Raw genomic sequence first — 71,698 nt, 5'->3', positions numbered from 1 at the left:
TGTCTCCGCCTCCCAAGTGCGGGGATTACAAGCCTGCGCCACCACGCCCGGCTTTCGACTTCACATTTTTGTTTGCTGGATTTAAAATGTATCAGTGCTGGGCATATAGTGGCACATGCCTGTAATCCCAGTATTTGAGAGGTAGGAACAGGAGGATCACAGATTCAGCAACTCAAGGAGGCTCTCAGCAAGTTACTGTTTCCAAATAAAAAATATGTCAGGGTGGTGGTGCATGCTTATAATTCCAGCATTTAGGAAGCTGAGACAGGAGGATCACAGTTCGTAGACAGCCTCAGCTACTTAGGCCCTTTGCAACTCAGTGAGATCCTGTTTAAAAAATAAAGGATAAGATGGGCGTAGTGGTGCATACTTGTAATCCCAGCACTTGGGAAGCTGATTTAGGAGGATCGCACAGGTTCAAAGTCAGCCTCAGCTACTTAGTGAGGCTCTCAGCAACTTAGTGAGACCCTGTTTCCAAATAAATTATGAAATAGGGCTGGGGGTATAGCCCAGAGGTAGAAAGCCCCTAGGTTCCTCCCCCCCAGTACCAAAAAAAAAAGTTTTAAAATAGGGCTGGGGGTATAGCTTGGAGGTAGAATGCCCCTGGGTTCCATCCCCAGTACCTCAAAAAATAAAATAATGAATAATTATAATAATTCTGGGAATATGGCTCAGAGGTAGAACGCCCCTGGCTTCCATCCCCAGTACCAAAAAAATAAAAAAAGATAAAACGTATCTGTTTGCATTTCTAGGTAATTCCCCCACCACCTCCCATATGTCCAGATTCTCTGGATGATGCTGATGCTTTGGGGAGCATGTTGATCTCCTGGTACATGAGTGGCTATCATACTGGCTATTACATGGTACGTAACAGCTGAGCAGTTTTCTTGTTAATTTCCATGTACTTAAATGATATTTCCTTCTGTGAGTAAAATATGGCTTGTTGCATAGATCCTAAGAGCTGAAAACTACCTTAAAGTTTAAAAAATGCAGCTGTTAGTTTAAGGCTAAAGTTACTCTAGCATTGCAACCCCTGTTGAGTGTAACTGTAGATCATTTAAAAAAAATCTTTCATGATTCAGATGTGGTGAAATGATGGCACATGCTTGTAATCCCAGTACTTGGAAGGATGAGACAGGAGAATTGCAGGTTCGCTGCCAGCCTCAGCTATTTAGTGAGGTCTTCCACAACTTAGTTAGACCTTGTTTCAAAATGAAGAATAAAAAAGTAAGGCTGTGGGGTGTGGCCTGGTGACAAAATGCACATAGGTTCAAAAAAAAAAAAAAAAAAGAACAATAATTCAAACTCTGAACTACACCCCTAGCCTCCTTCCCCCCTTTTTTGTTTAATTTTTTGTTTTGAAATAGGGTCTTGCTTGGGTGCTGAGAGTCTTGCTAAATTGTTGAGGCTGGTCTCTAACCTGTGATTCCCTTGTCTCAACTTTTTTTTTTTTTTTTTTTTTTGGTGGTACTGGAAGTGGAACCCAGAAGTTTTCTACCTCCAGGCTATACTCCCACACCTATTTTTCTATATTTTATTTGGAAACAGGGTCTCACTAAGTTGCTGAGAGCCTCACTAAGTAGCTGAGGCTGGCTTTGAACCTGTGCGATCCTCCTGTCTCCGCCTCCCAAACGTGGAGATCACAATTGTGGGCCACCACACCTGGCTTGTCTCAACTTTAAGTACTGGGATTATAGATTTGTAATCCTGTAAGCCACTGAGAAGCCTGCTGGCTATCCCCAGCCGTGTGTGTGTGTGTGTGTGTGTGTGTGTGTGTGTGTGTGTGTGTGTGTGCGCGCGCGCGCGCGGCACTTACTGGTGATGGAACCTAGGGTCTTTCTACCTCCAGGCTACAGTCCCCAGACCGATTTTATATTTTGTGAACGGGGTCTCACTAAGTTGCTGAGAGCCCCAGTAAGTAGCTGAGGCTGGCTTTGAAACTGTGCAATCCTCCTGTCTCAATCTCCCAAGTATTGAGATTACGCTTACGCCACCATGCCCGGCCCCCCCAACCCTTTTTATTTTTTAAGTAGTCTCATTAAGCTAGACGTTTCCAAATTAGGAAGAAAAAATCAGGCTGGGGGTGTAGTTCGGAGGTATAATGCCCCTGGGTTCAATCCCTGGCGCAAAAAAAAAAAAAAGAAAAAAAAGAAATGGTCTTGTTAAAATCCTGGGAGTCTTGCTTAGGTTGCTGAGGCTAACCTAGAACTTGTGATCCTATCTCTCAACCTTCTTTGACTTTATTTTGCTTTTCCATACAGGGTTTCAGACAAAATCAAAAAGAAGGGAGGTCTTCACATTTCAATTAAGGAGTAAGTCTACCAATATTATAAAGATGATTCCTACTTTTGTATAACTTTTTTATTTGTGGAGAACATATATTTTTGAACATTAAAGAAATCCAAATGTTAAAAAGTTGAAATGTTAATGTAAAACCATATTAAAGACATTTTTGGGGCAAAAGTATTAGATAAAAGTTGATCTATATGCCCACTTGAATTATCTTGGTGTCAGAAGTGTTATCTCATTAAATATTTGCTTGGCTGCTCGTGTGAAACAAACATACCTTTACCCAAAAAAGAGAATCCTTAGCCAATGTGGTGGTGCATGCTTGTAATCCCAGTACTTGGGGGGCTGAGACAGTAGGATCACAGGTTAGAAGACGACCTCACCAAGTAGTGAGACCATTTTGAAAATAAAAATAGGGGAGGCTGAGACAGGAGGATCACAGGTTTGCAGCTAGCCTCGGCAACTTATTGAGACCCTATTTCAAAATAATAAAAATTGGGCTGGGGGTGTAGCTCAGAAGTAGAATGCCCCTGAGTTTAATCTCTAGTACCTCACACACAAAAAAATCCTTAGTATATGATGACACTCTGCATGACTAGCAGTCAGACAACCAGAAAGCTTTTTGATTTGTGCTGCAGTATAAAGTATTACTGCCGGGCGTGGTGGCAACACACTTGTAATCCCAGCATTTGGGAGGCTGAGACCGGAGGATCGCGGTTCTCAGACAGCCTCAGCTACTACTTAGTGAGGCCCTTTGCAACTCAGTGAGACCCTGTTTCCAAATAAGAAGAAAAAATAGGGCTGGAGGTGTAGCTCAGAGGTAGAATGCCCCTGGGTTCTCTCCCCAGTACTAGGGGAAAAAAAAAAAAGTATTACCTATGAAACCTTTTTGCCATAAAGTTAAACAGGTCTGCTGTGATGGCACATGCTTGTAATTTCAATACTTTGTAGGCTGAGATAAGAGGATCACAGGTTCAAAAGAGAACTGGCTTCATTTCTTCAAAATATCAGTGTCAAAAAAGAAAATAGGCCAGGTGTGGTGGCACACACTTGTAATCCTCGCACTTGGGAGGCGGAGACAGGAGGATCACACAGGTTCGAAGCCAGCCTCGCTGGCTTAAGAGACCCTGTTTCCAAATAAAAAAAAATATTAAAAAAAAAATAGGTCTGGTAGTGTAGCCCCGAGGTAAAAGGGCTTCGAGGAACACCCGTACCACCAAAAAGAAAAAAGAAAATAGGCTAGGTGTGGTGGCACACACTTGTAATCCCCGCGCTAGGGAGGCTGAGACAGGAGCATCGCACAGGTTCAAAACTAGCCTCAGCTACTGAGTGAGGCTCTCAGCAACTTAGTGAGACCCTGTTTCCAAATAAAGTATAAAATAGGTCTGGGAGTATAGCCCAGAGGTAGAAAAGCCCCTGCGTTCCACCCCAGTACTACAAAAAAGAAGAAAAAAGAAGAAAACAGGAAGGGGGTGGGTGGGTTAATATTCCAGATTAAAAGTTAGTTAGGAGATATAATAGACTAATGTTGAATTAAACCCAGAGTCTGTGGTACGTGCTCTACCACTGAGCGATACCTCCAGTCCTCAGTGAGGATCCTTTATTGTACTCTGGTTTGAAAAGCCATCTGTAAAGCTTTGAGGTATGGGAACATTGAACAAATTTAAATATAGACTGGATTTCAAATGATAATTAATTGGGTATTTCCAATTTTATATGAGCTGTGGAGAAAATGTTGGTATAATATGAAAGAATGACTTGATTTGTGTACTCAAATATTTAGGAGTAAAGTGTTACAGGTCTCTAATGTGTTTTTAAGTAGTTTAACAAAGTATATGTGTGTGAGGCATATATGGCAAAGTGTTAATGAATCTAACATGTGTATATTGATGTACAATTTTTTTATTTTCTGTATGTTTGAAAGTACATAATAAATATTTAATTTTTCAAAAATCAGTAAAATTAGCTCTGTGTATGTCATTGTATTTCTTTTTGTATATTATTTTGCACCTTTTTTTTTTTCCAGTACTGGGGATTAAAACAAAACTCAAGCCAGGTGTGGCACACGCATATAATCCCAGCATTTGGGAGGCTGAGACAGGAGGATCACGGCTGGCAGAGAGCCTCAGCTACTTAGGCCCTTTTCAATTCAGTGAGACCCTGTTTCAAAATAAAGAATAAAAAATAGGGGTAGGGGCATAGCTTGGAGGTTGAATGTCCCTGGGTTCCATATCGGTAACAGAAAAAAAAAAAAAAAGTAAGTTAGCTCATTCTAGGCAAGCTCTGTAGCCTGAGCTCCGCCCTCAGCCCTGTTTTCTCCTTTTTGCCTGTATTCATCTATCTTTTGAGATGGACACCGTCCTAGCATTATGTGTGCATGTGTGTCCTGGCTTAAGTCATATTTCTCCTGTGTCTCTACATACTCTTTCTGTCATATTTTTTGCCTACATTATGCCATTGTTCTCTTAGTGCAGTAGATTTTGCCAGTACATACACCTTTATATAGTAATTTTAATGCTTTGTTTTATTCTTGGGATAAATTTTGTATTACAGCTATTTGATAGGAGGATCGTGGCTCTCCTCCTATCTCAGCCTGAATGCTGGGATTACAAGCATGCGCCACCACATCTGGCTTTTTTTTTTTTTTTTTTTTTTTTTTCTTTTCGTAGTAGTACTAGGGATTGACCTAGACACATTCTACCTTCAAACTACATCCCTAGTCTGATTTTATATCTTTTTTTTTTTTTTTTTTTTTTTTTGGTGGTGGTGGTACTGGGGTTCCTGGAAGCCCTTCTATCTCCAGACTACACTCCCAGACCTATTTTTACATTTTTATTTGGAAACAGGGTCTCCTAAGCCAGCGCGCACGCAGCTGGCTTCAAACCTGCACGATCCTCCTGTCTCTACCTCCCAAGCGCGGGGATTACAAGCGTGCGCCACCCATGCCCGGCCTGATTTTATATCTTATTTTGAAACAGGGTCTCGCTAGGTTGATTCAAGTCTCACTACTCTTTTTTAAGTCTGCCCTAAAACCTGCAATCCTCCTTTCTTAGCCCCCCAAGTACAGAGGTTACAGGCATGCTCCACCACACCTGGCCCCCAAAATAAATTGTGTGTGGGGGGGTACCTGGGGGTGGAAGCCAGAGGCTTTCTACCTCCAGGCTATACTCACAGCCCTATTTTGTTTGGAAACAGGGTCACGGCTGGCTGGCGGACAGCCTCAGCTACTACGTAGGCCCTCTGCAACTCAGTGAGACCATGTTTCAAAATAAAGAATAAAAAATAGGGCTGTGGTTGTAGCTCAGAGGTAGAATGCCACTTGGTTCCATCCCCAGTACTGCAAAACCGGTACTGCAAAAAATGAAAAGAAAGTATGGCTGGAGTGAGAGTGTAGCTCTGGGGTAGAATACGCCTGGTTTCAACCCCCAGAACCACACAAGAAAAGAATAAACTAGTTAACAACCTCCTCATTCTACATACTTATCTGATTTTTATAATCTTGTAATGTTTTAAATATTTTTTCTCAATTGTTCTTGTTTATAAAAGTTCTAAAATAGTTTGAAGCTATTTTAAATATTCAGTTTATTTTAATCCTTTTTATTTCATTTTTGAAGAAGCAACTTTGTTGCTTGTTTATATGTATAATAGTATGATAGGAAGTGTGTGTGTGTGTGTGTGTGTGTGTGTGTGTGTGTGTGTGTGTGTTTTGCACTGGTGATGGAACCCAGAGGTATTCTACCTCCAAGTTTTACCCCTAGCCTGATGTTTTTTATTATTTGGAAACAGGATCTCACCAAGTTGCAGAGGGCCTTGCTAGGTAGTTAAATTGGCTTGGAACCTGTGATAATCCTGTCTCAGTCACCAAGTACTGGGACTACAAGTGTTCACCACCATGTTCTGCTTGGAAGATACATGATTATTACTGTGGGTGGCACCCAGGGGTATTCTACCTCTGAACCACACCCCCAGCCCTATTTTCAACTCTTTATTTTGAAACAGGTTCTCACTGAGTTGCAAAGGGCCTCACTAAGTAGCTGAGGCTGTCTGAGAACTGTGATCCTCCTGTCTTGGCCTCCCAAATACTGGGATTACAAGCGTGTGCCACCACACCCAGCTAAGATATATATTTAAATGAAAAAGTAAGGTACAGAACAGTGTGTCAGTCTATCTGTCATTTGTGTAAGTATATATTTATACTTGTGTATGTCTCTGCATTATCACAGGGTAAACTTGAGTTACCTCTGAAGAACCAGAAAACACAGGGATGTGAGGGGAACTTCACAGTGTTTTTGTTTGTGTTTTTAAAATTTGCACACTATGTGCACTGTTACAGAAAAAATAGAAAATTTAAATAAACCTAGAATAGCATATTGTCATTACTCCTTTAAACTTTAAATTTTTTATTTATAGGTAATACATACAGTATTCATGAATAGGTAAGTGCTTTTTCCTCAGTATATCTTGGATAACATTCCATGTTAGTATATAAAATGGTCTGTTTCTTTTTTTTTTTTTTTTTTAGTATTGGGGAAGAAACCCAGGGGCATTTACTTCCAAGCTACATCCCCAGCCCTATTTTTTGTTCTTATATATTGAAACAGGGTCTCACTATTACAAGTGTGCTCCACCACACCCAACTTGGTCTATTTCTTTTAAATAGTTGCAGGATTTTTTTTTTTTTTTTTCTTGTGCTGGTTATTGAACCAGGGGGTTCTACCTCTGAGCCACACCCCCAGCCCTATTTTTATTTTTATTTTTGAAACAGGGTCTTGCTAGGTTGATGAGTCTTACTACTTGCTGAGCCTGTCCTCAAACTTGCAGTCCTCCTGTCTCAGCCTCCCTAGTACTGGGATTACATGTGTGCACCAGCATGCCTGGCTAGGATATTTTTATATAATGATGTATATTACACTATATATTATATAATTATATGTATATACAGTATGTGTGTGTGTGTGTGTGTGTGTGTGTGTGTGTATATATATACACACACACACATTATACAATTATATGTATATTAATTAAGCTTTTATAGCTTGGAGAGGGGGGAATAGCCCAGCATGGCAAAAAATGTAGTTATTCCCAATCACTTGCTATTTAATACTGTATTCATTATTTTACATAGTTCATTTGTAGAATATGAGAACAGCTTTAGAACTGTCTAGAAGGGGATGTGCATTTAAAATATTAATAAATTTTTGCCAAATTTCTCTCAGTAGAGGTTGGATTAATTTGTAATTTCCACCAACATAAAAATTTCCTGTTTCCCACAATCTGGTCAAAAGATCCTGCTCCAAAACTAAAATAGTAGCTGGATGTGGTGGCACACACTTGTGATCCCAGTACTTGGGAGGCTAAGACAGGAGGATCACAGATTCAACGCTAGCCTTAGCTACTTAGTGAGGCTTTTTTTTTTTTTTCTGTACTGGGGATTGAACCCAGGGACATTCTACCTTCAAGCTACACCCTAGCCCCATTTTTTTATATTGAAGCAGCGTCTCACTGAATTGTGGAAGGCCTAAGTACCTGAGGCTGGCTGCCAACCTGCAGTCTCCTATCTCAGCCTCTCAAGTGCTAGAATTATAAACATGTGCCACCATGACTGACATGAGATCCTATTTCAAAATAAAGAGTAAGCCAGGTGTGGTGGCGCACGCTTGTAATCCCAGCATATGGGAGGCTAAGACACAAGGATTGTGGTTTGAGGACAGCCTCAGCTACTTAGTGAGGTTCTTTACAACTCAATGAGACCCTGTTTCAAAATAAAGAATAAAAGCCGGGCCGGGCGTTGTGGCGCACGTTTGTAATCTCCACGCTTGGGAGGCGGAGACAGGAGGATCACGCTGGTTCCGAGCCAGCCTTGCTGGCTTAAGAGACCCTCTTTCCAAATAAAAAAATATTAAATAGGTCTGGGAGTGTAGCCCGGAGGTAGAAGGGCTTCCAGGAACCCCAGTACCACCAAAAAAAAAAAAAGAGATTGAGCTTAGTGGTAAAGTACCACTGGGTTCACACTCCACCTCTTTTTTTTTTTTTCTTTTTTGGTACTTGGGGTTGAAGCCAGGAGCATTCTCTCTCTGAGCTACACCTCCAAGCCCTTTTTCAAAAAAAAAAGTTGTTTTTTTTTTTTTTATCGGTACTGGAGATTGAACTCGGGGACATTCTACCTCCAAGCTACATCCTCAGCCCTATTTTGTTTTTATTTTGAAACTGTCTCACTAGGTTAATAAGAGTCTCTTATTTGTTGAGACTGTTCTCAAACCTGCAATCACCCTGTCTCAACCTCCCATGAACTGAGGTTATAGACATGTACCACCCTTTCTTTTTTTTTTTTAATTGATTCTGGGGATTGAACCTGGAGATGCTCTACCTCTGAGATATACCTCTGCCTTTTGTGAGTTTTGGTGTTTTGTTTGAGGTGCTAAGGATTAAACCCAGAGAGGGGCATTCTATCTACAAGCTACATGCCCTTTTTTTTTTTTTTGAGGTTTAAACCCAATGGGCATTCTACCTCTGAGCTACACCCCTAACCTATTTTTCTATTCTTTTTTTTTTTTTTTTTTTTTTTTTTTTTTTGTGGGTCTGGGGGTAGAACCCAGAGGCATTCGACCTCTGAGCTACACACCCTCTGCCCTATTTTTTATTCTTTATTTTGAAACAGGGTCTCACTAAGTTGCAAAGGCTGCCTGCGAACCTTGATCCTCCTGTCTCAGCCTCCCAAGTACAGGGATTACAGGCGTGTGCCACCACACTTGGCTCCCCCAGACCTTTTGAGTTTTATTTTGAAATATGTCTTGCTAAGTTGCTGTGTGCTGGCCTTGAACCTTTAAAAGAAAAAAGGCTTATATTTTGTCATTGTCCATTGACTTTTTTTTCCTGAATTCAGGTTCCGCTCGCTCTCTCCCAAGGAGAATGGTGTCTGATTCCTGGCTGATGTGAAGAGAAGCCTCATCGTTGTCTTTGTGGGTCTTCGTGGACGCATGTTTGCGCGGCCCCATCATCTCTGCCCCCTCGTTGTGTGTGTGCCGTGCCCACAGAGCCAGCAGGGAATAGTTGGTTTGAGTAACTGAACGGTGGAAATGTGAACAACTAAAAGACACTTGAGGCCACACTCATTGCATAAAACTCAGTCCATCAAACTTGTGATTGTAACTCTCTTAGTATATTAAGCCTTTTATTACTATCTTTAAAAATAAATTTAAACATTTTTTTTTGAAAACGAGTAATGTGAATTCTTTTTGAATGTATACAGTGAAGTTGAGTTTTGTCGAAAGATAAAGAAAACTACTCAGGTGTACTTGGGTGAAGGGTAAGATAGCAAAGGTAGAATGAACTGTAACATAGTCTCACTCATAAGCCAAGGTTAGGGAACAAAGGCTTGCTAACACTGAGAACCCCAGGACCGGACAGGACAGTCAGGAACCAGGGCTGTGTTGTTTATTGGAGTCTGGTTCTCTCTGCATCTTCCCGCGCCTGTCTGCCTCTTTCTGCTGCTCCCGTCTCCTCTGGCCCCTCACATCTCCTGCCTGCTGCCTACTTCAGGCTCCCACACCATTCTCGCCTCGTGACATTTAGTTCCATGCACCAACTCCACCCGACCGCTGTCTCAGTGACAGTTTAAGGCCTGTGTGTGCATGCACCAAGATTTCTTCCTGACCCATGTAACTGTGGAGGGGAGGGTCAGCAGGATAAATGCTCTTTGTTTCAGAGCTTTTGGCTAGGCAGACTAAATTGATTAAGCTCCATATGCACCTCATATTTGCTGCCCAGTACATTTTTGTTAAAAAATAAATTTTAGCCGGGCGTGGTGGCGCACGCTTTTAATCCCAGTTCTTGAGAGGCTGAGACAGGAGAATGCACCAAGATTTCTTCCTGACCCATGTAACTGTGGAGGGGAGGGTCAGCAGGATAAATGCTCTTTGTTTCAGAGCTTTTGGCTAGGCAGACTAAATTGATTAAGCTCCATATGCACCTCATATTTGCTGCCCAGTACATTTTTGTTAAAAAATAAATTTTAGCCGGGCATGGTGGCGCACGCTTTTAATCCCAGTTCTTGAGAGGCTGAGACAGGAGAATCGCACAGGTTCGAAACCAGCCTCAGCTACTTAGTGAGGCTCTCAGCAACTCAGTGAGACCCTATTTCCAAATAAAGTATAAAATAGGTCTGGGAATATAGCCTGGAGGTAGGAAGCCCCTGGGTCACACCCCCAGCACCACTAAAAAATAAAAAAATTTAGTGCCTGATAAGTAAGCATTGCAAAATGAGATGTTTTATGACTTAAGCTTTCTTGTACAAGCTAAGTGAACTTCCATCATTTTTTATGACTATTGGCTAATTTTTATACGTTCAGTATATTTTAATTGTCTATGTATATGGCAGGTTAAATTTATTTATGTCTTTATTTTATTTATTTATTTATATTTTTGCAGTACTGGGGATGGAACCCAGGGGGCATTCTACATCTGAGCTCCACCCCCAGCCCTATTTTTTATTCTTTTTTTTTTTTTTTTTTTTTTTTTTGGTGGTACTGGGGGTGGAACCCAGAGGCCTTATGCCTCTGGGCTATACTCCCAGACCTATTTTTATTTGGAAATAGGGTCTTACTAAGTTGCCGAGAGCCTCACTAAATAGCTGAGGCTGGCCTCGAATCTGTGTGATCCTTTATTTGAAACAGGGTCTCACTAAGTTGCAAAGGGCCTCACTAAGTAGCTGAGGCTGTCTGCAAACTGTGATCCTCCAGTCTCAGCCTCCTGAATACTGAGATTACAAGCGTGCTCCACCATGCCTGGCAGCAGGCTAAATTTAATTATAGGTGATTTGTGTTATGAGATATTTTTGTATTTTACCTCATCTAATACACCTGGACTCTAGCTGTAGATTCAGGAAGATCATCCCAGCAAACTATCTATTTGCTAGGTACTGGTCTAGGTGCAACTAGAGGGATTAGTCCATTTTCAGTTGCCAGTAAAAATACAGGCTACGTGCAGTAGCATACACCTGTAATCCTAGTACTCGGAAAGTTGAAACAGGAGGATTATAATTTCGAGGCCAGCCTCAGCAACATAGAAAGACTCCCTGGCTATTTATTTATTTATTTATTTTTATTTTTAATTTTATTTTTTGGTGGTATTGGAGTTCCTGGAAACCATTCTACTTCCGGGCTATACTCCCAGAACCATTTTTCTATTTTTATTTGGAAACAGGGTCTCTTAAACCACCCGCGGCTGACTTCGAACCACCACGATTCTTCTGTCTCCACCTCCCAAGCACAGGGATTACAAGTGTGCACCACCACGCCCGGCTTTATTTTTTAATTATTTATTTATTTATGTTGCGGTACTGGGGATGGAACCCAGGAGCATTTTACCTCCGAGCTACACCTCCAGCCCTATTTTTTTTATTATTTTATTTGAAACAGGTTCTCACTGAGTTGCAAAGTGCCTCGCTAAGTAGCTGAGGCTGTCCACGAACCATGACCCTCCTGTCTCAGCCTCCCAAATGCTGGGATTACAAGCATGAGCCACCACGCCTGGCTCTCCCTGGCAATTTAGTGGGACACTATTTTCAAAATAAAAATGAAATAAAATGGCCAGTGGACTGGTGATGTAACTTGGAGGTAGAATGCCTCTGATTCAATCCCCAGTACCAAAAAAGAAAAAAAGGAAGAAAGTAAAGTGCTATTAAACTTAATGAGTTAAGCCAGGGGTGGTGACACATGCCTGTAATCCTTGGGAGAATCTCAGATTCAAGGCCAGCCTTAGCAATTTAGTGAAACAGTTTCTTTCTTTCTTTTTTTTTTTTTTTCATAGTCTTTATTTTGAAACAGGTTCTCACTAAATTAAGGAGGACCTAAGTAGCTGAGGCTGGCCATGAACCTGTGATTCTCCTGTCTAGCCTCTTAAGTACTGAGATTACTACCATGTGCCACCATAACTGGCTAGAGTGAGACCCTTTGAAAATAAAAACAAAATACGGTTAGTAATGTACCTCAGAGGTAGACTGTTCCTGAGTTCAATCCCTAGTACCACACACACAAAAAATAAATAAATTACTGAGTGATACCAGTTATCAACTTACTGCTTCTGGTGTCCAAAATCAGTTTTCATTGTTCATCCTGCAGTAATAGATGAGAATTTATACTGTGAACAAATATAAAACCTTGACAGTATAGGTTGATGCTGACCAAAGGAGCGAGGGGTTTCTTTTTCTGGTTCCACATCACCTTTAGGCAGGTCCCTGCAGCACCTCCATTGGACCACACACACCCTGTGCGCACTGGCTAGCACCATGCAGCACCTGCGGTCCCTGCTCAGCAAAATGCCCCAACCACAGCACCTCCACTGGCTACAACTCCACAACCCTAGCAAACCTGGATCTCCTCTGCATCCTCTTCCACAAGGTCTGAGTGTTAACACTGGGGTTCCTTTGCCTAATGTGAACAGCCTGGAGTTTGTTCCAAGTTTACTTGATTCCCATTATCCCAATCCTCTGTTACAACTAATAATTCTTTATATTAAACTTTCTCCAAACTTCTGCATCGTTTCTCTCTTCTCATTGGCTTCTGCTATATTTAAAATGTTTCCTACTATAAAAGTATTTTTTTCTATAAAAGTATTACACATTCATGCCAGGCATGGTGGCACATGCTTGTAATCCCAGCATTCGGGAGGCTGAGACTAGAAGATCATGGTTCGCGGACAGCCTCAGCTACTTAGGCCCTTTGCAACTCAGTGAGACCGGGTTTCAAAATAAAGAATAAAAAAAAAAAAAAATAGGGCAGTGGGTGTAGCTTGGAGGTCAAATGCCCCTGGGTTCCATTCTTAGACCCGCAAAAAAAAAAAAAAAAAAAAAAAAAAAAAAAATTATACATTCAGAAGGCAGACTGGAGGATCGCAGTTCACAGATAGCCTCAGCTACTTAGGCCCTTTGCAAATCAGTGAGACCCTGTTTCAAATATAAAAAAAGAAGCTGGGTGTGGTGGCGCACATTTGTAATCCCAGCATTCCGGAGGCTGAGACAGGAGGAACTCGGTTCGCAGACAGCCTCAGCTATTACTTAGGCCCTTTGCAACCCAGCAAGACCCTGTTTCAAAATAATTAAAAATAGGGCTGGGTGTGTAGCTCGGAGGTAGAATGCCTCTGGCTTCCATCCCCAGTACTGCAAAATGAATAAATAAAAAAAAAAAAAGACTAGCTGGGTATGGTGGCACATACTTGTAATCTCAGCATTTGGGAAGCTGAGACAGGAGGATCATGGTTTGCAGACAGCCTCAGCTACTTAGGCCCTTTGCAACTCAGTGAGACCCTGTTTCAAAATAAAGAGTAAAAAATGGGGCTGGGGGAGGAGCTCAGAGGTAGAATGCCCCTGAGTTCCATTCCCAGTACCATAAAAAAAAAATAAATAAAGACTAAAAAATACAATGTCCCTGGGTTCCATCCCCAGTACAGCAAAAAAAAAAAAAAAAAAGGTATTACAGCTGGGTGTGGTGGCACACACTTATAATCCCAGTACTCAGGAGGCTGAGACAGGAGGATCGCACAGGTTTGAAGCCAGCCCCAGCTACTTAGTGAGGCTCCTAGCAATTTAGTGAGACCCTGTTTCCAAATAAAATATAAAATAGGGCTGGTAGCCTGAGGTCAAAGTCCCTGGGTTCCATCCCCAGTTCCACAAAAAAAAAAAATAAAATAAAATAAAGTATTACATATCAACTAGACATACATTATCAACTAGACAAGCAATAAAATAATCCATCTTCAGGTAATCTCATGCTCCAGAAGTAGCATGTTTTAATGTAAGCTTTTACTTATTTATTCTTCCTCCTCCTCCTCCTTCTTATCATTATTATTATTATTATTATTTTTGCAGTACTAGAGGTTGAACCCTGGACCTCATGGCTGATAGGCAAGCACTCTACAGCGGAGACACATCCACAGCCTATTTTTACTCTTTTGCAGTGCAAGGGATCAAACCCAGAGACCCACACTAAGAAAATACTTTACCATTTAGCTACAGTCCTAGCCCTATTTTTTAATTGTAAATACAAGAATACAGGCGATTATAATACCAAAAAACTACAAAAAGTGAAGAGTAAAATGTAAGAATGCCTTCCAGTTGCACTTCCCAGAGTAAAATGACATTAACTTCTTTTGCATATCCTTCCAGAGATCCCCCCAACTTTGATAAAGTATAATTGAAAAAAATTCTGTATGTTAGGAGCCAGGCGTGCTGGCACACACTTGTAATCTCTGCTCTTGGGAGGCTGAGACAGGAGGATCGCACAGATTCGAAGCCAGCCTCAGCTACTCAGGCTCTCAGCAACTTAGTGAGACCCTGTTTCCAAGTAAAATAGAAAATAGGTCTGGGAGTATAGCCTGGAGGTAGGAAGCCTCTGGGTTCCACCCCCAGTACCACAAAAAAAGAAAGAAAGAAAGAAAGAAAGAAAGAAAGAAAGAGAGAGAGAGAGAGAGAGAGAGAGAGAGAGAGAGAGAGAGAGAGAGAGAGAGAAAGAAAGAAAGAAAGAAAGAAAGAAAGAAGAAAAGAAGAAAGAAATCTGTATATTAGGAGCCAAGCGTGGTGGCGCACGCTTGTAATCACAGCATTTGGGAAGCTAAAGCAGTAGGATCATGGCTCGCAGACAGCCTCAGCTACTTAGTGATGCCCTTCACAACTCAGTGGGACCCTGTTTCAAAATAAAAAGAAGCCGGGTGTGGTGGCACACACTTGTAATCCCACCATTCGGGAGGCTGAGCTTGGAGGATCGTGGTTCGCGGACAGCCTCAGCTACTTAGTGAGGTCCTCTGGAACTTAGTGAGACCCTGTTTCAAAATAAAGAATAAAAAATAGGGCAGGGGATATAGCTCGGAGGTCAAATGCCTCTGGGTTTCATCCCCAGACCCACCCACACACACACAAAATAAATAAAATAAAAAGAATAATATATAGGGCTGGGGGGTGTGGATTGGAGGTAGAATGACCCCTGGTTCCATCTCCATTACTGCAAAAAATAAAAATAAAGAATAGAGCCAGACGTGGTGACGCACGCTTGTAATCCCAGCATTTGGGAGGCTGAGACAGGAGGATCGCGGTTTACGGACACTCTTAGCTACTTAGGCCCTTTGCAACTCAGTGAGACCCTGTTTCAAAATAAAAAATAAAAAATAGGGCTAGGGGTAGAGCTCAGAGGTAGAATGTTCCTGGGTTCCATCCCCAATACCACACAAAAAAAATGCTTTTCATAATTAAGTTTTTTAAATTGTGGACAAGATTTCTCAGTTCATCGGGTTTTCGCAGAATCATTTATTGCTGAATGATCGGAGAGAACGGCAGTAACCATTTCCAGAAAATAGTCAAGTGTTTAGACTGAGGGTGTTTTTCTTTCACGACGTTCAGCAGCGCTAGGTCTTCGGCATCCAGCAGCCAGCTTAGCATGTGGAGCCTCCTGAGGCGCGGCAGGCGGGACAGGCACTGGCTCAGGGCCCTGACGGTGCTGGCCTGGGCTCTGATGCACTCTGTGAAATGCCTGGAGATATTCAGCTCTCGCAAGTTTGGCAGGCTGTCCAGTGCTTGAAAGAAATTTCTGTATCCTTCTTCTGTAATTTTATGATTGACTGAAAGATTTAAGTTTTCAAGTTTTTGGAAACCTCCATTGCTTGCTACCTTGGCTGCAAAAACAAAGTATTAATGAACAGAGAATTATAAGGACTTCTGTTTCATTTCATTTCTTTATTATTTTTTTCTTTTTTTGGTGGTACTGGGGGTGGAACCCAGAGGCTTTCTACCTCCGGGCTATACTCCCAGACCTATTTTTTTATATTTTATTTGGAAACAGGGTCTCACTAAGTTGCTGAGAGCCTCACTAAGTAGCTGAGGCTGGCTTCGAACCCGTGTGATCCTCCTGTCTCAGCCTCCCAAGCGCGGGGATTACAAGCATGCGCCACCACGCCCGGCTTCATTTCTTTATTTTTGTGGTGGTACTAGGGATTGAACTCAGAAGCACTCTACCTTCACCTACATTCAAGCTACACCCCTAGCTCCTTTTTTAAAAATTTTTATTTTGAAACAGCCTCACTAAGTTTCTGGGAGACTTGTTGAATTGCTGAGGCTAGTTTGGAACCTGCTTTCTCTTGTCTCAGCCTCCCAAGTACTAGGATTAGAGGCCTGTGCCACCATGCTTGGCAATCATGACAGGCTAGGTTATTTAAACCAACCTCTCCCACCACCACCATCACAATAAAAGTGTATAATGCCCAATGTAATTTGTGTGTGTGTGTACATGGTACTGGGTATGGAACCCAGGGGCCTTTTACCTCCATGCTACACCTCCAGACCTATTTTATATTTTATTTGGAAACAAGGTCTCACTAAATTACTAAGAGCCTTACTAGGGTGCTGAGGCTGTTGTCGAACCGTGATCCTCCTGTCTCAGCCTCCCAAGTACTGGGATTACAAGTGTGTGTCACCATGCCTGGGTCAATGTAATGTTCTTTCTTTTTTTTTTTTTTTTTAAACAGGTCTGGAGATGGAAGTCGGGGGCATTCTACCTCCGAGTTATACCCCCTGCCCTATTTTTTATTCTTTATTTTGAAGCAGGATCTCACTGAGTTTCACAAGGCCTAAGTAGCTGAGGCTGTCCACAAACCAAGATCCTCGTCTCAGCCTCCCAAATGCTGTGATTACACACCTGGCTTCCAATGTACTGTTTTTTGTTTGTTTTGTAGTACTAGAGATTGAATCCAGAGACATTCTACCTCTCAACTACACCTTCAGTTTTATTTATTTATTTATTTATTTATTTATTTATTTAGTGGTACTGGGGCTGAAACCCAGAGGCATTCGACCTCTGAGCTATACCCCTAGCCCTATTTTTTATTCTTTATTTTGAAACAGGGTCTCACTGAGTTGCAGAGGGCCCCCTCACTAAGTAGCTGAGGCTGTCCGCGAACCGTGATCCTCCTGTCTCAGCCTCCTGAATGCTGGGATTACAAGTGTGCACCACCACGCCCGGCTATTTTTTGTTTTGAAACAGGGTCTCATTAGGTTGCTAAGAGTATCCCCAAGTTGCTGATATTGACCCCAAACCTAAAATCCTCCTAACTCAACCTGCCAAATACTGGAACCACAGGCATGTCCCACAATACCCAGATGAAATATAATGTTTTTTAAATATCTCTAAAAGTCCCAAGGAAAGCCAAGCGTTTTGGTGCACGTTTATAATCCCAGCATTTGGGAGGCTGAGACAGGAGGATCGTGGCTATTGGACAGCCTCAGCTACTACTTAGTGAGGCCCTTTGTAACTCAATGAAACCCTGTTTCAAAATAAAGAATAAAAAAATAGGGCTGGGGGTGTACCTTGAGGGTAGAATGCCCCTGGATTCCATCTCCAGTACTGAAAAAAAATTAATAAATAAAAGTCCCAAAGATAGCTATAGCTGCTCATGGTGGCACACACCTATAATCCCAGTACTTAGGAGGCTGAGATAGGAGGATCAAAGGTTTGAGGCTAGACTCAGTACCTTGAGAAGACTCTTTCAAAATAACAAATTAAAGCCAGGTGTGATGGCGCACGCTTGTAATCCCAGCACTTGGGAGACTGAGACAGGAGGACTGCGGTTTGTGGACAGCCTCAGCTACTTAGTGAGGCTCTCTGCAACTCAGTGAGACCCTGTTTCAAAAGAATAAAAATTAGGGCTGAGGGTGTAGCTCAGAGGTAGAATGCCCCTGGGTTCCATCCCCAGACCCACAGGGGGGCGGGGGGAATTCAGTCTAAGGGTGTAAATGAGAGGTAGAATGCCCCTGGGTTCCATAAAAAATAATATTTTTTAAAATCGGCCAAACTAATCTATGGTGAAAGAAAGCAGTGTAGTGGTCTTGGGAAGAAGAGGAAAGTATTCTTAGGGCACAGGAGGGTTCTGGGTGTTGGTGATTGTGTGTGTGTGTGTGTGTGTGTGTGTGTGTGTGTGTGTGTGTGTGTGTGTGTGTGTGATTCCTGCAGATCCCAGGGCTTCACACATGCTAGGCTGGTGTTCTAATATTGAGCTACACCCTACCCTTATGTTCTATACTCTAACCTGTCTGATAGTTAGTCATACCTGGGTAAAAAAGTTTTCAAGTAAGCCAGGTGTGGTGGCCCAGGTTTGTAATCCCAGTACTTGGTAGGCTGAGACAGGAAGATCTCAGGTTCGAAGCCGGCCTCAACAATTTAGCGAGGCCCTCCGCAACTTAGTGAGATCCTGTTTCCAAATAAATAAAATCGGGCTGGGGGATTACCTCAGAGGTAAAATGCCTCTAGGTTCAATCCCCAGTGCCACACACACACAAAAGTTTTCAAGTAAATTGTATATGCCAGTATGCTTGTAGTTGTGTATGGTGGTACACACTTGTAATCCCAGCATTTGGGGGGCTGAGACAGGAAGATCGCGGTTTGGGGACAGCAAGTGAGGCCCTTTGCAACTCAGTGAGACCCTGTTTCAAAAAAAAGAATAATAAATAGGGCTGGGTGTATAGCTCTGAGGTAGAATGCCCCTGGGTTCCATCCCTAGTAATGCAAAAAGAAAAAAGAAAAAAAAAAAGGAAAAAGAAGAAATTTTCTACATATATATTCATCTTCAATTGGAAGGGGGAAAAAAGTACTTTGGCGAATATTTGGCTAGGGTATGGTTAGTGGCAGAGCGCTCTCTCAGCGTGCAAACCTGGGGCCCGGGGCTCCAGCCCAGCACCCTCACACATACCCCCCACACCCACATACACACATTTGAAGCCTCAAAAGGGAGGGCCTCCTGGTCGAAAGTGTGGGGAGGGGCGTGCAGCCCTGGGGAGTGAACCCGGAGGCATTTTACCTCTGGGCTAAACCCAGCCCGATTTTATTTTGCAGCAGAACCCTGCGCCCATCACCGCTTCCGAGCCCTGTCTCTAGGGGGCGCTCACCAATTTCCATCAGGCTCTCGTCATCCAACGTATGGAAAACGGAGAAGACGCGGAGACACGGAAGCTGCCGACACTGCTGGATGATCAGTTTTGCCTCTCGGGGCATCCCTTCCCCTGATGGAAGGTTCAACTCTTCCAGGAGGCGCAGAGAGCCTAAAGTGGAAGCTGCCAGAAGAGACGCGCGCACACAAAGCTGTTCCCTCCATCAGCAACCTGTAACCTACGTATGCACGGCCCACGAGGCCAAGGCGGCACAGAGGCCATTCCTCGTCTCTCTCAAGGTCGCGAGAAAGGGGTCAGCACACTCCCGCCGCCAGCTCCTCCCCCATCCCGGGCAGTCTCTCCCGCCCGGCCTGCGGTCCAGGCTCCTCCCTTATCTCTCCACTTCGCCCCGCACAGCCCTGCTCGCCTCCCTCCACCCCTGCCCCTCAGCCTCCTCGTCAACCTCAGTGACGCCTTGAGGAGATCCAGGACACTAGAAGCCTCATGATCCTTTCCAGTTAGACTCCGCCTTGATCACTTGAGAGTGCTCTACTTTTTTTTTTTTTTTTTTTTTTTTTTTTTTTAAGGGGAGGTTGCTGGGGAGTGAACCCAGGGGGATTCTACCTCTGAGCTACACCCCCGGCCTTATTTTTTATTCTTTATTTTGAAACAGACTCACTGAGTTGTGAAGGGCCTCACTAAATTGCTGAGGCTGGCTGCGAACCTGCGATCCTCCTGTCGCAGCCTCCCAAGTACTAGAATTTCAGGTGTGGGCCACCACGCCCGGCTAAGAGTTCTCTACTTCTGAGAGTGCACACATTAAACCGGGGGAGGAGGTACTGGGGATTGAACCCAGGAGCACTCTACTTCTAAGTTTACCTCCCCAGCCTTTTTTATTTTTTTCGAAACAGGATCTTGCTAAGTTGCTGAGGGCCTCCTAAGATGCTGAGGCTGTTCTCTAACCTGCGATCCTTCTATTTTAGCCTACCTTGCCCTCCATCCTCTGTCTCAGCTTCCCAAGTGCTAGGATGACAGGCATGCGCCATCACGCCAAGCCTGGCCCTTTTTTTTTTTCCCCTTGTTTGGAAGCCAGGCGTGGTGGCGCACGCTTGTAATCCTAGTATTTGGGAGGCTGAGACATGAGGATTGCTGTTCAAAGCCAGCCTCAGCTACTTAGTGAGGTCCTTTGCAACTCAGTGAGACCCTGTTTCAAAATAAAGAATACAAAAATGGGGCTGTGGGGTGCTTCCTGGAGGTAGAATGTCCCCAGTACTGAGAAAGAAAGAAAAAAAAAGGAAGGAAAGAAAGAAAGAAAAGAAAGAAAGAAAGAAAGAAAGAAAGAAAGAAAGAAAGAAAGAAAGAAAGAAAGAAAGGAAGAAAGAAAGAAAGGGAAAAGAAGGATTGAGGGCAGTGAAGACCTGCAGCGAGATAGGAGGATCGTGGTTCACAGACAGCCTCAGCTACTTAGTGAGGCCCTGTTTCAAAATAAAGAATTAAAAACTAGGGCTAGGGGTGTAGCTTAGCTTGGAGGTAGAATGCCTCTGGGTTCAACCCCCATTTAAAAAAAAAAAGAAAAATTATAAAAGGGCTGGAGTATAGCTCAGAGGTAGAATGCCTCTAGATTCAGTCCCCAGTACCACACACACAGTATATAGAAAGATGTGTATATGTTCTATGCAAATACTACATTGTTTTTATATAAGGGACTGGAGCATCGTTTAATTTTTGGTATCAGCAAGGGATTCTGAAGTTAATCTCAATGGATACCGAGGGACAACTGTATGTATTTGCTTTGCTGTAACTAGTTTAAAATAAGAGCAAAAATATAAGCCGTGGTGGCTTGTATTTTGTAAACATACCAAATTCTTCACATGTTTTCTTGTCAGGAAAATGTTGGTGTTCAAGATTTAATATCTTCAGAGAAATAAAATTTGGCAAAATGGCAACTGTGAGAGAAGGAAAATAAAAATGTAGTTATATCAGTTATATTTTTCAAAACAAAGAGCAGCATCTTTAAAGAATATCCTAGAATGATCAAAATTGGTACAATAATTCAGATTGGATGTTGGACTAAGAACATACAAATCTTTGCTCAGAAAATAATTCTGAAAACTAAAAATGTTTGAAATTATAGCAACAAATACATTTTATTATTTGAGAAGTTCATTCAAGGTCAAGTGTCAAATATAATAGTTTAATTTCTTGACACTAACTGCATCTTAAAATGCCAGCTGTTTTTAATGTGCCCTATATGACTTTGTCCACAGAGGCATCTTAAACCAGAAATTTAAGATTATAGTTCTTACCAAATGGGGCAGCTTTAAAAAATGATCCAGAAAATTTAATTTCTTCGAGTTTTTTGCAGGAAGCAAGTATAGTCATGAGAGACTCAAAATCCGAAAGGAATTTACATTTCAGATGGAAAACATGAAGGTTTGGAGAATTCTGAATCAATTGGACTGTAGAATATCAAAGATTTTCAGAAATTAGAAAAGACTACAAGTTTCTATCAAAATAGCCTTGTAAATTATTTTTTGTTCTAACAGTACTGATCTAAAACAAGGCACCATGATGTGATAATCTAAGAATCAGGCTGTTTTGGGCTCATGTTCCTTTTTTTTTTTTTCTATGTTTTGGCACTGAGGATTGAACCCAGGGGCATTCTACCTCTGAGTTACATCCCCATCCTTATTTTATTTTTTAATTTGAGACAGGGTCTCACTAATTTGCTGAGAGTTTCACTACATTGTTGAACTGTGCTGCTCCCCACAGCCTTCCATACCTCAGCCCCTGGCACCTCCATCCTCTGGTAGCTGAGGCCAAAAGCTTGGGGTCTCCCTGACTTGCCTCTCACAAGCTCCAGCAAACCCAGCTGACTCTACTGTAACAGCCATCCTGAGTACATTAACCCCTTCCCATTCAAGCCCAATCCCCATTTATTTGCACAATATTCTTAATCGTATAAATGCAATGTACAAGCTAGTAGATGCCTTTAATCCCAGGATTTGGGAGGCTGAGACAGGAGAATCACAGCTTCGAGACCAGCCTCAGCTAAACTTAGCAAAACCCTATTTCAAATTAAAAAATAAAAAAGCCGGGTGTGGTGGCGCACACTTGTAATCCCTGGGTTTGGGAAGTTGAGACAGGAGGATCACACGGGTTCCAAGCCAGCCTCAGCTACTTAGTGAGGCTTTCAGCAACTTAGTGAGACCCTGTTTAAAAAAAAAAAAAAAAAAAAAAAAAAAAAAAATATATATATATATATATATATATATATATATGTATGTATGTATATATTGGTCTGGGAGTATAGCCCGGAGGTAGAACGCCTCTGGGTTCCACCCCCAGTACCACCAAACAAACAAACAAACAAACAAATAAATAAATAAATAATAAAAAAGAGCTGGGAGGCCGAGCGTGGTGGTGCATGCTTCTAATCCCAGCATTTGGGAGGCTGAGACCAGAGGATCATGGTTTGCGGACAGCCTCGGCTACTTAGTAATGCCCTTTGCAACTCAGTGAGACCCTGTTTTGTTTTGTTTTTTTATTTTTTATGTTTTGGTAGTACTAGGGGTGGAACCCAGGGGCTTTTCTACCTCCGAGCTGTACTCCCAGACCTATTTTTTAAACTTTATTTGAACTAAATTGCTGAGAGCCTCACTAAGTACCTGAGGCTGGCTTCAAACCTTTGTGATCCTCCTGTCTCAGCCTCCCAAGCGCTGGGATTACAAGCATGTGCCACCACGTCCAGCTTGACCCTGTTTTAAAATAAAGAATAAAGCTGGGCATGGTGGCGCACACTTGCAATCCTAGCGCTTTGGGAGGCTGAGACAGGAGGATCACACAGGTTCGAAGCCAGTCTCAGCTACTTAGTGAGGCTCTCAGCAACTTCGTGAGACCCTGTTTCCAAATAAAGTATAAAATATGTCTGGGAGTATAGCCTGGAGGTAGAAAAGCCCTTGAGTACCACTCCCAGTACCACACACACACACACACAGAAAAAGAATAAAAAATAGGGCTGGGGGTGCAGCTCAGAGGTAGAATGTCCCTGGGTTCCATTACCAGTACCGCAAAAAAAAAAAAAAAAAAAAAAAAAAAAGGACTGGGAGTATAACTTGGAGGTAGAATGAATGCCCTTGGGTTCAGTCTCCAGTTACCCCCCCCAAAATAGCTCTTAAGGAAAATGTAAATTTGAAACAGAAATTACTGAGAAATATGAGAAAATTACCACTCCCAGCTTCAACATCACTGACATTTTTTACATGCAACTCAGCATGTCAGTTCCATATAGAGTTTTATCCCTGTAGTCTTTAGTGTTCAGTGTTTACTAAATTAAGGAATGGATGGTCCTTAGTCATTTTGCTAATGACGCATTTTTCAAAGGAAGGCTGCAGTGGTGCAGAACTTGTCCATCCACTGTGAGATAGGATGGTATGAAACAGGAAAAGCCTGCGATTTCTACCGACCAGAGCTGGCACATCTGTAAGCTACAATGTAAGAACAATTTAAAAGCAAAATGAAAGAACTCTACAGCCGGGCGTGGTGGTGCACGCTTGTAATCCCAACATTCGGGAGGCTGAGACCAGAGGATCGCAGTTCGCGGACAGCCTCAGCTATTTAGCGAGGCCCTCCGCAACTCAGTGAGACCCTGTTTCAAAATAAAGAATAAAAACTAGGGCAGGGCATGTAGCTCGGAGGTCAAATGCCTCTGGGTTCATCCCCAGACCTGAAAAAAAAAGAAAAAAAGAAAGAAAGAAAGAACTCTACAAACTCTTTTGGAGAGGCAGTATATCGGGTTAAGAGCTCACACTTTAGAGTCAAAATTTCTGTTTGAATCTGAATTTTTTTTTAAGCTGAATGAACTGGAGCAAACTACTTAACTTCTTTATAATTCAATTTCCCCAACTGTAAATTGGCAATAAAAATTAACTCAATCTTTGTATCCACTCTATAGGATCAGGGACTTATTTTTTTTTCAGTACTTTTGTGGAGATAGAAGCCAAGGGTATTCTACCTATGAACTACATCCCCAGCCCTATTTTTAAAAATCTTTATTTTTGAAACAAGGTCTCACTAATTGTGGAGTACCTCACTAAGTAGCTGAGGCTGTCTGTGAACCTCGATCTTCCAGTCTCAGCCTTCCAAGTACTAGGTTTAAAAGCATGCCCCAGAGCCGGGCGTGGTGGCACACACTCGTAATCCCCTTGCTTGGGAGGCTGAGACAGGAGGATCGCACAGGTTCGAAGCCAGCCTCAGCTACTTAGTGAGGCTCTCAGCAACTTAGTGAGACCCAAAATATAAAATAGTCTGGGAGTACAGCCCGGAGGTAGAAAGGCTCTGGGTTCCACACCACCAAAAAAAAAAAAAAAAAGCATACACCACCATGTCCTGCTAAGATAGAGTTAACATTTGTGAAGTGCTTAGAACAGTTCCTAGCATATAAGAAAGGCTCAGTAGTTACAAACAGCCCTTCACTTTCTTAATGAGAAAGAGTGCTATTTCCACAATTTACCATGGGTGTATAAGTTATGCCATGAGGCCCACAGAAGTTTTAACTGTTTTTTATTTATTTATTTATTTATTTATTTATTTATTTATTTATTTATTTATTTTTGTACTGGGGATTGAACTGAGGGGCATTCTACCTCTTGAGCTATACCCCAGCCCTATTTTTTTATATTTTGAAACAGAGTCTCAGTAAGTTGTGGACGGCCTCTAAGAGTCAGAGGCTGGCTCAAACGAGCGCTCCTCATTGTAGCCTCCCAATACTGGGATTACAAACATGCACCACCATGCCTGGCTGAAGTCTTGACTCTTAAATATGTTATTGGCTAAGTAGCTTTTTCAAACAATGCAAAAACAAGTAAATCAAATCCCTCCCCTTACCTAGTTTGGAAGGATCATGCTCAGCTGAAGTTTGGATCGATAATTTCCCCATTTGGTAGAGGTTTGGGAATTCTTCAGGAATGACTGAAAATGCGCTGAATTTGCCATCCAGTTTCACAGACAGTTCTTTCAGACATAGGAACTTGTCCAAGTTAGAAAAGATTTTGTCTGAAAAGCAGCACACAGTCTTTTATTAAGATAAAGAGTTACAAGTAGAAATGTAAAGACTGACATTTTGATTTATTGACTATTTTCACACTTTCAAATGAAAACCTGTCAGATACTAAGAATTTTTTTTCCAGAAAGTACAGATATGAAGTTATTGCTGCCTGCAAAAAAAAAAAAATTTTTTTTTGGTAGTACTAGGGTTGCTGGAAGCCCTTCTACCTCCAGACTACACTCCCAGACCTATTTTTTTATATATATTTTTATTTGGAAACAGGGTCTCTTAAGCTCAGAGCTGCTGGCTCGAACTTGCGCTATCCTCCTGTCTCCGTCTCCCAAGGGCGGGGATTAACAAGCGTGCACCACCACGCCCGACGCTGCCTGCATTATTTATTGATGATGTACTATGTGGAAAGCTCTGGGTCACTCTCTGTGCTCACAAAAATAAGCAGGAGCTGGGCGTGATGGAGCACGCCCATATAATATCAGTACCAGCCTCAGCAATTAGTGAGACCCTGTTTCAAAATAAAAAATAAAATAGGGCTGGGTGTGCAGATCAGTGGTAGAATGCCTCCTGGGTTCAATCCTCATTAAAAAAAAAAAAAAAAAAAAAAAAAAAACCTCAAAGGCTGGGGGTTAGTTCAATGGTAGAGCAATTGACTAGCATGTGTTAGGCCCTGGTTTCTATCACTAGCACCACCAAAAAAAAAAAAGAAAAAAAATTAAAAGGGATCAATGATCAATGACTTAAATACAAGAGCTAAAATCACATAACTCCTTGAAGACAATATAGGGATAAAGCTTCATAATCTTGGATTTGCCTATAAATTCTTAGATATGACATCAAAAGCACCAGGAAGAAGAAGAAGGAGGAGGAGGAGGAGGAGGAAAGAAGAAGAAAAATTTGACCTCGTCAAAATTAAAAATTTAGCCGGGCGTGGTGGCGCACACTTGTAATCCCAGCATTCAGAGGCTGAGACTGGAGGATCCTGATTTGCGGACAGCCTCAGCTACTTAGTGAGGCCCTCTGCAACTAAGTGAGACCCTGTTACAAAATAAAGAATAAAAAATAAAAATTAGGGCTGGGATGTAGCTCGGAGGTAGAGTAGCCCTGGGTTCCATCCTCAGTACTGAAAAAAATATATATATATACATATATATTTTTTTTTTCAAAGAGCCTTAGTAGAAAATTTTCTAAAAAGATGTACAGTCTTCATGAATTTGTGAAAAGATGCTCAGCATCACTCAGTCTTTAGGAAACTGCAAATCAAAACCACAATGAGGCCGTACTGCACACCTGCTAGAATGGCTTTATGATAATCAAGACAAAAGAAAAGACAAACTAAGGTTGACGAGAATGAGGAGAAATTGGAATCCTTGTATATTGCTGGTTGGAATACAAAAGAATGCGGTTAACAAAGAAAATAGTTTGTAAATTCATAAAAAAAAGAGTTAAACATAGAATCACCATATGAAACAGCAAGTCTCCTCCTGGGTCTATACCTCAAATAATTCTAAACAAGGACTCAGATTTTTTTTTTTTTTTCAGTTATGGGGATGGAACCCAGGGGCATCCTATCTCTGAGCTACACTTCCAGCCCTATTTTTATTCTTTATTTTGAAACAGGGTCTCACTGAGTTGCAAAGGGCCTCACTAAGTAGCTGAGGCTGTCCGCAAACCACGATCCTCCTGTCTCAGCCTCCCAAATGCTGGGATTACAAGCGTGCACCACCACGCCCAGCTTTTAGACAGATATTTAACATCATTGTCCATTGCAGAATTACTCACAGTAACCATAAGAAGAAAACAACCAAAGTATCTTCAATGGAGGAATGGGTAAACAAAATACATGCAACTGAAAATTATTCAACTATACAAAGGAAGGAAGGGGCTGGGCGTGGTGCCAAACACCTATAATCCCAGATACTCCAGAAGGTGAGACCGGAGGATGACAGGTTTGCAGCCAGCCTGGGAAATTTAATAAGAACTGTACGAAAAGGAAAAAAAGAAAAAGAGTTGGGGATATAACTTAGTGGTGGTAAAGTGCCCCTGGGTTCAATCTCCAATACCAAAAAAAAAAAAAAAGAATTACCAGGGACTGCTGGGAGGGAGGAGTTACTGGTTTTTGTTTTTCTTATTTTTATTTTTTTGTGGTACTGGGGATGGAACCCAGGGGCATTCTACCTCTGAGCTACACCCCCAGCTCTATTTTTATTCTTTTTTTTTTGTGTGTGTGTGTGGTACTGGGGTAGAACCCAGGGGCTTTCCTCCCTCTGGCTGTACTCCCAGATTTATTTTATACTTTATTTGGAAACAGGGTCTCACTAAGTTGCTGAGAGCCTCACTCAGTAGCTGAGGCTGGCCTCGAACCTGTGCGATCCTCCTGTCTCAGACTCCCAAGCGCTGGGATTACAAGTGTGTGCCACCAGGCCCGGCTTTTATTCTTTATTTTGAAACAGATCTCACTAAGTTGTGGAGTGCCTCACTGAGTAGCTGAGGCTGGCTGCAGACCTGGATCCTCCTGTCTCAGCCTTCCAAATGCTGGGATTACAAGTATGCCCATCTTGTAGCTTTTTTTTTTTTTTTTTTTTTTTTTTTGCCGTACTGGGAATGGAACCCAGGGGCATTCTATCTCCAAGCTACATCCCCAGCCCTATTTTTTATTTTTTATTTTGAAAAAGGTTCTCACTAAGTTGCAGAGGACCTCACAAAGTAGTAGCTGAGGTTGTCTGCGAACTTCCATCCTCCAGTCTCAGCCTCCCGAGTACTGCTATTACAAGTTTATGCCACCATGCCTGGCCAGGTGAGGGTAATTTTCAGGTATAACCTTGTGTATAGATCACTAGTTAATAACAACTCGTGTTTCTTTACAAAGAGTCTTTCTTAGTTAAATGTTGATATTAATAATTTATTACTTTTACCTGTTATTTTATTTATTTATTTATTTATTTATTTATTTATTTATTTATTTATTTATTTTGGTGGTACTGGGGATGGAACCCTTCTACCTCCGGGCTACTCTCCCAGACCTATTTTATATTTTATTTGGAAACAGGGTCTCTTAAGCCAGAGAGGCTGGCTTATGAACCTGTGTGATCCTCCTGTCTCAGCCTCCCAAGCGCGGGGATTACAAACGTGTGCCACCACACCCGGCTACCTAAGTTATTTTGAAACTACTCTACTTAATTCAGGGGCCTTTCATTAGTTTATACTACTGATCTAAAAAATGAGTGAAAACTTATTTTATATTCATTATAAGAAGGAACACTTATGGTCTCATTTCTTCAGAGGTTTTCATCCACTTTAAATTGAGAAAGAGAGAGCCGGGCATGGTGGCGCACGTTTGTAATCCCAGCATTTGGGAGGTTGAGATAGAATTGTGGTTCGCGGTCAGCTTCAGCTACTTAGTGAGGCCCTTTACAACTCAGTAAGACCCTATTTCAGAATAAAATATAGGGCTGGGGGTGTAGCTAGAAGGTAGAATGCCCTTGGGTTCCATCCCAAGTACTGCCAAAAAAAAAAAAAAAATTCAGAATGAGAAAATAAGGCTGGGCATGGTGGTATATACCTGTGTTATCAGTATTTGGCAGGCTGAGAAAGGAGGATTGTTCAAGACCAGCTTCAGCAACAATTTGGTGAGACCGTTTCAAAATATAAAATAAAATAAAATAAAATAAAATAAAATAAAAGCCAGGTGTGGTGGCGCATGCTTATAATCCCCGCACTTGGGAGGCTGAGATAGGAGGATCACACAGGTTCGAAGCCACCCTCAGCTACTTAGTGAGGCTCTCAGCAACTTAGTGAGACTCTGTTTCCAAATAAAATATAAAAATAAGTCTGGGAGTATAGCCCAGAGGCAGAATGCCTCTGGGTTCCACCCCCAGTACCACCAAAAATAAATAAATAAATATAAAAGGGATGGGTGTAGCTCAGAGGTATAATGCCTCTGGGTTCTATCCTCAGTATCAAAAAAAAAAAAAAAGAAAGAAAGGGAGAGAGAATGAGAGAGAGGGATGAGGGAGGGAGGGGGAGAGGAAGAGGGGAGAAAGAGAGAAAGAGAGAGAGGGAGGGAGAGAGAGAATAATAAAATGTCACATCAGAATGGTTATCCAAAATATATATTCAGGTATACCTTGTAACTGGCTTGTTTCTGAGATGTCAAGAGACTCCAGGGAAGGCAGGGTGAGAAGCAGCTCCTGCTCCGGGACACTGAGTTCAAATTGGTGAACAGAGAGCTTGGTGACAGATGCCTTATTCAGCTCCAGAACCGGGCGAATGCTTTCAGTAAAGCCACTGCTGTTGTCCAAATGGAGCTCAATGTGCTGTGAAGCTGAGAAAGCTTCCATCAGAACAATGAGCATCTCCTGGTCCACGGCGTCCATCCCAGTCACGTGGACTTCCAGCAGGGGAATCTTGTGCTGCTTGGGAGACAGTTTCCAATAGCCGGCACTGATGTTTGGTAGTTTCCTGTGTTGGATGTCAAAATAGCTCCTCATGTCCTTCTCCTTTTCAGCTACATCCTGGTCCCATACATGCACAGATTCAAAAGCAGAAGCATACTCCTGATCTATAGTTGGTGCCTGTGATTTGTCTAAACATCTTTCCATGATTGAGACATCTGGTCTAGGTTTGAATTTATTTCCTTTTATGCGGACCTGGACACTCCTCAACAATAACAGGCTTTCTGGGTGGTCAGAAAAGAACTGTAACTGAAGCACATCCCAAGTTAATGTTCTCCCTTGTAAGAATTCCAAAATACATGGGGAACATGCAGCAACAGTGTTGCTTTTATAAGCAATTTTTAGGGCAAGATCCAGCAGATAATTTGAAACCAGTAAAAAGTAATCTCCTGGGGACATTTGCCACAGTGCCCTAAATATTTGCATTCTTAGTGAAATTTCCGGATGATGCTTCAGGTAGTCGTCATTTTCAGATACACTCTCCAGTGACTCACTATTATCCACCAGATGAAGCAAATGAGATACAATTTTTGGCCCTGCCTTTGTTGAAGGACAACTGGACACATAGTTCAGAAAATTGCTATAGGGGTAGATAGCCATCATGGAGGAGTTTATTTGTCTCAAATAAGAAAGTCCCAAATCTTGATCCCCCTGCCTGTCTGAATCCAAGAGTTCAGTCAGTCTAATCCCGGCAAGAAATTCCTGAAACTCCCTATTTAAAAACTGATAGACTGGCCTCAGTCTCTGGGCCGTGAACTTGCTCATTAAGTACATGGTTTCGTCTTTCTCTTCATCGACCCCTGCTTCTGCGAGGTCCTCCCCACTAAACTCAAAGCAAGACGAAAAAAACCCTTTCAGGGCCAGCTCACCACAGGACAACACAGCAGCTCTGAAACCTTCTGTGGCGGGTTTGTGCTTTAAGAAAAGACATTCCATATAGGACTGGAAAACTGCCACGTGGTCACAGGACTGGTCAAAAGGACGCTGCAGCCAACTAGCGCAGATTGCTGCCACAAAGAGGGGAGTCTTCTGAATTTCCTCCAAGCCTCGATTCATTCCAAAGTAAACCATAAACTTTTGCAGACGGGTTATGTTGTATGCAAAGAGCCTCCGTAATATGTAGATGGTATTAAAAAAGGGAAATGCTTCGATCTCTAGAACCGTGTCTAGGTATCGGCGGATGTCCCTGGCCCTGTTTGTACGGATGGCCATCAGCACGCAGGTCCGAGATGTATGGTTTTTTTTAATCAGCTTTTCTAGGACACGGGGGACTGAGCACATTTCTTTGTAGTCATCCAAGAGGAATAACACCTGATTCTTTAGCTGCCGGGTGATGTTGCTCAAGCTCATTTCAGTAACGGTTCCTTCTGTTTTGAGGAGTTGGTCACCAATGATGTCGGCCAGCCCTTGGTCCAGGCTGGCAGAACTCAGAGAGAGGTAGAAGACCAGTTGGAACCTGTTCAGCAAGGGACAGCATCCCGTTGCCCAGAGAAAAGCGATTTTCTTCAGCAGGACCGTCTTTCCGCTGCCGGCTTCGCCCTCCACACACATAACAGAATTCAAGCCGGCGAGGATCTCAGGGAGCACCAGAGGCTCGTGCGCGGGGTTGCCGATGTGCTTTGAAGTGATGGACAGATCGCAGCCCAGCAAGAGGTCAGGGGCCTGGCTGGAGGAGAGCTCCAGCAGGGACATGTGGCGGAAACCAGCACTGGTGTAGACCGCTCTCAACTGCTCGCTCAGACACTTTCCCTGTCGCAGCCACTGGCCTTCGCCCTGTGCCGCCTCTGTGGGGACAAGAAGAGGGACACGGCTGGGAGTCTGTCACCTTCTCTCAACCTTTTCACTACGCGATTCTGCTTGATGACTGCGACTATGGAGGGATTAGATGCGGTCGCAGCCATCCACAACTCCCACTTTGGGATCCTCTCCCGGCTCTTTCCACAAAATCAGAATGAAGAGAGAATGTGCCCGAGGACCCTACTATGCATGGGGAGCTAGACATCACCATGGAATCCCTTAATCGCCCATTTGAAATTCTCAGGAGAGAGTTTCAAATTGCTGCTTGGTGTCTTTTTTTTTTTTTTTTTTTTTTTTTTTGGTACTGGGGATGAAACCCAGGGGCTTTTCTACCTCCAGGCTATACCATACTCAGACCTATTTTATTTATTTATTTATTTATTTATTTATTTATTTATTTATTTTTGGTGGTACTGGGGTTCCTGGAAGCCCTTCTACCTCTGGGCTACACTCCTAGACCTATTTTTACATTTTTATTTGGAAACAGGGTCTCCTAAGCCAGCGCGCAGCTGGCTTCGAACCTGCGCGATCCTCCTGTCTCTGCCTCCCAAGAGCGAGGATTACAAGCGTGCGCTACCACGCCCGGCCTCAGACCTATTTTATATTTTATTTGGAAACAGGATCTAACTAAGTTGCTGAGAGCCTCACTAAGTAGCTGAGGCTGGCTTCGAACCTGTGTGATCCTCCTGTCTCAGCCTCTCAAGTGCTGGGATTACAAGCGTACGCCACCAAGCCTGGCTCTTTATATAGTTTGAAACAGGGTCTCACTGAGTTGCAAGGGGTCTTGCTAAGTAGCTGAGGCTGTCTGCAAACCATGATCCTCCGGTCTCCGCTTCCCGAATGCTGGGATTACAAGTGTGCTCCACCATGCCCAGCTATTTTTTTAATTAATTAATTTTTTTGCAGTACTGCAGATGAACCCAGGGGTATTCCACCTCTAAACTATAGCCCCAACTCTATTTTTATTCTTTATTTTTTATTTTGAAACAGGGTCTCATTAAGTTGCAAAGGTCCTCACTAAGTAGCTGAGGCTGACCGCGAATTGCCATCCTCCTGTCTCAGCCTCCCAAATGCTGGGATTACAAGTGTGTGCCAACAGGCCCGGCTGTTTTTTAATTTGAAACAGTGTCTCCCTAAATTGCTGAGGGCCTCTCGCTGCTTAGGCCGTCCTCGAACCTGCAATCCTCCTGTCTCAACCACTTAAGTACTGGGATCACAGGTGTGCATCACCATGCTACTTCCATTCTACAGTGTCTTACCTGACACTGTAGAATTGACTGCTACTGAATCCTCAAGATTGCTCTCAGATGTGGTTTCCTTTGAAAAAGAAAATCCTTTATTAAATAAAAATTTGCACAAGAGAGTGGGCCATCGTATTATCATTGAGGACCAAACATTTTCAAACACAGCCCACCGTCAAATATTTCTGCTGATTGAAGAAAGATATGCTCCAAATAAAAAGTAATCTGCAAATATCTGCAAGAGTGTGTTCCCACATCATTGTTTTAGTCAGCTTTCCATTGCTGGAACAAAATACCTGAGAAAAACAACTGAGAGGAAGAAAAATTCATTTTGGTTTGTGGCTTTAGAGATTTAAGTTCATGGCCAATTAGCTCCAGGGCAGAAACATTTGGGCAGAAAGGTGTGGCAAAGCTGCTCACCTCCTGGCAGCCATGACACAGAGATGAGAGGATGAATACCGATGGGGGTTTGTGTCACAGAGTCTTGATAAATTGCTGAGGGTCTCACTAAAATGCTGAGGCTTCAAACTTGTGATGCTCCTGTCTCAACTTCCCAAGCACTGAGGTTACAGCTGTGCACCAACACACCCACCTATAATTTATGTGTGTGTGTGTGTGTGTGTGTGTGTGTGTGGTGTGATACTGGGAATGGAATCCAGAGACACTCTACTTCTGAGCAATACCCCTTGGCCTATTTTTATTTATTTGTTTATTTTTTGCAGTACTGAGATGGGACTCAGGGGCATAATATATTTTACTGGTCTGTTTATGTTTACCCATTTTTTCCTTTTCTTTTTTCTTTTCTTTTATGTACTGGCGATGCAACCCAGGGGCACTCTACCTCCGAGCTACACCTGAGCTAGGTGTGTATCAAATCGAAAGTTGGCTTATATCACAAAGTAAAAAGGGGTCAGCCTATTACCTGGGTTTATGATTTTTGTTGAGTATTTGATTTTCTTATAGAAACATATATTCCCAGCTGAGCATGGTGGCACATTCCTGAAATTTTAGGACTTAAGACACTGAGACAGGAGGATCACAGTAGGTTCAAGGTCATCCTCAACAATTTATTTATTTATTTATTTATTTTTATTTATTTATTTTTTTTTGGTGGTACTGGGGTTCCTGGAAGCCCTTCTACCTCTGGGATGCACTCCCACGGGCTACACTCCCAGACCTATTTTTAACTTTTTATTTGGAAACAGGGTCTCTTAAGCCAGCGTGGTTGGCTCTGAACCAGCGCGATCCTCCTGTCTCCGCCTCCCAAGTGTGGGGATTACAAGCGTGCGCCACCACGCCCGGCCTTATCGTTAACAATTTAGAAAGACCTTCAGAAACTTGAGACCTTGTTTCAAAAAATTTTTTTAATTTTAAATTTTAAAATTTTAAATTAAAAAAAATTTTTTTGGTGATACTAGGGTTCCTGGAAACCCTTCTACCTCCGGGATACACTCCCAGACTTATTTTATATATTTTTAAAATTTGGAAACGGGGTCTTTTAAGCCAGCGAGGCTGGCTTTGAACCAGCGCGATCCTCCTGTCTCTGCCTCCCAAGTGTGGGGATTACAAGCCTGTGCCACCACGCCCAGCAAAAAATAAAAAATAAAAATAAAAATAAAAAATTTAAAGAGCAGGGGTTAGCCAGGCATGGTGGCGCATGCTTGTAATCCCTGTACTTGGGAGGCTGAGACAGGGGGATCGCACAGGTTTGAAGCCAGCCTCAGCTACTTAGTGAGGCTCTCAGCAACTTACTGAGATCCTGTTTCCAAATAAAATATAAAATAGGTCTGGGAGTATAGCCCAGAGGTAGAAAAGTCCCTGGGTTCCACCCCAGTACCACAAAAACAAAATCAAAACAACAACAACAAAAAAAAAAGAGCAGGGGTTAGCCGGGCATGTAAGTGCATGCCTGTCGTTCCAGTACTTTGGAGATTGAGACAGGAGCAGGAGGATTACAGATTTGAAACCAGCCTCAGCAATTTAGTGAGACTCAGCAACCTAGCGAGATCCTATGTCAAAATGAAAAAACAAAACAAAACAAAACAAACAAACAAAAAAAAACCAGCCAGGCGTGGTGGCGCACACTTATAATCCCAGCATTCGGGAGGCTGAGACCTGAGGATCACAGTTCACAGACAGCCTCAGCTACTGAGGAGACAGAAAGCAAATAGGCAGATAGGGAAGAGGGGCGAGGGGCCAAAGTTCAGAGATAAGAAGGACCAAAGCTTCACAAAGCCATCTGGTTACTAATCAACAAACCCAGGAGACATCACTAGAGCAAGTCTGGCACTCCTACTGAAAGGAGACTCTTCAGAGGACATGCAAATTCTGAGAGCTGCTTCCCAGAATTCCCCGAATCCCAAACTCACCACAACCAACAGAGGACATGCAGACATCTATAAAACCCCTAGCAAAGCCACCAAGATGTTTTTTCCCTCTCGGGGAACCCCTCCCCTTTGGGGAGCTTTTCTCTCTCTCGCAGGTCGCCTTAGCCTTGAGAGAAGGTGGAGTGCAATTGGCGGCCACGTGGCCCAGGCTAACCTGAAAGCCTCTGCTGGACATTAAGGCCGACCAGGGCCCCTAGGGGTGATCTGCACCTCTTTTCTGGCAGATTGTGTGGACTCTGGGAGAAAGCAGTTTGCAACTGAAGGCATTCAGCTTGGGCTACTCTCAAGTATTGATCTGAAGGCAGCTGCTGGACTCCAGAGTTGCGACAGCCCCTTTGGGGTGTTTGGCCACTTTTCCCTATTCCCTGCTGCTTCCAATAAACCATTTACTCCCCTTCCTGCGGTCTGCGGGTGTCATTCTTCGCTCACCACAGACAAGAACCCGGTAAGGATATGCTGAGTTTCTTCTCAAGAAACTCTGTTTCATCTTTGATGAAACACTGGGTTTCTTCTCAAGAAACCCCCCGCTTCATCTTGGGGGCTCAGAAGAAACCCCCCGTTTCACTACTAAGTGAGGCCCTTTGCAAGTGAGTGAAACCCTGTTTCCAAATTAGAAAGAATAAAAAAATAGGGCTGGAGGTGTCAGAGGTAAAATGCCCTTGGGTACCACAAAAAAGGGGGGCTGGGGTGTAGCTCAGAGGTAGAATGCCCTCTGGGTTCAATTCCCAGTTAAAAAAGAAACATACCTTCCCCAGCCCTGAAAAAGGCCAAATAGGAAGAAGAGTCAGGCCTCTCATCCAGTGATGGTCATAAATGGGATCCCTGTAGCCTGGAGGCTGATCAGCTCTAAACAAGTTCAGGCCCCAAAGTAAAAGAGACTGAGTATCCACTTCATGAAGCCAGGGGTTGTGTCTTCCTGGCTTATTGTGGTGCCTCATCCACACCTCGCACATGATGGAATTTATTTACTTATTTATAATGAGCAACTCCTGTTCACAGCAGGTTCCAGTCACACAACCCCATCCTGCTGGAAATAGAGTATGATGCTCCTTACCTTGGCAGCAGGGGGTTCACCACTTTGGAGGCCTGGAATCTCTTCTGCAGAGGACTTAATATACTGGAGAAATAAACAACTAAACATAAAAGGTATAAGTTACAAAACAGTGGCATGCAATTAAACATTTGCATTACATATCTTAAAAATACTGTTAAAGTCGGGCATAGTGGCACACGCTTATAATCTCAGTAATTGGGAGGCTGAGACAGGAGGATTGCAGATTCACAGCCAGCCTCATCTACTTAGTGAGGCCCTCTGTTTCAAAATGAAGGATAAAAAAATAGGTCTGGGGATGTAACTCAGTGGTAGAATGTCCCTGGGTTCCATCACCAGTACCACAAAAAAAAAAAAAAAAGGAAGGAAGGAAGGAAGGAAGGAAGGAAGGAAGGAAGGAAGGAAGGAAGGAAGGAGCCAGGCGCACACTTGTAATCCCAGCATTCAGGAGACTGAGACCGGAGGATCGTGGTTTGCAGACAGCCTCAGCTACTTAGTGAGGCCCTCTACAGTGAGATCCGGTTTCAAAATAAAGAATAAGCCGGGCGTGGTGGCGCACGCTTGTAATCCCTGCGCTTGGGAGGCAGAGACAGGAGGGTTGCGCAGGTTCGAAGCCAGCTGCGCGCACTGGCTTAGGAGACCCTGTTTCCAAATAAAAAAATGTAAAAATTGGTCTGGGAGTGTAGCCCGGAGGTAGAAGGGCTTCCAGGAACCCTAGTACCACCAATAAAGAAAGAAAGAAAGAAAGAAAGAAAGAAAGAAAGAAAGAAAGAAAGAAAGAAAGAATAAAAAATAGGGCAGGAGTGTAGCTCAGAGATCGAACCATCCCCAGACCTGCAGAAGAAGAAGAAGAAGGAGGAGGAGGAGGAGGAGGAGGAGGAGGAGGAGGAGGAGGAGGAGGAGGAGAGAAAGAAAGAAAGGAGAGAGAGAAAGAAAGAAAGAAGGGAGAGAGAGAAAGAAAGAAGAGAAAAGATGTACGGGGGGAAATAAATCAATTTTTGTGCCAATGAACTATATCTGTTAGATAAAGTGACAGCTATAATAAAATGATAATATGTCTGAATCAGAGAAGTAGATTAAAATTTAATCTGCAGATATAGAAAGGGGGAAATAAAGGGAAACTTGTTAAGCTCAAAGCCACAGACACAACATGCATTCTGCTTACTTGGGAAAATGTTTGGTGTGGTCTTCTAATGGGTCATCGCCTTCCTTCCAGTTCTCCAAACATCCTCCACAACAAAAACACTGGACAATGTCTTTTACACCTACGAGAAGGGAAACCAGTCAGGATCATGTGCATTCATCAACGGCCCGCAGATAATAACGACCAGACCTTTACTAGTGAAACCCTGTGTGCACCTCCAGTGGGATTTTGTGAGTCATGAGCTGGGTCACCAGTGAGGTGTTTTCTATGTATAGCTCCTGATCACAATGGGGTGATCCAGTGGGATAGTCACCGAATCCTATGCGCCATGTCCTCAGTGAACATCTTCTCCCTGCCTCACTCTAGCAACAGAAATATACAACAAATCTGGAATTGAAGCTACAGAAGGGAAAAGATTTCTGTTTGTTTTGTTCACTAATGAATGTCATGAACTAAGAAGAATGCCTAGCACTTCTTTTTTTTTTTTTTTTTTTTTTTTTTTTGGTGGTACTGGGGTTCCTGGAAGCCCTTCTACCTCCGGGCTACACTCCCAGACCTATTTTTTACATTTTCATTTTGGAAACAGGGTCTCCTAAACCAGCGTGCGCGGCTGGCTTCGAACCTGCGCGATCCTCCTGTCTCTGCCTCCCAAGCGCGGGGATTACAAGTGTGCGCCACCACGCCCGGCTTGCCTAGCACTTCTTAGGCAATCAGTATTTATTTATTTTTGTACTGGGGATTGTACCCAGGGGTACTCTACCTCTGAGCTATGCCCCCAGCACTTTTTTTGTGTGTCTGTGTGGTACTGGGGATTGAACCCAAGGGCATTCTATCTGTGCACTATACCTCCAGACCTATCTTTTATTCTTTATTTTGAAAAAGGGTCTCACTAAGTTACGGAAGGCCTCACTAAGTAGCTGAGCCTGGCCAAGAATCTGTGACCTTCTGTCTTAGCCTTCTAAGTACTAGGATTACAAGTGTGTCACCACCCCTAGCTCCCCTAGCACTTTTTATTTTTTATTTTCAAACAGGGTCTAAGTTGCTAAGGGTCTTGCTAAATTGCTAAGGCTGGCCTCAAACCTGTACTCTTCCTGACTCAGCCTCCCAAGTACTGGGATTATTGGTGTGCATGACCACACCTAACTTTTATTTATTTAGTGAATGCATAAAAAAGAATGTATTTGGAGCTTAGGGAAAAATCATGAGCAAACCTAGGAACCCTTATGCAAGTGAGTTCATGCAGAATCAGTTGCCTCGTATGACATTATTGCCACGTTTTTTTCTACTGTAGATAAATAGAACCAAGTTTCCTATGAGACTATATTTCTTTGGAGGAAAATCAGTATTTGGATCTGAAAAATAAAATGAGTACACGGAAACAAAGCAGCCAGTCTTCCTTCCACCCCTGGCTTCCTGCAGGTGCTGCAGAGCTGAGGCCAGGAGAAGCCTCCCTGTGTGAATAATGAGGTCCTAGAGCCCGCAGAGCCCTGCAAAGGCCAAACAACTGGGTTTGAAAGAGGGTGAGCAGACTGGCAGAGGGGCCTTGAGGAAGACACAGCAGGGGAGTGGGGAGAAGAGGCAGATGCTCTCTCTCCAAAGGTTTGCGGTTTCGAGGCATTAAGATTTTTTTGTGCCAGCCGGGCGTGGTGGAGCACAGTTATAATCCCAGCATGTGGGAAGCTGAGACAGGAGGATCATGGTTCACGAACAACCTCAGCTACTACTTAGTGAGGCCCTTTGCAAGTCAGTGAGACCCTGTTTCAAAATAGAATAAAAAACAGAGCTGGGGGTGTAGCTCTGTGGTAGAATGCCCCTGGGTTCCATCCCCAGCACCACACACACACACAAAGATTTTTTGTGCCAATGAAATACATCTGTTAGAAATGTGACAGCTGCATCCCTCTGATAGGTTGGGTCCCTTCCCCCTGCCCTTACGGGACCCTGCAGCTGGAACAGGAGGTGGAGCCCCGGAAGCCAGAAGTGGAGGTGGGGCAAACTCCAGATGTCAAGGGGCAGACTCCAGATATCGCGAGAGGACTGGCATTCTCCCACCTTGCTAACCCCACCCCAAGACCCCAGCTACGTAAATATCCTCACTTCCTCTCTCGAGTGCGACTCTGCGGACCGATAACCTTGCTCCCCCAATATCGGTCCACAGACCTCATCTGGGAGCGACAGACATTTAATAAAAGGGGCCTCGTTTCACACTCCTTTCCTTTCCTTTCCAACCCCTGACTCAATTTCAACTTTACACCCTCCTCTGAGCTGCTTGGTTGTACTCGAGATACCTACATGACCTCCCAGTAAGCAAGTTTGTTTGGAAGAAATTCCGCAGATCCTTAGTCTATGTGGCATTTAAATGGTCAAAAAAGCAAGTAGGCACAAACCAGTGACTCACCTGTATAGAAGAAACCAGCTCTGGCCAGCGCTGTGGTTCCCAAAGGGCAGTCGTGGGGCCAGGTCTTAAACGTGTCCAGCCGTAGCTCTTCAGTAGCAAAGATGCTGTCATTGCCATAAGCTTAAATAAAAGGCAGAGGGTAAAACTAAAGAGCTTTGATTTTTTTTTCTTTTTTGGTGGTACTGAGGATGGAACCCTTCTACCTCCGGGCTACACTCCCAGACCTATTTTATATTTTATTTGGAAACAGGGTCTCTAAGCCAGCGAGGCTGGCTTTGAACCCACGCAATCCTCCTGTCTTCGCTTCCCAAGCTCAGGGATTACAAGTATGCACCATCATTCCCGACCTTCCAACAAGCTCTGATAGTGTGAAGTTCAACTTATTCCTTCACATTTACAGACAGGATGATCTGATACACTGAGTTTGCTTTAAAAAAATTGAAGGTGAGCTGGGCATGGTGGAGCACAATTGTAATCCCAGCATTTGGGAAGCTGAGACAGGAGGATAGTGGTTCGCGAACAGCCTCAATAATTTAGTGAGACACTGTTTCAAAATAAATTCGGCGACCCCCTTTCCACCCGGAAGGACCCTGTGGTCTGGGCCTCTGACCCTGACCCTGGGCGGGTGGGCAGGTGCTGGTGAGGCACCCCTAGGCGACCCCCTGCCTACCCAGAAGGACCCTGTGGTCCGGGCCCCTGGCCCTGACCCTGGGCGGGTGGGCAGGCGCTGGCAGGGCACCCCTCGGCGACCCCCTTTCCCCCTGGAATGACCCTGTAAAAAAGGAAAAGAAAAAGAAAAAAGGAAAATATCGGAGAGTGGTCAAGGAGGCCGTGGCAGATGCCAGGATACTGGAGATGCAGACAAAACTTATTCAAATGAACTGGAATTATTGGAAAAATTCCCCACTAAGGAGGACTGCTTCTTCTCTACATTGTTAAGAATCTTGGACATCACCTGTAAGGAGAGAGACTTTAGCGGAGACCAAGGAGAAAGGCGGTGCTGGAAGCAGTCTCCGCGTTGGTGGTGGAGACTTGTATTCAGGAGAAGCAGAAATCGGAGCCTACCAACCTTATTTATTTATTTTTTTTGGAGAAATTACACCAAAGGTCAAATGCTACCTTCGCGCATGCTTAGGAACACTGGACAACATTCAGAGTGGAAAAAGAGCTTAGGAAAGATTTGAAATGGTGGAGGCAGTGGCAATGGCAGGGGCCAGTACTCAGGGGAGGCAGAGATCTGATGCATTACACCTGGAACCTTTGAAGTAATGCCACCAGAGGCAGAATGCTACCACCATGCACCCTCGAGAACGTGGGACAAACGGTTGGGCGAAGAGGGTGCTCGGATTAGAGCCTGCCGAGGGGTGAGGCTGGCGACAGACACAGCAAAGCTGGGATTGGAGCCTGTCGTGAGGCAAGTCCAATGCTGGAGCCTCTGAGGCTGGGATCGGAGCCTGCCGAGTGGTTAGGCCAGTGCTGGGGCCAGCGTGGCGGGGATCGGAGCCTGCCGTGAGGCAAGGCCGGTGCTGAGGCCTCTGAGGCTGGGATCAGAGCCTGCTGAGGGGTTAGGCCGGTACCGGAGCCAAAGACCAGCATCGGAGCCAGCCATGAGGCAAGGCTGCTACTCGGGCCTCCAAAGCCAGGATCAGAGCCTGCCGAGGGGTTAGGCCGGTGCCGGGGCCAACGGCTGGCATCGGAGCCTTCCGTGAGGCAAGGCCGCTATTGAGGCCTCCAAGGCCGGGATGGGAGCCTGCCGAGGGGTTAGGCTGGTGCTGGGGTCTCGGAGGCTGGGATCGGAGCCTGCCGAGGGGTTAGGCCAGTGCCGGGGCCAGCGACCAGCATCAGAGCCTTCCAAGGCCGCTATGAGGCCTCCGAGGCCTGTATCCGAGCCTGCTGAGGGGTTAGGCTGATACTGGGGCTATCGGCTAGCATCGGAGCCTGCCGTGAGGAAGGCCAGTGCTGGGGCCTTTGAGGCCGGGATCGGAGCCAGCTCAGGGGTTAGGCCAGTGTCGGGGCCAGCGAGACCAGAATTGGGGCCTCCCATGAGGCAAGGCCGCTTGCTTGAGCCAGCGAGGTCTGGATCAGTCCACCAGGTAGCCAGGCCACAACTGGGGCCATCAAGAGTGGGATCGGTATTTGCAACGCGGCATGCACAGAGAATATCGCAGAAAATTAAAACCAGGTCCTTCCCCTAATCAGCAATAACTAGGAGGAAACGGGCAACAGGAAGTGGTCGAGCTATAGAAAGGGCCCTATAGTGAAGCAATTAAGGTGACCAATCAGAGGGTATAGAATAGGGGAGGATGGAGCCTCTTTAAAAAGCAGGAGGTACATAAACATATGTATCAAAGTTAATTACCAAACAAGCATGGGATTGAGGGAGGGGGAGGGAATGGGATGGGGGCTGGATGAGGGCTAATTGGATGATGTGTTCTTGTATATCCTCTCAAGTCTTGTATTCCAATGTGATATATGATTACAATGCACCAATAAAAATAAATTTAAAAAAAGAATAAAAAATAGGGCAGGGGGTATAGCTCAGAGGTCGAATGCCACGGGGTTCCATCCCCAGACCCACACCCACACACACACACACACACACACACACACACACACACAATAATAATAATAGAAAGAAAGAGAAAAAGAAAAAAGAAAACAATTGAAGGAGAAAGCCAGCTGTGCAGCTGTGGTGGTACACAATTGTAATCCCAGTACTTGGGAGGCTGAGACAGGAGGATCACAGGTTCAAGACCAGCCTGCTCAATTTAGCAAGGCTCTGAAGCAACCTAGTGAGATTCTGACTCCAAACAATAGAAAGGGCTGGGGTGTAGCTTGTAGATAGAATTCCCCCAGGTTTTATCACTAGTATTCACCCATCACGTAAACAGAATGCTTTCCAAACATTTTTTGTGTGTGTGGCATTGGGAATTGAACGCAGGAACATTCTGCCTCAGAGCTATAACCCCAGATTTTTATTGTTTTGAAACAGGGTCTTGCTAGGTTGCTGAGAGTCTTGCTATTTGTAGAGGCTGGCCTCCAAGCTCAAGTATTCCCCAGTACTGGGATTACAGGTGTGTGTCACCATGCCCAGCTCTTCCCAAACATTTTATTCAGAAATTTTAGTTGTTTTAAGGCAAGTGCCAGTTAAGGAACTACCCTACCATATTTCCTTGTGCTCTTTTTGTTTGTTTGTTTGTTTGTTTGTTTGTTTGTTTTGGTACTGGGGATGGAACCCAGGGCCATTCTACCTCCAGGGCCATTCTACCTCCAAGCAGCACTCCCAGACCTGTGTGTGTGTGTGTGTGTGTGTGGTACTGGGGTTCCTGGAAACCCTTCTATCTCCGGGCTACACTCCTAGACTTATTTTAAATTTTTTTATTTGGAAATAGGATCTCTTAAGCCAGCAAGGCTGACTACAAACCTGCGCAGATCCTCCTGTCTCTGCCTCTCAAGTTGGGGATTACAAGTGTGCACCACCACGCCCGGCCCAGCCCTATTTTTTATTCTTTATTTTGGAACAGGATCTCATTGAGTTGCAAAGGCCTCACTAGGTAGCTGAGGCTGTCTGCAAACCCGGATCCTCCTGTCTCAGCCTCCCAAATGCTGGGATTACAAGTGTGCGCCACCATTCCCGGCTCCTTGTGCTCTTCTGATATGGGAAAGAACAGTCAGAGCCCTGGAAATATTAGCAGTTACAAATCTAGACTTAGCTAGGGAAAATTAGAAGAGCCTTGCTCCCTCCCGATCTGTCAGCAAGCTGACTGTCCTGACAAAGACACACAGCGGAAAGGGAAATCGGAGTGTTTGCAGATCAGTGGGACCAGTCCCACCCTGTTGTTTACCGGGAGACAGAACAGGCAAGGGTGTTCTCTAAACACAAATAGGAAGCATCAGCCCAGCCAGAGTACATCTGCCCCATGAGAGAGAGAGAGAGAGAGAGAGAGAGAGAGAGAGAGAGAGAGAGATTCAAGTAACAAACACTTTCTGCTTCTGTATCCTGCTTCTGCTAGGTGTCATGTATTTCATGTCTTCCCTTCCTTCCCTAGTAAGGTGACCAACTGTATAAAAAAGTTGTAATGCTTTTGTTCGGGGCCCAAAGTCCAGGAAATGGCTGGCCTGCGCCATCAGCTGCAGATTAAATGAAGCACTTGCATATTCTATTTCTGGAGTCTTCCCTTGTCTCTAAAATCATGCTGTAGGGAGCACTCTCCTACAACTCTTCTTTACTAAACGCCAAGTCACTCCACAAGAGCAGAAATTTCTTATAAAAATGATAAAAATGATTTTTTTTGAGGTACTGGGAATTGAACCCAGTGGTGTTTGACCTCTGAGTGACACTCCCAGCTCTAATATTTTTCTTTCTTTCTTTCTTTCTTTCTTTCTTTCTTTCTTTCTTTCTTTCTTCCTTCCTTCCTTTCTTTCTTTTTTCTTTCTCTCTCTCTCTCTCTCTCTCTCTCTCTCTCTCTCTCTTTCTTTTTCTTTTTTTCTTTTATTCATGCATTCATTTTTTTGTGTGTGTGATACTAGTGATGGAATCCAGGGGGCATTCTACCTTTGAGCTACACCCCCAGCCCTATATTTTTATTCTTTATTTTGAAGCAGGGTCTCACTGAGTTGCAAAGAGCCTCACGAAGTAGTGAGGCTGTCCTCCCTGGGATTACAAGCGTGCGCCACCACATCCAGCTAATTCTTTATTTTTGAAACAGGCTTTTACTGAGTTGCAAGGAGCCTCACTAAGTAGCTGAGGCTGTCTGCAAACCGAGATCCTCCAATCTCCGCCTCCCAAATGCTGAAATTACAAGCCTGCGCCACCACGCCTGACCTATGATTTTTAAAGGGAGTTAGAATGCAATAAAATTAGGAGAAAAATGAAAGGGTAAAAAAAAGACAAAGAGCCGGGCGTGGTGGCGCACGCTTGTAATCCCAGCATTCGGGAGGCTGAGACCAGAGGATCGCCGTTCGCGGACAGCCTCAGCTACTAAGTGAGGCCCTCTGCAACTCAGTGAGACCCGGTTTCAAAATAAAGAATAAAAAATAGGACAGGGGGTGTAGCTCGGAGGTCAAATGCCCCTGAGTTCCATCCCCAGACCCGCAAAAAAAAAAAAAAAAAAAAGACAAAGAAAAAAAGCAAAAGGAGATACAAGCAAGCAAAGACTTTGAAAGTATGAGTTTTTACCTGATGCCATAGGTAATTCTCTTTGGACCCAGGAATTCATAAAATGTGCTCCCTGAGAAAAATAAATTCATATTATTGATTGTTTAACTTATATATACACTTATTTGTGAGAAAGAACTGAAGAATTTCCTCCACAGAATGAAGAGTCTCATTAAATAGAATGAAGAGTCTCATTAAATAGAATTTTGGAAAAATATTCCTTTGTGATTTTATTAATGCTGGAGTTTTTTGGTGTGGTACTGGAGATTGAACCCAGGGGTATTCTACCTCTAAGCTATACCCTTAGCCCTTTTTATTTTTTTATTTTGAAACAGGGTCTTGATGAGTCACTGAGTCTGGCCTCGAACCTGCAATCCTCCAGTCTTAAGCCTCCCAAGGACTGAGATCACAGGTGTGTACCACTTGGCATGTCTGGTTTGGAGATGTTTTTAGCACAACATTTAACAGCAGCAAAATGTTTACTTATACCAAACAGGAAATCTTCTCAGGGTCACTTGTTCAAGAAACCCAGCTTGAAAGAAAACTGCATTTAGATACCAACAGTGTAGAAAGTAAGAGACACGGGAAGAAAGCTAAATTCAGAAGGGTTTTATGGAGCAGGGTATGGTGGCGCATGTAATCCCAGCTTTGGGAGGCTGAGACAGGAGGTTCACAGTTCGAGGACACCCTCAGTGAGACGCTGTTTCAAAAAATAAAGAATAAAAAATAGGGATGGAAGTCGGGCGTGGTGGCGCATGCTTGTAATCTCTGTGCTTGGGAGGCGGAGACAGGAGGATCGCACAGGTTCAAAGCCAGCTGGCTTAAGAGACCCTGTTTCAAAAATATAAAATAGGTCTGGGAGTGTAGCCCGGAGGTAGAAGGGCTTCCAGGAACCCCAGTACCATCAAAAAAAAAAAAAAAAAAAAAAAAAATAGGGATGGAGGTGTAGGTTGGAGGTAGAATGCCCCTGGGTTCCATCTCCAGTACTGAAAAAAAAAGAGAGAGAGAGACACACACATACACACAGAGACGAGAGAGAGAGAGACAGAGAGAGACAGAGAGAGACAGAGAGAGACAGAGAGAGAGAGAGATAGAAGGGTTTTATGTATTGAACAATTGATCCTTCTAGAAATAATCACACCAGAATCTCTTTCAGAGGGGGAAAAAAACCCTCTTACCACCTTTTTATGCATTTGTCTACAGGGTTCTGGTCTTCTGTGTCATTAGCCAATACATTCTCTTTTTCACTTAAGACAATATGGGTTGAGTTTCTTGTTATTTGCCTCTAGGACATCCTTGCTGATAGGGGCTGGATAACCAGCAGGGAGGAGCCAGCTCTGAGGTGGTGATGCTACATGCTGTAGGCTGCCAGGGGAGTAAGCGTGGGCAGTGGGCTCTTTTAGAGCAAAGATGAGCAGGAAGGCAGGCAGAGCCAATCAAAAGTCGGCCTGGGCAGGTGTGGTGGTGTGCACTTGTAATCCCAGTACTTGTGAGGCTGAGACAGGAAGACTGCAAGTTTATGGCCAGTTTCAGCAAAAGTAATAAGCTTGGAAGTAGAACACGCCTCGGTTCAATCCTCAGTACATGCCCACCTGAAAAAAAAATTAGCCCTAGAAAAAAAAATTCTAAGGTCTTTAGTTTAACAAGAAAAAAAATATATATATATATAGATAGATAGATAGATATAGATAGATATAGATATAGATATATTATAAAATGGAGAGAGACATTTTTTTTTACTCTGCACATAAGAGGCAGGGGAATCAGGAAAACAGAAGAAATAGAACCATGATGTAAAAAGAAAACCTCACACCTTGTGATTCAGGCTTTATTAGGAAATGTAGAGACAATTTAAGGAAAAAAATGGCTGTTAGAAACTACCGTTACGTCAATAAATCCCTCGTAGCTCTGAATATATTGGGCAAGTTCCTCTGAAGATTTCTTACTTTGAAGAAATTCACATCTATAGTTAAAAATATAATTAAGATTTACCTCAGTACTGTGATAAAAATGTCCTATATCATAATGAACTTCATTAAAACATAGAATTGTTGAATTTTATAACTCAGCAAAATGTCAAAAAATTTTACCATAAAACTTTATGAGAATTATCATTGTTCTGGTGTAATTATTTACTTCTATTAGTAACAACATATGTAACTATTAAAGATTACTTTTTGAAATTATCCCTCACTATTTTTTTTAAATTTTTTGTTGGTACACTGTATTCATACATCATAGTGGGATACAAAAAACTTTTGTAGACATACATGCACGCATCGCCCACGCATTGCCCAGTCAGCCCCCACCCAATCCCCACCTCATTCCCTCCCCATCCCTCCTTCCCATGCTTGGTTTAGTGGTTGACATCTAGTATTATAGCAATTTATCCAAAATTAAAAATGATAATCTCACATAACAGTTTCATTTGTCTGATACTAAGCTTTTGATAACTTAAAGATAACATTTCAGTATTTCTTTTTGCTTTCTTTCTTACCAGAGAATATTTTTTTCTTTTTTTTTTTAGGTAAAACTATCATATATTTATATATTTATTTTTCAGAAAAAATCTATCCTAATATGGAATATGGTCTCTAGATACCCAAAACGATCTTGAAAAAGAACAAAGCTAGAAGATATATATTTTCTAATTTCAAACCATATAAAGCTACAATAATTCAAAGAGTGTAGTACTGTTATAAAGGCAGATATATAAACCATTGGAGTTAAATAAAAGCCTAGAGATACATTCTTCCACATATTGTCAAGTTATTTTTGACAAGGTTTCCACAAACATTTGGTGGAAGAAATAATAATCTTTTGACTAAATATTGTTGAAAAATAATAATTACATGAAAAATAAAATAAAATTGGACCCTTACCTAATCCCATATACAAATATTAACTCAAAATAGATAAAAGACCTAAATATAAATCTTAAGACTATAAACTTTTAGAAGAAAATCTGGGTCATAAAACCTCACAACATTGAAATTGGCAGTGATTTCTTGGATATGATTTCAATGGCACAGGCAATAGAAGGGTATACAAACTCCCTAAAAAATAAAATATTGTATATCCAAAGACAATGTAAACAGAGTTAAAAGTTACTGATAGAATGGGATAAAATATTTCCAAATGCTATATCTGAAGGTATATTAATATTCCAACTAGAAATCCTAAAAATTAGCAACAATAAAGGCAAACAATACCATTTAGAGATAGGTAAAAGACTAACATAAATAATGAATCTCCACAGATAACCAATCTTAGTTGTCTGTTGGATGGAAAATCTTGTTTCTCTGGTTCTGGTGTGTGTTACCTATTTCTTCTTTGTAATTAATCTCTTTGAGTATTTTCTCTAGTGCTGGTTTTGAAGACATAAATTCTTTCAGTTTCTGTTTGTCATGGAAGCTTCTTATTTTTCCATCTAATTTGATAGAAAGTTTTTCTGGGTAGAAAATTTTGGGCTGGAAGTTGTTTTCTTTCAGAGTTTGGAATATGTTACTCCAAGCCCTTCTGGCTCTCATGACTTGGTTTGGGAAGTCTGGAGTGATTCTAATTGGTTTGCCTCTGAATGTCACTTGGCACTTTGTTTTTGTTGTCTTTAAGATTCTCTGCTTGGCTTCCACATTGGTCATTTTGACAATTATGTGGTGTGGGGATCCTCTTCTCCGATACTGTCTAAAGGGAGTTCTATAAGTTTCCTGGATCTGTGTATCAACCTCTTGCTCTATGTTTGGAAAATTTTCTGCTATTACTTCCTTGAAGAGATTGTTGATCCCTTTGGTTTCACTTTCTTTTCCCTCCTCTATTCCAATTGTTCTTAGGTTAACTTTCTTAAAATGGGCCCATATTTCTTCAATGTCAGATTCCTGCTGTTGGATATTTTTTTCTAGATTGGAAACTATGCGTTCATTTTTTGGAATGATCATCTTCTAAGAGCGAGATTCTGTTCTCCATGTGGTCTAATAGGTTGTGCTTTGAATTGAGGCCTTTACTTCATTAATTGCATCCTTTATCTCTTTTTGGCTCTCTCTGAATCCTTTTCGAAACAGCTCTATTATTTCTACAGTTATTTTCCTGATTTGATCTTCTAGAAATCTCTGAATTTCTGTTTTATCAGGTTCTGATGTTGTGGGATTGTGGGCATTCATTGCTCCATTGTTATTCCTCTTTCCCATGATTTCGGAAGTTTGTGCCTTCTCTGGGTTCTTCCCTTGGGTCACTATGACTTCACTTAAGGTGCTCTGGATCTCGAGTCTGTGGTGTCTCGGTCCCCACTACTCCTTTACTAGGTTGTATCGCAAAGTCTCAGACCCAGGGAGTCAATAGAGGCTGCTTTAGACTCTGGGGGGTGCCAGGTTGCGCGTTCTCCTATGGTGTGATATCTCTGCCACTGTCACTCCCCACTGGGTCCCTGGGAGTCAGTACTGGGATTTCTCCTCTGAGGCTCGCAATTTGACTCACTGTTGTTGAATACGCAGATGGAGCTGTAGTGGACTCGGTGAATTTGCTGCTGCTGCCGCTGGTGGCAATATGGCGCTGCTGCCACGCTCTCGGCCGTAGGGCTGGCGTATTTCTTCTCTGATTTTGAGCTCTTCTCTGAGTTCCTGCAGCTTGTGCTGACCCAGCCACTGGCAGCTTTAGATGCTCCCTGCGCTGAAAAATCTGTCGAATCCCGCTGGGCTCTTCCGCAGCAGCTCACCTCGGCTCACTGTTCGGGCTCTTCCGCAGCGGCTCACCTCGGCTTGCTGTCCGCTGCTCCTCTCTGGAGCCTGGTGGGCTGTTGAGTGCGTTGGTCTGGAGCCATCAGGTGAGCTTGCCGCTGCCACCAGCAGTAAGGTGCTGCTGCCGCGTCCTCAGCCGTGAGGCTGGCGTATCTCCTCTGTGGCTCTGAGTTCTGTTATGAGACCCCCTCCTCTCTGGGGCTGGTGATTTTATTGTTTCTCTGGTGATGGTGTTTTCTGGCTATGAAAGACGCTGATTTTGTGGTAATAGAGACTGGTTGTTAGCGGAGCTCTTAAGCCCCGCCTTTCTCGGTCGCCATCTTCCCGGAAGTCCTCTATCCCTCACTATTTTAACAAAATAAAACCCGAAGACATCCATTGTTTGGTTTTACTTTTTCATAACTTTCTATTTATTTTGAAAAAAAAAAAAGTACCTATATGATTTGAGAACTTTAAGCAGGGCATGTGGCACATGTTTGTAATCCCAGCATTTGGGAGGCTGAGACAGGAGGATCACAGTTTGAGGATAGCCTCAGCTACTTAGTGAGGCCCTTTGCAACTCAGTGATCAAAATATAGAATTAAAAAAAATAGCCGGGCGTGGTGGCGCACGCTTGTAATCCCCGCGCTTGGGAGGCGGAGACAGGAGGATCGCGCAGGTTCGAAGCCAGCCTCTCTGGCTTAAGAGACTCTGTTTCCAAATAAAAATATAAAATAGGTCTGGGAGTGTAGCCCGGAGGTATAAGGGCTTCCAGGAACCCCAGTACCACCAAAAAAAAAAAAAAAAAAAAAAAATAGGGCTGTGGGTTATAGCTCCAAGGTAGAATGCCCCTGGGTTTTATCTCCAGTACCGCCAAAAAAAAAAAAAAAAAAATTGAGAACTTCACCCCCCATACAACTCCCTGGACTGGGGATTGAGCCCACGGGCACTATACCATTGAGCTACATCCCCAGTTCTATTTATTTATTTATGTATTCATTTATTTGTTTGTTTATTTGTATGATACTAGAGATTGAACCCAGGGGCCTTCGACCTCCAAGCTATACACTGTAGCCTTATTTTTAAATTTTATTTTGAAACAGAATCTTGCTAGATTGATGAGATTCTCACTACTTGCTTAGGCTGTCCTTGAAACTGCGATCCTCTTGTCTCAGCCTTCCATGTACTGGGATTATAAGTGTTGCCACAACACCTGGCTTTATTTTTATTTTGAGACAGAGTCTTGCTAAGTTGTCCAGGCTAGCCTAAAACTTGTGATCCTCCTGCTTCAGCTTCCTAAGTAGCTGATATTAAAGGCTTGTGGCTGGCTGAAACATTTTTTAAAGGCTTATACTCCACTTATTGTGCTAGTATTGGAAAATTGCTTTGTTATTAATTTCTTTTTTTTTTTTTTTTTGGTGGTCCTGGGAATGGAACCCAGGGACATTCTACCTCTCAGCTATACCCCCAGTCCTATTTTCTTTTATTCTTGATTTTTTTTTGTGTGTGTGTGATACTGGGGTTCCTGGAAGCCCTTCTACCTCCGGGCTACACTCCCAGACCTATTTTTACACTTTTTATTTGGAAATAGGGTCTCCTAAGCCAGCCCGGGCAGCTGGCTTTGAACCTGCGCGATCCTCCTATCTCTGCCTCCCAAGCGTGCGGATTACAAGCCTGTGCCACCACGCCCGGCTTTATTCTTGATTTTGAAACAGAGTCTCACTGAGTTGCAAAAGGCCTCACTAAGTAGCTGAGGCTGTCCTTGAACTGTGATTCCCCCTGTCTCAGCCTCCTAAATGCAAGGGTGTGCCACCACGCCTAGCTTGGTTTTTTTTTTTTTTTTTTTTGGTGGTACTGGGGGTGGAACCCAGAGGCTTTCTACCTCCGGGCTATACTCCCAGGCCTTTTTTATATTTTATTTGGAAACAGGGTCTCACTAAGTTGCTGAGAGCCTCACTAAGTACCTGAGGCTGGCTTGAAACCTGTGCGATCCTCCTGTCTCAGCCTCCCAAGTGAGGGGATTACAAGCGTGCTCCACCATGCCCGGCCCTAGCTTGGTATTAATTTCAAAAATGTAAAAAGTATGCCGGGCGTGGTGGCGCACGCTTGTAATCCCCGCGCTTGGGAGGCAGAGACAGGAGGATCGCGCAGGTTTGAAGCCAGCCGCGCTGGCTTTAGAGACCCTGTTTCCAAATTTAAAAAGTATAAAAAATAGGTCTGGGAGTGTAGCCCGGGTTTCCAGGAAGCCCAGTACCACCAAAAAAAAAAAATAGCCGAGCGTGGTGGTGCACGCTTGTAATCCCCACGCTTGGGAGGCGGAGACAGGAAGATCGCGCAAGTTCAAAGCCAGCTCTGCTGGCTTGGAGACCCTGTTTCCAAATAAAAATGTTAAAAATGGGTCTGGGAGTGTAATCGGGAGGTAGAAGGGTTTCCAGGAACCCCAGTACCACAAAAAAATAAAAATAAAAAATAAAAAGTAGTCAGGGTCTAGGTCTGGGTGCTGGCAGGCACTCAGGCAGGGAGGGGCGGCAGCTGTCACAATGCAGAGTTCCTCTTTGTCTTTGCCCTTCATTCTAATGATTAGCCTATAGTAAAAGCCTTAGAGTCCATTGAAGCCTTTAGCCCTAAAACTATATAGAGGCCATCAGTGCCTCTGTTTACCTCCCCTCCTCTGTGACCTGGCCTGGGTATAGGAAAGGCAAACTCCGTGTGCCGCTCCAAAGCACCCTAGTTGATGAGCAACCAATACTGCCCAGTACAATAGAAGCAAGGGCCAAGTAGACTTTTCACAAAGAGGCACCACCTGCCTAAGGAATAAGTTACTAGCCCATTGCCTTAGTAACTCTGATAAGAAGATACCAATACAAAAATCTGTTTAAAGGCTGAGGTCCCGAAAAGGGGCCAGAGTCACATTTTCGGGCTCTCCAGCATGTGTGCCAGCACGCTGCTTTTTCTTCTCTTTTCTATTTCCTCTTGATTTTTCTTTTCAGATTACAGTACAGTTTTATTTTACAATATATTTTAAATTATTATAAGTTCTACAATAATTTCAACAAACCAGACACTCCCAAACACAATGCTGAAACACAACAATTATGTCATAACTGCTTAGTATTCCAAATGAATAAAGATCTTTTTAAACATGGAAGAAATTAGTCTTCCTATAATTTAATCCCTAAGATCTACTCTCCTTTATAGACTACAATATTATTGTCGGTTTCATACACTTTTACTTTATAAAGAACTCCCACAGGAAGAAGTTTCCGGCGGTTTTCCCAGATATATACAGCTACATTTTCTGTCATGCTTACAACATCTGCAAAGTACGGCACGTCCAGATTCAGATTCTTATGATCCAGGGGCTTCATGATCGCCTCCTTTATAATTGTGCCCATGGCCATTCGGATTGTTGCATTTCCCAAACAATTTCAAGTTTTCTTCATCACTCAGAGATTTGCTGTGCAGCGCGGGCCCTGGCCTGGACCCTGAGCACTCATCCTCCGCACCTCGGGCGGGAAGGGCTGGCTCTCCTATTGATTTCGTAATGAAGATTTGCTAAGGCTGCACGGGAAAATGAATTTTAATTTTTCTAATCAACAAACTTTAGTTGAATAAGAAAAAGAACTCTGGGCACCACTTAAACCATAACACTTACTATTAGAATATTGATTTTTTTCCATTCATCATAAAAACAGAAATTTTAGAAGAAAATACTTATCCACTTACTTGGGGAACCACTTGGCATGCTCCTTCCAAGGATCATCTCCTTCTTCCCAATTTCCTAAGCATCCGCCACAGGAAAAACACTGCACAGTGTCCCTTTTACCTACACATGAAGGAAAACATTTGGATTGCCCAGCAGTGGCTCCAGAGGGCATGTTCTTGGAGCAGAGTATTTTGTGCATGAATAAGATATGCTCCAGCACGCCCACACTCTCATAACCTCTCTGGCTGAAGCCCCACCCACAGTACTATTTTGCCAAAATGACCACTTCTGAGATCTCAAACCCTACCCCTCAGCCATGGCCAACCTTCACAGACAGAACCTGAGGCTGTAGAACTCAACATGCCTGTCCTGGGGCTTCCAAGCTGGCATTTGGCACTTGGCCTTTGAGCTCTCAGGACCAAACTGATGGGGAAGCAGGCAAAGGAAGAGATAGAAGACTTAAGTTGTAGCTGGGCATAGGGTGCACGCCTGTAATCCCAGTACTTAGGGGCTTAAACACAAGGTGGGCAGGTGGGAGGACAACCTCAGGTATAAAACAAGACTCTCAGAAACCTAGCAAGAACCTGTTTCAAAACAAAAAATAAGCCAGGTGTGATGGCAAGCTTGTAATCCCAGCATTTGGGAGGCTGAGACGGGAGGATCGCGGTTCACAAACAGCCTCAGCTACTTAGTGAGGCCCTTTGCAACTCAGTGAGACCCTGTTTCAAAATAAAGAATAAAAATATAGGGTTGGGGGCACAGCTTAGAGGCAGAATGGCCCTGGGTTCCATCCCCAATACAATAAATAAATAAATAAATAAATAAATAAATAAATAAATAAATAAGGCTGGGGGTGTAGCTCAGAGGTAGAATGCTCCTGGGTTCAATCCCCAGTACCACAAAACAAAGAAAGAAACAAACAAAAACCAATCTAGGTTTTAGCTTTGCCTATTTCTTTTCTTTTCTTCTTTTTTTTAATGTGTGTGGTAGTAAGGGTACTGGAGATTGTAACCAGGAGCATTCTACCTCTGAGATACACCCACAGGCCTATTTTATTTTTCTATTTTGAAACAAGGTCTCCTTAGGTTGATGAGATTCTCACTACTTATTGACACTATCCCTGAACCTGCAATCCTCTTGTCTTAGCCTCCAAAATACTGGGATCACAGGTGTGCACCAACATGCCTGGCTCAATGCAGACACATTTCACAAATTATTTGATATTCAATAAAAACAGCTATGAAATGGGAGGGAAAAGGGCAAATTAGTTGAATTAGAATTAGTGTTTTAGCTGGGTACGGTGGAACATGTCTGTAATCCTGGTACTTGGGAGGCTGAGGCAGAAGGATCACCTTCAGCGACTTAGGTACTCCACAACATAGTGAGAACCTGTCTCAAAGAAAAAATAAAAAGTTGAGCATGGTGGCACACACTTTTAATCTTAGTATTTGGGAGGCTGAGACAGGAGGATAGCAAGTTCAAGGCCAATCTCAGTAAATAGTGATACTTTCATCAATACAGGAAGACCCTGTTTCAAAATAAAAATTAAAAACAGAATAGGGCTGGAAGTGCAGCTCAGAGGTAGAATGTTCTTGGGTTCAATTCCCAGTACCAGAAAAAAAATATATATATTATATGGGGGTGGTGGCGCACGCTTGTAGGTCTAGCATTTGTGTGAGACAGGAAGATTGCACAGGTTCAGTCAGCCTCAACTACTCAGTGAGGCCCTCTGCAACTCAGTGAGACCCTGCCAAGACTTTGCTGCCCACCCCATCTCGGCATCTACATGTGTGAGAATCCATGTAGTCATCGGCGATTAGCCCCGAGAGAGGGCATCGTCTCTGGCCAAAAAACTCCTCCACTCTTAGATATTCTTTCATAACTACTATCCTTTTGGTAATGATTCTTTTAACTCTCCAAACGAATTGCTCCGGTGGGAAAAAGATCAGGTGGAAAAAAGATCAGGACTACGAGAAAAAATTGAATTCATGTAAAATAATCTTTCCAGCAAACTTTCAGCCTTGCTCAAATGGTAATTAGATGAGCCTTGTTCAAATGGTAATTAGAGGCAGTAGCAACATTCCAGTCCACCTTTGACCTTGGCTTTTACATGTAGTAATAGTGATGCCTGGAGTTACAGCGACACCACCTGGTTAAAAATAGCTATGTCAAAACAAAGGACAGATAAAATAGATGTGTAAAGATGAAAGAAAGAAAATATGGTGAGAATAAGAAAGTATTTTGTATGAAGAAGAGCTTATCCTGAGATTGGCCCGAATGGGAAAGAGAGAATTAGGGTAATCAGAAAAGAAAAGAAAGTTGCAGAAGGTTAGTGATAGGAATATGGATTATTAAAAGAAGGAAAATGCTCAGCTGCTAGAGAAATATATCTGACAACTAAATCTAAAGACCTCATGTTATTTCTTGGTGTTTACCTGCTAAACTGTGTCATGAGTTTAAGTTTTCAGACAGCGGATAGTATTGCAGACAAAATCCAGCAGACATTCATCGAAATTCCCTAGATCATCATGAAGGAACACGGATTTTCCTTACGATAACTATATGAAAGCTGGAATCTCAGACTTCGTCCCCCATTATAAAGGAGGACATTGGACTAAGCCCTAGGAATGAAAACTCTTAAAAACTGGATTCTTCGAGTGATCTTAAAAACTAAATTCTTCAAGTGATTTTGGGTGTGACTTTTAGCCAAATAGAAGCCTCTGCAGCTGCAAGGCCAAAGGGGGCTGGGCTCCTGAGCACAAGGCCCACCTGAGATAATGGGACTGATTTCAAACACAAAGACCTGGGATATCCCAGGTCTTTACTTTTGTCTTGTTCAGGGTTGGTAATTTGCATGTGTATCTCTCTTTTGTACCTTGGGTGTTTTGCACTTCTTTTTACTAGAAATTCACTGGGAGAGGGGAAAATATAAAAAATCTTGTGTCCAAAATAAAGTGTTCGATTGCACAAGAAGTATCGATCCATGTCAGGTTCTTTTTAAAAGCGCCGATCATAGGATTATTTTCCTAGAAAAGAACCGCTACAGATAAGAATCTGTAGAAAATCACTCTATCCTTCCCCACCTTTACTGAGACCCTCGACCGCGAGCAAACTCGCGCCCCATTGGACTAGCTGGCTTTCGGCAAGACCCTGTTTCAAAATAAAGAATAAAAAATAGGGCTGGGGATTAGTTTGGAGGTAGAATGTCCCTGGGTTCCATCCCCAGTACTGCAAAAAAAAAAAAAATTATATGTAATATATATATCCTCTACCATCTGTATTTCCAGTAACCTGATGCTGGAATTAGCATTTTGATCAGGCTCAGGTTCTATTTTCTTCAATAAATATTTGTCATCTAACTAATGATAGGTTGGGTCCCTCCCTTCCCCACAGCAGGGACAGAAGGCAGAACCCTGGAAGCCAGAAGCGGAGATGTGCGAGAATCCAGGTGCCTCAAGATTCCAAGCATCACGAGACACACTCCAGAGCTCGTGAGACTGCAGATGTTGCGAGAATCGGCATGTCTATAAAACATCGGTACTTTCGCTCCGCAACACAACTCCACCGTGGATTGGGACTACATGGGATTCTCCGGTTCCTTCCCCCACGGCCGGCTGACTCCCTGAAGGTACCGGGTTCTTAATTAAAGCCGTTGTTAATAACCTGGTTGGTGCTTGCCTCCTTCACAATTTCCCCAAACTCTATTTTCAACGTTTCACCTAATACTTGCAAATAAGTTGCCAGTTAGTTCTGGTGCAAATGGCACAAGCCTGCAATCTCAGTACTTACGAGGTTTAGGAGCTACTACTATCTAAGGTCCAATTTTTTTTGGGGGGGTTACTAGAAATTGAACTCAGGGACATCCTACCTTCAAGCTACACCTCCAGTCCTATTTTGTTTTTATTCATTCATTCATTCATTCATTCATTCATTCATTCATTCATTGTGGCACTGGGGGTGGAACCCAGGGGCTTTTCTACCTCCGGGCTATACTCCCAGATGTATGTTATACTTTATTTGAAAATAGGGTCTCACTAAGTTGCTGAGAGCCTCACTAAGTAGCTGAGGCTGGCTTCGAACCTGTGCGATCCTCCTGTCTCAGCCTCCCAAGCGCTGGGATTACAAGCATGTGCCACCATGCCTAGCTATTGTTTTTATTTTTACTTTTATTTTTATTATTTTTCTTTTAGTGGTACTGGGGATGGAACCCAAAGGCTTTCTATCTCCAGGATACACTCCCAGACCTGTTTTTTATATTTTATTTGGAAACAGGGTCTCGCTAAATTGCTGAGATCCTCACTAAGTAGCTGAGGCTGGCTTTGAACCTGCAAGATCCTCTTGTCTCAGCCTCCCAAGTGCAGGGATTACAAGTGTGTGCCACCACAGACCCGCAAAAAATACATAAATAAATAAAAATTTAAAAATTATATAACAGGGTCTCACTAGGTTGATGAGAGGCTCACTACTTGCTGAGGCTGTCCTCGAACCTGAGATCCTCCCATCTCAGCCTCCTACATGCTGGGATTTACTAGCATGCATCACCATGCCTGTCTTAAGGTCCCAATTTATTTATTTTTTATGTGGTACTGGGGGTGGAATCCAGGGGCATTCTACTTCTGAGCTATGCCCCCAGCCCTATTTTTTATTCTTTATTTTGAAACAGGGTCTCACTGTGTTGGAGAGGGCCTCAGTAAGTAGATGAGGCTGTCTTCAAACTGCAATCCTCCTGTCTCAGCCTCCCAAATGCTGGGATTACAAGCATGCGCCACCATGCCAGGATTTCCCTAATTTAAGTAAAAGCAGTCTTTGTGTTTTATATATATTTGGCAAAGGAACACATGCTGCACTAAGTGTTCATTGAAGCAAAATCACTGCTGTTGAATTTTAATAAAATAGATCTTATATCCAATCTAATTCATTTACCAGGTGAGAATTCACAGAATGTTGCAAAGGCAATCACAACATGGAACCTAAACTTAAAACTCCAGAGAAACACTTTACCTGTAAAGACAAAGCCAGCAGCTGAGAGTGCCCGTGGAGACATCCCTTGGACGTAAAATGGCCAGTTGTGGAAGGATGCGAGTCTGGCCTCTTCTTCTCGGTACCTTGCTGAGCCTCCTCTTGGTTTGTCCCCGAGGTTCTTTACTCTTACGTCGTACTTGCCAATGTTACCTACATCTTTTCCCAAAAGGAACTCACAGTGGGGACGGAACTTCTTGTGGCTTTCTAAGGGGTCTTTCCTGAGGCTGGTACAAAAGAAGATTAAGCTACAGCAGAAGCACTGAACTCCAGACTTCACCCCAGTGAAGTAGAACCCGGCTGCAGCCATCTCCTGAGGCGTCCACGAGCTGTACTGCTTATAGGTCACGAACGTTTTTAGCCGTCTCGCTTCACTGCGCATCTGGGAGTTAAAGCCTTTCTGCATTTTTGCTCGGTCTTCCCGCTCAACTTCTTCTATTTCCTTTGCAAATTGTACGGCATCTAAGCCCAGAAGGGCAGACAGCTCTGAGAGGGATTCATAATCAAACTGGGAAATATTCTCCTCAGAGTCCTCCTGGGCAGCCATTTTCTGAAAAGAAAATTGTTTTCTACACATAGCTCAGAACAAGAACCCACAGCTATACCTCACCATAACATTTTTGGGAGCCCAACAGAGCCCCTGAAACAGTTCCAGCACCGTAACAGGTTGCTCTGGAGATATACTAATATTGACCCAGACTCATGTGAGAGGCAAATATTATTGTGAACTTATTTTATTAGCCAGCCAGATAGATATTAGGAGAAACTCCAGAAGCAGGAAATGGGACTTCAGACTTCCCTCAGTCACTTTTTTTTTTTTTTTTTTTTTTTTTGGTGGTGGTACTGAAGATTGAACCCAGGGGCATTCTAGCAGAGGCTGTCTGCAAACCATGATCCTCCCGTCTCAGCCTCGTGAATGCTGGGATTACAAGCGTGCGCCACCACACCTGGCTTTATTTTTCTAAACAATTAGATTCAATGTCACAGGGTGGTCTGGTTGATTGTAGGGTATGGCTGCCACAGCGCTCCTGGTGAAAGAAGCTGCTAAATTGACTTTAGGACACTCAGAAGTCCAAACCCTCCACCAGGTGCAGAGTGTTCTTGATATTATTATTATTATTATTATTATTATTTTTTTTTTTTTGTGGTACTGGGGTTCCTGGAAGCCCTTCTACCTCCAGGCTACACTCCCAGACCTATTTTATATTTTTATTTGGGAACAGGGTCTCTTAGGCCAGCACAACTGGCTTCGAACCTGCACAATCCTCCTGTCTCCGCCTCCCAAGTGCGGGGATTACAAGCGTGCGCCACCACAGCCGGCGTGTTCTTGATATTAAAGGGTATTAATAGCTAACTGGAGGATGGCTATCCAAATATCAAACCCTCTTGTTAGAATCTCCAGAGATTATCCTCAAGGTTTGGCAAACTTAAATCCAGCAACTTTACTTCCCATCCCAGGAGAAAAAGATGATTTAGACCATTCTTGCATAGAAATTATGGAGCACATGTATGGTAGCAGGACTGATCTGAGGAATCCGCCTCTAAGTAACCCTGATGTAGAATGGTTTACTTATGGGAAGAGTTTCATGAGTGAGGGAACTCAGAAATCAAGCTATGCAGTAGTAAGCCTTCAGGAGCTAATAGAAGCAAAGCCACTTCCTCCAAACACCTCAACACAAAAGGCTGAAATAATTGCTCTCACCCAAGCTTTGCAATTGGGAAAAGACAAATGTATTTTTCCATGTGTACGCTGTAGAGAGAAAAAGCATTTTTTTTTTTTTTTTTGGCAATACTAAGGACAGAACCCAGGGCCATTCTACCTCCAAGCTACACCCCCAGCCCTATTTTGTTTTTTTTTTTTATTTTGAAACAGGTTCTCACTAAGTTACAGAGGGCCTCACTAAACAGTTGGGGCTGGCTGCAAACCTGCAATCCTCCTGTCAGCCTTCCAAGTACTGAGATTACAAGCATGCACCACCACGCCCAGTGAGAAAAGGAACTTTTAACAGAAAAAAATTCTCCATCAAGCATGGAACTGAAGTCTTCTCTCTTCTGGAAGTGGTGTAGCACTTGAGAGGCTGAGACAGGAGGATCACACAGGTTCGAAGCCAGCCTCAGCTACTTAGTGAGGCTCTCAGCAACTTAGTGAGACCCTGTTTCCAAATAAAATATAAAATGGGTCTGGGAGTATAGCCTGGAGGTAGAAAGCCTCTGGGTTCCACTCCCAGTACCACCAAAAAAAAAAAAAAAAAAAGAATAAAAAATAGGGCTGGGGGTGTCGCTCGGAGGTAGAATGCCCCTGGGTTCCATTCCCAGTACCAAAAAACCTGAAAAGGAATGGGCAAGTCAGTGTGCATATAAACTAACTGAAAATGCCTGGTGGTCTAAAACAAAGGGACCATGACGTCTTATTACCCCATGTTGATTAATGGCAAATCATTAAAGGACTCTATGACTCATACCATTTGGGAAGATGGGCACTGACCACTTGGCTGCCCATGCCTTTGGAAGAAAAGGCCTTGAGACTACCATGTGAGAGGCCACAAGAGCTTACCCTCTCTGCCCCCGAAATAATCGGGGGGGGGCGGGGTTGGGTAGGAGCAGGACATTGCTTAACACAGTACAACAATGGGGCACATTTCCTGGAGGATACTGGCAAATGGACTTTGCCCAGATGCCCCTATGCTAAGGATATAAATACCTCCTGGTTTTTGGTGATACATTTTCTGGGTGGGTAGAAGCGTATCCTACCGGAACTAAAAAGGCCCAAGAAGTTATTAAGGCATCATTAAAGGAAATTATTCCTAGATTTCAGCTTCCCGGGTCACTTCAAAGTGACAGTGGGCCTCCTTTTATCTCAAAGGTAACACAGGAGGTTTCATAAGCTCTGGGCATAACTTACTGTCTCCATAGATGTTGGCACCCTCAATTGTCAGAAAAGATAGAAAGGGCTAATACAAATTAAAACCACCTTGGGAAAGCTGTGCCAGGAGACCGCAGAGCCCTGCTTATGCTTACTGCCCGTTCTCTATTAAGGACTAAAATTGCTCCAGAAGCCTCTCTTCACCTGAATCTTTATGAAATGCTTTATGGGAGACCTTTTCTAACCCTGGATCCTGTCACTGATCCTAGAACACAGGAAGTGATTAGAGACTTAGTTAACTTCGGGCAAGTACAAAATGCTTTACTGGAATATGGCGATAAGGTTCTTCTAATTCCTGATAATTTAACCTACCTGGCAAAAGTACAACTAGGTGATTATGTCTTGCTCAAAATCGGGAAAAATGACTCACCCTGAGACTAGCTCCTCCCAAAGTGGAAGAGTTCTTTCCAGGTTCTTCTTAGCACTCCCACAGCTGATAAATTCCAGGGACACAATTCTTGGACTCATTTGTCTAGAGTTAACCTGGCCCTCCTGAGACTTCACAGGAACAAGGCTGAAAGCTGGAGTAAACCTCCAGGTGCTACAAAGACCTGTTTTTATTTTTTATTTTGAAACAGGATATGACTGAGTTGCAAAGAGCCTCACTAAGTAGCTGAGGCTGTCCGAGAAGTGCAGCGATCCTCCTGTTTCAGCCTCCCGAATGCTGGGGTTACGAGCATGTGCCACCACGCCCAGCTTGCAGGTCTTTGGTGGTCAATTTTGCTGGTCCTGAGGCCATTTCTTGGTGTTAGATGAATTCGGTTCTTATTTCAGATCCCCCCCCCCATAAGCTAAGTCTCCTGAAAGGCCCTGGTCTGACCAGTTAAGCTATCATCCCCCTCTGACCACACCTGGTCACTTACCTGGGAGACCTGCCCCCTCCTGGTGCCCTTGGCCAACCAGTGAAAGGGACATTCCCCGCTGACCCCAAGCCAATTACCTGGCCGCACGACCCCCTCCCATGGGACTCTAGCCAATTAGTTCAAAGAGCATTTCTCCTATCCTATTGGCCCCCAATCTGTAACCCCAAGCCCCTATATAACCCTGATCCCAGCACATGCTCCCTCTCTTCCCGGATTCTTCTTTCTCTCTCCCCCTCTGTCTGTCTGTCTGTCTGTCTGTCTCTCTCTCTCTCCCTCTCACTCACTCTCTCTCTCTTTCTCTCTCTCTCTCTTCCTTTCATACCGGCCCCTCCAATAAATCTCTTGGCTACAAGGTGGTCTCTGGTGTGATCAAACTTTGTCCTTTCAGTGGTGCCTTGTGACTCGGTTGGGATTCCCTGCCTCGTGGTGACCCTGGGCAGGACCCCATCTAAACCGGAGGACAAACACCCACCGAGCCCCTTTAACCAAGGTCCATCCTTTTGATCACTTCTCAGCAGCACTCAACACTGATCTCCGATTGGTAAGTCTCCCCACCTTCCTGGGCTCCTAAACTCGGGATTGACCATTGATTGTCCCCAGCAACTCCTTCAAGGATCTCTCAGGGAGGAATGTACCCCACCTTCAAGGTCACAGTGGTCTTTGTGGAGTCCCAGTTTGTTCCTTCTCGGAAACTCGGCCTCAGTAATCGAAGTGCTCTCCCTTTCCCTCCCCTCCGATCGTGGGTCTCTCCCTTCCTCACACTCCCCCAGGGGGAAAAATCCCGGCCGGGTAACCCACGATCTCCGGTCTCTTGACCTCTCTCCGCCTCCTGAACTCCGGTGACGATCGGAGGATTCAGTGAGCGGACCAGGTGGTTAGCTCGAGAAGGACGCTTCTCCAGCTATTCCACCACTAAGCCCTCCCCCTCATGGGTGGTCTTCTTCTATTCTGGCCGATTTTCCACTAAGGTGTCTTTTAAATGCCCTTAATCTGCCCAATGTATAAAACTCTGTACTCTGGATTGGCCTACGTAGCCCTTAAAAAAAAAAATGTCCCCCAGGGGTCTCTGGATTTCTCCCTGCTGAGGAATATTTTTAACTTCTGTGAGTGATCGAAACTATGGACAGAGATTTTTTCTCTTCTCCCGCCACAGCTACAGCTCTGCAATCAGCAGTGGCTCCTCCCTGACCCCCCTCCAACCTCTGAGTCTAACTGCCTCAGCCTCCCCTTCACGGCTCCACCCCTCACCCTTCCTCCTCTTCCTGCACAACTGCGACCCCTCCTCCTGCAGCCCTTTCACAGCTAGTCCCTTCCCCCACCCTCAGGTCTTGTCCCCCGCTGCTTTAACCCCACCCTCAGGGAATGCCTATCAGGCCTGGTTCTCCCTGCTCGCAGCAGCAGCTCCTGGTGCAGCGGCTGCTTCCCTCTCCTCTCTTCCTTCCTCCGCGTCCTCCCCACCTTCAGTGGGCCCTTTACTCACTCTCCTTCACAGGCTGCTCATCTTCCCTACTCTCCCCTTTCCACCATCTGGCCCTCTATGCTGGCTAACCAGGCTGGCGCATCTCCTTCCCAGGCTTCCTTAACATTGGCCTTGACATTCCATCTCCTCTAAACCCTAAAGCACAGGCCAGCGCACCCAGCACTGCACCCTCAGTCTAGTGGGAAAGCGCCTTACAAGTCACTGGGTCTGCCCCTCCCCCTAGGCAGCCAGGGGGTGGGAGCCCAGGGAAGATGGAAGATCAGCCTGATAAGAGGGAACGCACAACTTATTTTACACAGCCCTGGCCAAAGGTCAGACTGTCTATGGGCCAGGGGCTGGAAAGCTGAAACTAACTGCCTGGACCATCAGGCTAATTACAGAGAGATCCTCTCCCATTTATCAGTTTCCCAAGATTTCTTAGTATGTAAATCTGACATCTTAATTCTCTACAGTAATCTGTAATTCAGTTATTAAGTAAAGTAAATGTAAAGTGTGAGTAATGCTTTAAAATGCTCTTAACTTCATAAGGTTTAAAGTAACATTTAAGTCTTTTAAATGGATTTCTAGATTGTTGGTGTAAAGACAACATTATAAAATGACATTGCTTTTGGGTCAGCTTGTATGTAGGATATAAAGAACGGAAAGTCTGTAAGAATAAAAAAACATTTAGTATAGAGTAATGTTTATTTTACAATTGTCCCAAGTGGAAGAAAAAAAAAGAGGAACTAGTATAAAAATCAAAGGGTTTTTGGCAAATCGTACAGCATTTGTGGATGTTTGTTTGTATATATGTAAAGATGGTTTTATATAAAAGTTATGTAAAAACCTGCAGTAAGTTTCTATGCAGCCTACTTTTTTAGGCCTCTGGAGACCATTCAATTCATACTTATATTTGGCCCATGGTTACTAAATTATGTGGTTAATTTTGTTATCAACAGAGTTAAAGCCATCAAGATGCAGATGATGCTGCAGAAATATCCAAGATAATTATCTATCTGTAAAATCTGCCTGTAAAAAATGCTCTCCTGCAACCCAGACCAGCGAAAGGCAGGTGTCTTTTATCTCCATGAGTTTTTCCTACTCTGTCCCAGTCATCCCTTTGTAAAACTTGCTTCCCCCTCATGCCCTCCTCCTCAGAGCGCCCATCCACCTGGCCCAGGGTCCAGGCTCCAAGTCCACCTGTTTCCTGCCCACACCCGGTGCTGAGCCTCAGCCTTGCCTCCGCACCACCTTTAAAGCTAGAGGAGTTTTAAAATGCCCTGGTAGCCTGGGTTCTGTTCCTAGTTAAAAACTCAAATACCTAAAAGGGTAAATTGCAGACCTAGTTTTCTGATGCAAGCCTTTATACAAGTTTATTATGATCATTTTCGCTCTTTTAGAGCTCATGGATGTTTCCAAATACAATGTTTATTTCTCTTAAAAGGTTTTTCTTTGGCACTGGAAATATATATTGCAGTGATGATCCTTCCTATCACATTGATCTGCCTTGGGTAAAGTTTAATAAGACCTGTGTATACCTATGAACTATAACATTTTAGATATTTGTGTTCTGAATATGTACAGGCCTAATTTTGCTTTGTATTTTTTTCCCCAAAAAGAGCTATGTAACTGTTCTGTCACCTGCAAGGCAGCTTAATAGACCTGGTGGAACTGACTTTCTGGGTCTTCAAGCTGAGACTTAGGAAACAATTTGGAAATAAAGGACTAAGGTAAAACCACCCATATTTTGGCCCTAGTCCTCTAGGTCAAATGCAACCCAGGGAATACGTGATGGGACTTCTAAGGGTTTTGTACTTTCTGGGAAGTCACCCAATCCCCCGAGAAGGGAGATTGTGGAGACCCAGAGACAGAGCCACCAACCCATTCTCTGCAAAGGGAAGGTCATCAGAGAGGAAAAAGTCCTCTCATGCTTCAAGTAAAGCAAAATGGTCAGCAGTACCATGATATGACCTGTCCTGACAGAGGGCACGACTGGCAGAGGTGAAGCCTCACCAAGTCCCTAAGAGTAACCCTGAGGAGCCTCGACTGACCTCAACAGCAAAATTCTTAAACACATATGTTTGTGCCCAGCTTGGCCTTGAATTCCCAGAAAAACAGTATAACCAGAGGCAAATATGCTGTTTCAAGGGTGACAAATAGGATCTGTATTAAAGCCATTTGTAAGTTTTACAGGTCCAAGACCGTCGGACTTCTAACAAGTAAAAATTCCTATTTGTGTAAATTCCTAGAGGACAAAACATGCAAAATCTTTTTCTAGGATTTATGTCACAAAAGCTTCGAGGTGTTATCAACCTCCTTGCACCTGTTCCCCTAAATACCCTCATCTCCAAACTTGCTTCTCACCTTGATATTTTGTCCCTTGCCCATATTCAATAGATAAAATAGGGCAACGATAACCTGCTCTTACTCCTGCTTACTTCATCCTTTGGGATGTCAGAAATTTCCTGTGGTATGTTGTTTTAATATTACTGATAATTCAAGGGCATAACTAGTTTGATATATGACGTGTAAAACTAGACGTTACTTGCCAAGCAAGTAAAATCTTTGGATATGATCCCCCTGGATAGCATGGCTTTTGCTCTAACTCCTTACTCCTCTTCATCCTACTTTTTGGGCCATGCATAATCAACCTGATTAGGTTGCAAATACACAAACAAAAAGAAAAAAAAAAAGAAAAAGAAACTCACTAACCGCTCTGTTAAGGAGCTTCTTCTCTTGCAGACCAAAAGCCAACATACCCTCCTCTCAGATGCACAGGACCTCTGAAGACCCTCACAGTGCCTGCGACACAGCTCCCATTTCTGGGTCTACCTTCGTCCCTTTGTCATGCAGGAAGTAGCCAGAGAGAAAATCCAGCTGCCCATTTCCCAATATGTGGGCACTGTGAGGTCTGGCTGTGAGGCCTGGCCAGAGGAGGTAGGGAACAAGACACTCCAGCAGTGGCAGGAGAGAGATCCTAACCAACTCCCTGCCTGCAGCCCAGAAACCCACCTGCTGCGCCTCTATCAAGACCACCAGTGGGGATTTCACGCTTCCTTTCCTCTCCACTATTGCCCCCCACCCCCGTTCTGTATTGCTTTCTCTGTCAGGTCCTCCTTAATGCAAAACTTCCTTGTCTCCATCCCATATCCGCACTCCCAGTGCCCCTCCTCTGCTCTAACGTCCTGTGGCACTTTCACATTCCTTATCACCCTCAATCCTTAGGTAAAGTTGAAAGGACCAGTCGAACTCTCAAAAGTTCTCTCTAAGCTCTCTTTGCAACTCCACCTTGATTGGGTAAAATTAAATTCTCCCCCACAAAAAAACCCTTCTGAGGCCATGTTTAGGCGTCCGGCCCTCCCACCTGGAATTGCCCCAGTTAAGGGCCTTGCCTAAGGATCTTGTCTCCCCACTTCTTACCTTTATAAGGCACTAACTCTGGAAATCTCAGGACACACTGCTGCCTGAACAAATAGGCCTGCCTCCCAGTTTCTGTTAACACCTGGGTCTGGGGTCCATTTCTCTCTCCCTTGGAACTTAAGAAAGGTTTCTCTTGCTGCAAAGTGGACATGCCCTCTCTAAGTGGTGCTGTGCACCCCACTGCTGCTAAGCTGCATAAACCGTCTGGAACCCTAACATCCTGAATTCATGTCTCCCGACTTAAGCCTGCTGAGCATGACAATGCAGACCCTCCTAAATATCTCCCACCCCGCTCCTCTCACTTTACTTGTACACCCTCTTTCGACAATCCCCTTAAACTCCACTTCTCCCATGCTCATACCTCTTCCTCCATCCCAGAGAAAGCATGATTCTACCTTTTCTTGGCCTGTTTCCTGCCTTCCTATGTCAGCTATGCTGCTCAGTGCCTAACTGTACTGTACCTCCTTGCCAGTACCTTTTTGAGGTCTGGCAATTAGGTAACAGGATAAGACAAATCCGTCTTCTTGATAAAAAAATTGTGCCCATTTGATAATTGCCCACATGTTCTTCTGACGTTTGCTGCAGTCTCCACATGTGCTCATCAGTGCCTACCACAATCTAGGAGAAAACACCTCCGCCTCCAGGGGGACCAGGAGCAGAGACCCTGGAGGATGGGAGGGATGCCTACGTTGGAAAGGCAGGTACCACTGGGCCTACCCATATATGGGAACAACTAAGACCTGGGAAATAATACCATCCCAGTTACCATCAAAAGGCAGCAAAAATAATGTACCTTTTAAAATTAACAGCCCTACCACCTGGCAGAGCCGCATTGCAGCCATAGGATTTGATAATCACGATTACTTCCATGGCTTACGAAAAATTAATTCTTGCACACCTAAGGCTCTGGAAGCCCTCAGTGTCACTAGACAACAGACAGTGGTCAGTGTCACTAGACAACAGACAGTGGTTCATCTCAAACACTTAAACCTCACCCTCTTCTTCTCGTGGGACACTTCTCTCCCTCTCCCTATCCTTACTGGCTAACTTTTCAAACGTCAGTCAGTACTTCAGCCTGTTCCCTATGTGCACCGCTCCACAGGTCCTTGCTCATTCCCATCCCAGTGATGTCCTTTAACATTATGTCCACCCCAACCTGCTCAGGGAGACCCTTACTCAGCTCCTCCTTCTCCCCGATTCCCTCTTTTCTCAATCTCACTTCCTGCTGGGCCAGAAATAGTTCCTTATGCTGCCTGTGACCCCGATGGATCCCTTTAAATGGGAACTCAGTTACCCTTCCCCCAGACATGTGTTTTCCTTGCTCCTCTCAAGTCTTCCCTTGCCTTGGGCCCACCACAACGGGGCCCTGTCATTCAGTTACCTTGATTCCCAGCCTGACCCTCTATACTGAGGCCGAGGTCACCGACCTGCTCACCACCGACCTGCTCACCTCTCCCACAGCTGACAGCTCCTTCCCTGGACCTAACCTTGACTTATCCAGGACACATGATGGACAGCAGCCACCCTAGCTGTCCTCCTAGGGGATAGTTTAGTTACAGCAGGTACAGCTATGGGACTGGCAGCAGGGGAATTGGCACATTCTCTTGTCCAGACACTCCAACAACTTTCTTTTTTAGCTGAGGTCCTACTTCAGAATAGTACTTGCTGCTATTATGTCAATCAATCAGGTCGGGTAGAATATAACCTACAGCACTTTAAGGGGATAGTACAGGACCTAAAGGGTAAAGAGGACCTCATGGCACCGAGAGGCCTCCTGGGGAAGATGGAAGGGGCTGGCCCCATGGTTGTTACCACTCTTGGGCCCCTTTCTAACCTTAGGCCTGATCTTGATGGTGGTCTCCTGCATCATCTGATGCCTCCAAGACCCAATTACCCAAATCTTTAATCAAACATTCAACCAGCTTCTTCTCGGGGATTATCAGCCACTCCTGACAGCAACACCAGAAGACTGCTCACAGGGAGAAGCGATCACCCCGATATAAAGTCTCGATCTACAAGCAGACACTGACTCTCTCCCTCATCGATCTGCCCACCGCTGGCCTTGCCCACTTTCGCCTCTGCACTTGAATGCTGACAGATGCTACCTCTGACACGCCAAGGTGTACTATTCCTATACAGTCTCAGGCAAGGCAGCTGGATGATTCCTTCTATCAATTCCATCGCCAACTGTGCTGCCGTCCTTGAAGATATGTGGCTAAAAGGAACCTTTTCCGAATTCAGCCCTTGTGAAACTTTTGCCTTTGGCACCTGGGTCCTTGGACTCCTAGCTGGACTGCTAGTCACTTTGAGACTGGACTTTCTTCCCTTTAACTCCTCCCTGAGTCCCCCCACGTCTCCCCCCACGTCACCCCTGTTCAGCTCCGAAGCAGCCAGACTGATGAACGACGCCCCGTTTCCACAACCAAAACAAAAAGGGAGGAATGTTAGATGAATTCGGTTCTTATTTCAGATCCCCCCCCCCATAAGCTAAGTCTCCTGAAAGGCCCTGGTCTGACCAGTTAAGCTATCATCCCCCTCTGACCACACCTGGTCACTTACCTGGGAGACCTGCCCCCTCCTGGTGCCCTTGGCCAACCAGTGAAAGGGACATTCCCCGCTGACCCCAAGCCAATTACCTGGCCGCACGACCCCCTCCCATGGGACTCTAGCCAATTAGTTCAAAGAGCATTTCTCCTATCCTATTGGCCCCCAATCTGTAACCCCAAGCCCCTATATAACCCTGATCCCAGCACTTGCTCCCTCTCTTCCCAGATTCTTCTTTCTCTCTCCCCCTCTGTCTGTCTGTCTGTTCCCAGATTCTTCTTTCTCTCTCCCCCTCTGTCTGTCTGTCTGTCTGTCTGTCTGTCTGTCTCTCTCTCTCTCTCTCTCTCTCTCTCTCTCACTCTCTCTCTCTCTTTCTCTCTCTCTTCCTTTCATACCGGCCCCTCCAATAAATCTCTTGGCTACAAGGTGGTCTCTGGTGTGATCAAACTTTGTCCTTTCACTTGGGAGAAGAGATGATGCCCAAAACCCTCTTCAGGTTTAGCACTCTTTGACTATAAGTACTAAGAGTACCAGCAAGGCAAATATGTTGTGGAGCTAGGATATAAACTCAAGTCTACGTGACTTCAGGGTCTGTCCTCTTTCCTTTAGACCAGTCTGCCTCCACAGAAAGAAAGGAAAACAAGAGAATGAAGGGGCCATAGGGTTAGGTGTGGAAGATCACCTTTGCTGGGATGGTCATTTACTTACCTCGAAGTGTGTCCAGAGTCGCTGTCAAATAGAAGGAGAAAGTTGGCCTGCCGAGGGAGGGGGAGAGGATGTGTGGCTCAAGTAGGAAGGCTCTGAGCTTGTCCTTTAATGGGAAGCTGCAAGAAAATATTTGAGGAACTAAAACTCAAAGCAAATTGCACAATGGAGTTACCAGTAAACGCAATGAGGTATTAAGTCAACAGGGTCAGTCAGGACCCAAAGGAGTAATAAACCTACCAGGTCCCACAACAGGAACTTCCTCCTCCTCCTCCTGCTCCTTCTCCTCCTGCTCCTCCTCCTGCTCCTCTCCTCTTTCTCCTCTTTCTTCTTCTTGTACTAGGGACTGAACCCAGGGCATTCTACCTCTGAACTAAATCCCCAGCCCTTTTTATTTAGAAACAAGAGTCTTGCTAGATTACTGAGTCTCTTTACATTGCTGAGGCTATCCTCCAATCTTTGATCCTCCTGTCTCAGCTTCTCAAGTACTGGGATTACAGGTGTGCACTATCACACCCAGTTAATTTTTTTATTTTGAGACAGGGTCTTTAGATGGGTTGACTATAAGCAAAAATAAAAATTGTTTCTTTTTTCTTCTCAGCCTTTACAACACAGCTCTGGCGGGACAGGTCTGGGTTTTATAACAGGCAGGGCTGGTCACCATGGTAATGAAGGCATGCTGGATTTTCATATATTTAAAAAGACAGGGTCAGGGAAAGAGCATGTCTTCTTCAAGACATTTATTAGCTCTGGCTGTCATGGGTCAGCACAATAATTTCTGTGGGTTCTTGGCTTCTGTGGCAAAAAGAATTTCAACACATGCCAGTCAGAGATATAGGCAGAGGTTTTAATTCAAGTAAAGTAAAGGTACATGTTCAGAGGAAACCTGGGCCACCTTGAAGTCTGTGAGAGCAGCTCCGGGATCTTCTACAATCCCTTGTTATAGGGTACCTAGAAAGGGGCTGGCTAAGTGGTACAGGGAAAATGGATGGCAGCCTCTTCTCTTTGAATTTCTCTGATTCACAAAAGGTGGGAATTCCTTTTGGAACAGGGCTCCTCTGGGGTGGAGACAGGAAGTCTGGGCTGCTGGGGTGCAGGGCTCTTTAACAAAAGGTGTGACTCTTCTGGGGATCTTCCTGGAAACAAACTGAACTTTGACCAAAGGTGAAGTTCTCTCAGGTTTAATCTGGCCATCCCATTATGATGTAAAAGTATGGGCCTGACTTTTATAAGAATAACCAAGCTCTGTTAAACAAAACTGAGTGTCTCCTTTCTACTTAAAATTTCATTTCTTTTATTTTACCTCATCATGGTGAGGAGATAGAAAGGAAATAGGCAGATAGGGAAAAGGCCTTGGTAGAAAAAAGTTAATTTCCTGAGTTCCCTGAGGGGCAACAAATGCCTGAAACTCCAAAGGCTCAGAGATAAGAAGGCTAGAGCTTCACAAAGCCATCCTGAGTTTCCTAATCA

The 71,698-nt window shown here is 43.9% G+C and overlaps 2 protein-coding genes across 3 annotated transcripts in view; one reads left to right on the top strand and one right to left on the bottom strand.

Annotated features, from left to right (window-relative positions):
• The window catches only part of LOC308261167 (survival motor neuron protein), a gene marked incomplete at both ends in the record, with an annotated part of 24,719 nt that extends 22,410 nt beyond the window's left edge, over positions 1–2,309 (top strand). For both annotated transcript variants that reach the window (XM_080692898.1, XM_080692897.1), the window contains 2 exons: positions 753–863; positions 2,262–2,309. In XM_080692898.1, coding sequence (XP_080549024.1) covers positions 753–863; positions 2,262–2,309 — 159 coding nt within the window. The remainder of the gene's footprint in view (positions 1–752; positions 864–2,261) is intronic.
• Positions 2,310–15,583: 13,274 nt separating this feature from the next.
• On the bottom strand, positions 15,584–58,861 carry NAIP (NLR family apoptosis inhibitory protein; the record flags this gene model as incomplete). The annotated part of the gene is made up of 14 exons (XM_080704043.1): positions 15,584–15,948; positions 19,211–19,375; positions 21,052–21,138; positions 21,499–21,651; positions 25,079–25,246; positions 29,377–31,488; positions 32,761–32,818; positions 36,184–36,262; positions 37,346–37,445; positions 39,723–39,842; positions 44,902–44,953; positions 46,762–46,843; positions 53,316–53,415; positions 58,297–58,861. The coding sequence occupies 14 exons, from the start codon at positions 58,859–58,861 to the stop codon at positions 15,584–15,586; spliced, it is 4,206 nt and encodes a 1,401-aa protein (XP_080560169.1).
• Between the last annotated feature and the right edge of the window lie 12,837 nt (positions 58,862–71,698).

Source organism: Muscardinus avellanarius (assembly GCF_963383645.1).
Source record: "Muscardinus avellanarius genome assembly, chromosome: 1".
NCBI lineage: Eukaryota > Metazoa > Chordata > Mammalia > Rodentia > Gliridae > Muscardinus > Muscardinus avellanarius.
The sequence above is the reverse complement of the archived record's forward strand: the minus strand, read 5'-3'. Positions and strand labels throughout refer to the sequence as shown.